Consider the following 72,089-nt stretch of genomic DNA (forward strand, 5'->3'; position numbering starts at 1 on the left):
ATTAAAAACTAAGGCCGAAAAATAGAGAAGTTTGGAAATTGATGTCATTGTGACAGTGACAATAAAGTTGAAAATGGAAGTCTTCGGAATTAGTGTCAAATACCAGTACATCCCTGTTACTGGGATGATGATTTTAAAGATTTTCAGTATAATAGAAGTGATATAGCAAGGGCACAAGAAAGAAGTATGTGATGATAATTTAGCAATCTTATCTCAAATTAAAACTTAAACATCAAAGACACTTCTCACAAGGTCTAGATTCTCAGTGTTTGTGATACGGATGAAAGTTAATGAACAGCCTGGGTGGTCAAGTCTCTGACCCCAATATCATCTGGAATATAAAAATTTCTCAGAGACACATGCCAATTAAATGACACAATAAAATCTGAAAACTGCTACATTCTGGAGGTGTGTGATGAGATAAAGTGTCTTCAAAATAGCCCAAGTGTAAGAATTTCCTGTTCAAATTTTAAGTGACACATTGATAAGAAATCAACTTTTTCCACTATTACCTCACTCTGAGCTCTCACAGGGTCAGCAGTCTGTGAAGACCACAGATATTACCTGTTTACAAGAGTAACAAGGTCTCCTACTGGAAGATGCATGACTTTCTGGCCAACAGAAGGTATGTAGCTCTACTGCCCTGTCTCTCTAATAGCCAACTTTTAGTGGGAGATTTCAAATGCTAGATGGGATGTACTCGAGGTATAATTAATATACAATCAAATCACAAAGAATGTTGGTATTTTTATTCCAACAATTCAGGGTGAAAAATAAGAATAAATATGAAATATCTTAGAAAATTTCTTAAAGTATTTAAAATATTACCTATGGTGAAGTAATCAAGTGTATACAAACACACATAGCTGGGTCTATAAATCAATATAAAGTCAAGTGAAATCGCATAAGCATCATGATAAGAAACAGTTAATTTTGGATTTGTCATCAGTCTAGATATAATTACATGTAAGATTTGATATTTAGCTCAGGCTTTAAAAATGAACTCTTAAAATGAATTCATCAAAGAGTGAGGTAAAACATTATTCCTCATACACTTACTTATGTAAATGAAAGCAGTTTGGTTTTCTATAAAAAGCAGGAAGAAGTTCCTTCTGTAAAATGCTACTTTAAATTTAACTATAAATAGTCAAAAACTTTTTTAAAAACTGAGGAAAACTTGGCCAACAAAAGTCCATACTGAAAGGTACTACTGTCTAATGAGTTATGTTGCCTCATCTAAAGAATATAAATCAGTAATTATAAAGTGGCTATTATGTTAAAATTAAAATAACTAATATATAATTGAGTTTATGAAAGCCAGATTGAATATTAAGTGATGTATATAGATTATAAATTACACCTTTTTACTCCAATTTTAGATTAGTAAACTAAATTGCTAGACATAAAGTAAGTTTTTAAAGATCACATTTTGTAAATTTGAGAGCCAGAAGTAATTCTAGATCTCACTGACTTCAAAACTCATTGGTGGAATTATTAACTTACATTTATTTGATTTGTTAAAATTGCTTACACAACCAAAGCTACCCTCATAACCTAGGACAGTCATAGGATCTTTCTGAAAGTTTGTAACATCAGTGTTCTTCCATAAAGGATCTACATTTTTATTTATCATTTTATAGTTTCATATTTTGCCATTAATACCAATTTCTGGTGTTAAGTGAGTAGTTTTCAAAACATGGTTTTTGTTATTTTGTTTCAATATTGTTAAGGTTTGGGATAAGTTTAGTGTATCGCATGACATTTGAACATATATAATTTTTCTTTTAAAATTTAATTTCACAGAACTACAATTATTCAAAAGAAAAGATCATTGATAAGAACACATCACCTTCCAATAAATAAGTGTCATCAAATTAAAAGAGTTTATTACAGGAAGTTCTTTTATGTACTAAAGCTGTGTCCCAATCAGACTTCTCAATGTTTAACCATGACTGGATTTAAAGCTCTAAGGGAATTAGTACCAGATTTTACATTATCAACTGCAAATGAGTACTATCACCCACCTCACGCTCCACCCAGTGTGACCGTCCTGGCAGTTTCATTACATACAGTCTTCGTCAAGTCCTTCAGTTCAGTTCCACTTGGCACTGTGCTTGCCACTACACAGCTACAGCGATGAATAACCAAGGATGTACCTATGCAGAACTTAATTGGGTGAATAACTCAAAGAGACAGCAAATGAAAGCTAAGGGCACTAAAAATTCCATTTCAGTAACTGAGCAAGAAATAACCTATACAGAATTAAATCTTCAAAATGCTTCTCAGGATCATCCAGGGAAACGAAAGAACTACCACTGCAAAGGTAAAACATTTAAATCACACACAGTGTAACTGTTCTAGAATGTGCTCTGGGGCACATTGGTGGAGAGAATGAGTAGGGAATGATGTCCTATATTTTTCATTTGTAAGGATCAGAGCTTGGAGTTGGTAAATAGTATTGTAGACTAATAGACTAATTTTACTCAAGCACTGTTGTAATTCATAGTCTTTGATAACTCATGGAATATTACCTTTACTGAAAATGCGATGATATATTCTGAGAAAAGATTTCAATGGTAGATACAGTTTGGGGTCCAAATTTCCATATGTGGACTTCGTGTGCATCGTTCGTTCTCTTGTACATAAATTTCCTAAATGATAATTTCCATCCATCCTTTGTCAGTGTTTTCATTTCTGTTCCTAATATTTACTACTATTTCCAGGGAAGATCCTTGCTAGGATGCTGGGAGTCATCTGCTTTGTCTTGATGTCCACTGTGATAACAATAGTTCTTATTCCCTGTAAGTAAGTGTTTGAATGACTATCTGGGAAATTTCATTTTAATGATCATCACTGCCTCAAAGTATCTCATACTGTTATGGAATAGATCTTTCATTTTAATGCATGAATGCTATAAAAGTGGAACAATTATTCTCAATTTGTCAAAAGTATAAATAACAGAATAGTTGTAGAGAGTACTACACATATATTCAGTTTCATTACTCAAAGAGGTGTTCTAGGAGACACATTGAGAAATAAATACAAACTAATTCTTAAGACTGGTTAAACCCAATACTGTAAGAAATGGAGAGGTTTGGTTTTTAATAGGCTTTTGAAATATTTTCTCCCAAATCTTCATTTCTTTGTTAATATTGCTTGGTGAAATAAATTTTATTACAGAATTTTGTAATTCTAAATAATATTCCAAGTTCTAAGTTAAGAAACTGAAATCATAATATATTTATTTCAGTTTAAGTTTTTATGATGATTTCTTTAGTTTTTTCAGTTACTGAAATACTGGAGCAGAACAATTCATCCCTGAAAACAAACATTCAAAAAGGTATAAAATGATTTTCAAATTCTGATATTATTGTTGTTTCTATTTGCCTCAAATTTCCTCCTGCTAAAACATGATAAAAAATCATTTTACTATTCTAAAGAAGTCGTTTTATTCAGTGTTCTTAGGACAATCTTAGATTGATATTTTTGTATGTTTACTTTATATAGGCACATAAATTAGGGAATGACAAGGTAACTATTCTCTGTGAGCATGTGTGAGCATATTTTATTTATATCATCCTGTGAGTGTTCCTAGATATGTATACCTATGTATATACCTATGCAAGCATGTAAATTAATTTGAATTTGTTAATATTCAAATATGTTTTGTATAATATCTCATAATCTCTCTTTAGCTTATCACTGTGGTCATTGTCCAAAAGAGTGGTTTACATATTCCAACCATTGCTATTACATTAGCACTGAAAGAAAACCATGGAATGAGAGTTTGGCATCCTGTGCTTCTAACAACTCTAACCTGCTCTACATAGATGATGAAGAAGAACTGGTAAGATTTCAATGTTCCCAGATTTTATTAAAGCTTATCAATTAATGTCTTTCTCGAGCTCATCTATATTTTTATATGTATTTGTAGTTTATTTTAAAGTCTGTTAATATTCCATAACTTGACTCTATATTTTATTTATATTTTTATTCCTTTAATGTACATTTGATAATTTTCAGTATTGCTTTTCATAGAATACCATCCTTCTATAAATTCTCTTATGCCTGAAATAAAGTTTACTAATTAATTTTACCACACAAGGAAACTAAACATATGATTGTGCAAATTGATCACAAAATAGTTAGAATCATGTAACTACAAATTGAATCATGAAATAAAAGTTTAGAGCCTCTATCAGTCCTGTCAACTTCAATATTATGAAATATCTTCACTTTCAGACTTTATATGAATGGAATCATTCAGTACATATTTTTATGTGTGTCTCCTTGCACTTTCATATGATATTTGTAATCCATCTATATTATGACATTTGTCTATAGTTTGTGAATTTTTACTCCTATCTGATATGATTATGATATTTTAAATCTATTCTTAGAAACTTAGTTCCTTTTTAGTATGTGGGTATTACGAATAATTATTTTATGAAAAGCCTTTTCTATGTCTTTTTTCACATATTATATTTATAATGATATATTTATATAAATATTTATTTATATATGATGCATAACTACATAGTATATGTATATTTAGGCATATAAATATTATATTTATAATAGAATAATGATCTAGAAATATAACATCATAATTGTAATTATATATAATTATAATGGAATTTCTTCCAAGCATGAGAATGAAATTACATGGTCATAGATATGTGCATATTTCAATTTATTACATTATTCCAACATTTTTCTAGATTATTGTATAATTTTATTTCATAGTCAAAGGATTTCAATGAAATAATGCACAGTGTCTAAAATATCTTTGTCTTTCTAGCATGGCTTTTTATTTGCCATTATTTTGATTGGAGAGAAAAAATATTTTTGAGACTTTTGTCTGTACCTGTTAGTGTCTGTCATTTGCTCAGTCTGGAATATGTGAGGTAAAGAGAAATTCCATGGCATTTGCTGCCATGTCATTCCCCAGATCTGGAGTGCCTGGTTCTGTAAAGTTTCTCATCATCTGTCTAAATCCTCTTATGGTTGATATATATATATCTCTAGTTGTTTTGGATCTATTTGGTGGGAGGATTAGGGATAAGTATATCCTCTCTATCTTTCCAGAGGGGGAAGTCTGAATTGTAATGATTTTAATTTAATTTTTCCAAGAGTAATAGTGTTGAGCATCTTTTCCTGCACTCATTTGGAATTTTATAGTTTACACTTAGGTTTATGATCAATTCAGAGCATTTTTGCATGTAATATAGGATATGTAATTATTAATATTATATGATAGCCAGTTATTACACAACATTTGTTGAGAGTCTATACTTTTTCCATTGAAAGACTTTGCATCATTGTTGAAATTTATTCACTAAATGTGTGGAGTAAAAGTTTTGCACCTTCTAATTTGTTTCATTAATTTAGTTATTTATTTTATTTCCTTTTCCTTTTTAAAAAATATCCTTTTGTTACAATACATATATATGTATTTATTCTATTTCAGAGTCATCTTGTGTTTTCTAGATCTTTTCATGAACATTTCCTCTATTTTCTTTCTCAAAAATTTTTTTTTTCAAAATAAGAATATAGTTTTATCAAATGCATTCTGCATCAGGGAAATCATTTAATTTATTTTTTCAAGTTTTTATTTAAAACCAGTTAGTTAACTTACCATGTAATATTAGTTTCACGTGTAGAATTTAGTAACTCATCACTTACATACAGGCCCCAGTTCAAGTGCCCTCCTTAATACTCATCACCAATTTAACACATCCCCCTGCCCTCCTCCCCTCCAGGCAGTCTAGTTTGTTCTCTATAGTTAAGAGTATGTTTTCTGGTTTGCCTCTCTTATTTTTTTCCCCTATTGTCATCTGTTTTATTTCTTAATTTCCACATAGGAGTGAAATCATATGATCTTTGTCTTTATCTGACTGACTTTTTTCACTTTGCATAATTCTCTCTAGCTCTATGTCATTACAAATGGCAAAATTTCAATTTTTGGGTCATATTTCATTATATATATAATTATATATTCAATATATATATATATATATATCCTATTCTTATCCATTCATTAGGTACATTTGGGCACTTTCCATAATTTGGCTATTAGCAATAAGGCTGCTATAAACATTGGGAAGCATGTATCCCTTTGAATCAATATTTTTGTGTCTTTGGGTAAATATCTAGTAGTGTAATTGCTAGATCATAAGGTAGCTCTATTTTTAACTTTCCAATGAGCCTCCAAACTGGTTTATACCGTGGCTGCACCAGTTGTCATTCCCACCAACAGTGAAGAGGATTCCTAGTTCTGTTTCTCCACATCTACATGAGAACCTGTTGCTTCCTGTTTTGTTCATTTTAGCCATTTTGTCTGGTGTGAGGTGATATCTCATTATAGTTTTGATTTATATTTCCCTATGAGTAATGTTGAGCATCTTTTCATGTGTCTGTTAGCCATTTGCAGGTCTTTGAAAATATGTCTATTCACGTCTTACACCCATTTTTAACTGGATTGATTATTTTTTGGGTGTTCAGTTTTATAAGTTCTCTATAGATTTTGGATACTAAGCCTTTTTCAATTATGTCATTTGTGAATATTTCTCTCATTCAAAGGTTACATTTTAGTTTTGGATGTTTCTTTTGTTTTTTTGTTTTTTTTTATCTTGATGAAGTTCCAATAGTTTATCTTTTCTTTAATTTTCCTTGCCTCAGGAGACATATCTAGTAAGAAGTTGCAATGTTCAATGTCAAAGAGGTTACTGCCTGTGTTCTCTTTTCTTGCTTCATCAAATATTGGTTGACATACAGTTAAATGTGGGTCCATTTCTGGGTTTTCTATTCTGTTCCACTGATCTGTGTCTATTTTGTGCTGGTACCATTGTGTCTTAATCACAGGTTCTTTATAATATATCTTAAAGTTTGAAATTGTGATGCCTCCAGCTTTGCTTTTCTTTTTCAAGTTTACTTTGACTATTCAGGGTTGTTTCCAGTTCCATACAAATTTTAAGAATATTTGTTCTAGCTCAGTGAAAACTGCTATTGGCACCTTGATAGGGATTGCATTGAATGTATAGATTGCCTTGGGTAGTATGGACATTTTTAAAAATATTTGTTCTTCCAACTCATGACCACGGAATATTTTTTGTTGTTTCCTTTTTTTTAAAAGATATTTATTTATTTATTTATCTATCTATTTATTTATTTATTCATTATTTATAGAATGTGAGTGGTGGATGGGGGGGCGGGGACAGAGGGAGAGAGAGAATCCCAAGCAGACTCCGTTCTGAGTGTGAAGCCTGATGTGGGGCTTGATCTTACAACCTGGGATTATGACCTGAGCCAGAATCAAGTCAAATGCTTAAACGATTGAGGAACCCTGGTGATCTGGTTTTTTCATTTCTTTCTTTCATCTTCAAATTCTTTTATCAGTATTACATAGTTTTCACAGTACAGATCCTTTACCTCTTTGGTTAGGTTTATTCCTAGGTGTCTGGTTTTTGGTGCAATTGTAATTGGGATTGATTCCTTGATTTCTCTTTCTGCTGCTTTATTATTAGTGTGTAGAAATGTGACAGATTTCTGTACATTGGTTTTGTATCCTGTGACTTTACTGAATTTGTTTTTCAGTTGAAGCAGTTTTTTGGTGGAGTCTTTTGGGTTTTATCTATAGAGTATCATGTCATCTACAAATAATGAAAGTTTCACTTCTTCCTTGTCAATTTAGATGCCTTTTATCTCTTTTGGTTTTCTGATTACTGTAACTAGGCCTTTCAGGACTATGTTCAGGTGCAGTGGACATCTCTGTCTTGTTCCTGACCATAGAGGAAAAGCTCTCAGTTTTCCCCCCATTGAGGATGATATTAGCTGTAGGGTTTTTACGTATGGCCTTTAAGAGTAGAGTATGTTCCTTATATCAGGACTTTTGATGATTTTTACCATGACTGGATGTTTTCCTTTGTCAAAGTCTTTCCTGCATCTGTTGAGATCATATGGTTCTCCTTTCTTTTACTAATGTCATTTAACAAGTTGACTGATTTCAAACCACCCTTGTACCCAGGAATAAATTTCATTTGATCAAGGCAAATGATTCATTTAATGTACTGTTGGATTAGATAGGTTTGAATTTTGTTGAGAATTTTTGTATTCGTGATCATTAGAGATATTGGTTTGTAGTTCTCTTTTGCAGTGGAGTCTTTGTCTGGTTTTGGAATCATGATAATGCTGGCTTCATAGAATAAGCTCGAAAGTTTTCCTTCCATTTCTATTTTTGGGTGTATTTTAAAAAGAACAGATATCAATTCTTCCTTGTATGTGTGGCAGAATTCCCCTGGGAAGCCAACTCACCCAGGACTTTTGTTTGTTGGGAGATTTTTGATAATTGATTCAATTTATTTGCTGGTTACCCGTTCTGTTTGGATTTTCAATTTCTTCCTGCTTCAGTTTTAGTAGTGAGTATGCTTCTATGGATTTAACCCTTTCTTCCAGATTGTCCAATTTGTCGGCATATACTTTTTTGTAATATTCTCTTATAACTGATTGTGTGTCTGTGATATTGCTTGTGGTTTCCCCTCTCTCATTGTGATTTTATTTATTTGGGTTTTTTCTCTTTTTGATAAGTATGACTAGTGATTTGTCAATTTTATTATTTTTTTTTTTTTAGAGAACTAACTCCTGGTTATTTTGCCCTGTTTTATTGTTATCTTTTCTCTATCATTTATGTCTGCTCTAATTTTTTTTAATAAATTTATTTTTTATTGGTGTTCAATTTGCCAACATACAGAATAACACCCAGTATTCATCCCATCAAGTGCCCTCCTCAGTGCCTGTCACCCATTCACCCCCACCCTCTGCCCTCTTCCCCTTCCACCATCCCTAGTTCGTTTCCCAGAGTTAGGAGTCTTTATGTTCTGTCTCCCTTTCTGATATTTCCCACACATTTCTTCTCCCTTCCCTTATATTCCCTTTCACTATTATTTATATTCCCCAAATGAATGAGAACATATAATGTTTGTCCTTCTCCGATTGACTTACTTCATTCAGCATAATACCCTCCAGTTCCATTTGTTGAAGCAAATGGTGGGTATTTGTCGTTTCTAATGGCTGAGTAATATTCCATTGTATACATAGACCACAACTTCTTTATCCATTCATCATTCGATGGACACCAAGGCTCCTTCCACAGTTTGGCTATTGTGGCCATTGCTGCTATAAACATTGGGGTGTGGGTGTCCCGGCGTTTCATTGCATCTGTATCTTTGGGGTAAATCCCCAACAGGGCAATTGCTGGGTCGTAGGGCAGGTCTATTTTTAACTCTTTGAGGAACCTCCACACAGTTTTCCAGAGTGGCTGCACCAGTTCACATTCCCACCAACAGTGCAAGAGGGTTCCCTTTTCTCCACATCCTCTCCAACATTTGTGGCTTCCTGCCTTGTTAATGTTCCCCATTCTCACTGTTGTGAGGTGGTATCTCATTGTGGTTTTGATTTGTATTTCCCTGATGGCAGGTGATGCAGAGCATTTTCTCAAGTGCATGTTGGCTATGTCTATGTCTTCCTCTGTGAGATTTCTCTTCATGTCTTTTACCCATTTCATGATTGGATTGTTTGTTTCTTTGGTGTTGAGCTTAATAAGCTCTTTATAGATCTTGGAAACTAGCCCTTTATCTGATACATCATTTGCAAATATCTTCTCCCATTCTGTAGGTTGTCTTTTAGTTTTGTTGACTGTATCCTTTGCTGTGCAAAAGCTTCTTATCTTGATGAAGTCCCAGTAGTTCATTTTTGCTTTTGTTTCTTTTGCCTTCCTGAATGTATCTTGCAAGAAGTTACTATGGCCGAGTTCAAAAAGGGTGTTGCCTGTGTTCTTCTCTAGGATTTTGATGGAATCTTGTCTCACATTTAGATCTTTCATCCATTTTGAGTTTATCTTTGTGTATGGTGAAAGAGAGTGGTCTAGTTTCATTCTTCTGCATGTGGATGTCCAATTTTCCCAGCACCATTTATTGAAGAGACTGTCTTTCTTCCAATGGATAGTCTTTCCTCCTTTATCGAATATTAGTTGACCATAAAGTTCAGGGTCCACTTCTGGGTTCTCTATTCTGTTCCACTGATCTATGTGTCTGTTTTTGTGCCAGTACCACACTGTCTTGATTACCACAGTTTTGTAGTACAACCTGAAATCTGGCATTGTGATGCCTCCAGATATGGTTTTCTTTTTTAAAATTCCCCTGGCTATCCGGGGTCTTCTCTGATTCCACACAAATCTTAAAATAATTTGTTCTAACTCTCTGAAGAAAGTCCATGGTATTTTGATAGGGATTGCATTAAACGTGTACATTGCCCTGGGTAACATTGACATTTTCACAATATTAATTCTGCCAATCCATGAGCATGGAATATTTTTCCATCTCTTTGTGTCTTCCTCAATTTCTTTCAGAAGTGTTCTATAGTTTTGAGGGTATAGATCCTTTACCTCTTTGGTTAGGTTTATTCCTAGGTATCTTATGCTTTTGGGTGCAATTGTAAATGGGATTAACTCCTTAATTTCTCTTTCTTCAGTCTCATTGTTAGTGTATAGAAATGCCACTGACTTCTGGGCATTGATTTTGTATCCTGCCACGCTACCGAATTGCTGTATGAGTTCTAGCAATCTTGGGGTAGAGACTTTTGGGTTTTCTATGTAGAGTATCATGTCATCGGCGAAGAGGGAGAGTTTGACTTCTTCTTTGCCAATTTGAATGCCTTTAATGTCTTTTTGTTGTCTGATTGCTGAGGCTAGGACTTCCAGTACTATGTTGAATAGCAGTGGTGAGAGTGGACATCCCTGTCTTGTTCCTGATTTTAGGGGAAAGGCTCCCAGTGCTTCCCCATTGAGAATGATATTTGCTGTGGGCTTTTCATAGATGGCTTTTAAGATGTCAAGGAATGTTCCCTCTATCCCTACACTCTGAAGAGTTTTGATCAGGAATGGATGCTGTATTTTGTCAAATGCTTTCTCTGCATCTAATGAGAGGATCATATGGTTCTTGGTTTTTCTCTTGCTGATATGATGAATCACATTGATTGTTTTACGGGTGTTGAACCAGCCTTGTGTCCCAGGGATAAATCCTACTTGGTCATGGTGAATAATTTTCTTAATGTACTATTGGATCCTATTGGCTAGTATCTTGTTGAAAATTTTTGCATCCATGTTCATCAGGGATATTGGTCTGTAATTCTCCTTTTTGGTGTGGTCTTTGGTTTTGGAATTAAGGTGATGCTGGCCTCATAGAACGAATTTGGAGGTACTCCATCTCTTTCTATCTTTCCAAACAGCTTTAGGAGAATAGGTATGGTTTCTTCTTTAAACGTTTGATAAAATTCCCCTGGGAAGCCATCTGGCCCTGGACTCTTGTGTCTTGGGAGGTTTTTGATGACTGCTTCAATTTCCTCCCTGGTTATTGGCCTGTTCAGGTTTTCTATTTCTTCCTGTTCCAGTTTTGGTAGTTTGTGGCTTTCCAGGAATGCGTCCATTTCTTCTAGATTGCCTAATTTATTGGCGCATAGCTGTTCATAATATGTTTTTATTTTTTATTTTTTTTTAATATTTTTTTTCAATTTTTATTTATTTATGATAGTCACAGAGAGAGAGAGAGAGGCAGAGACACAGGCCGAGGGAGAAGCAGGCTCCATGCACTGGGAGCCCGATGTGGGATTCGATCCCGGGTCTCCAGGATCGCGCCCTGGGCCAAAGGCAGGCGCCAAACCGCTGCGCCACCCAGGGATCCCCATAATATGTTTTTAAAATCGTTTGTATTTCCTTGGTGTTGGTAGTGATCTCTCCTTTCTCATTCATGATTTTATTAATTTGAGTCTTCTCTCTCTTCTTTTTAATAAGGCTGGCTAATGGTTTATCTATCTTATTAATTCTGTCAAAGAACCAACTCCTGGTTCTGTTGATCTGTTCCACAGTTCCTCTGGTCTCGATTTCATTGAGTTCTGCTCGAATCTTTATTAACTCCCTTCTTCTGCTTGGTGTAGGATCTATTTGCTGTTTTTTCTCTAGCTCCTTTATGTGTAAGGTTAGCTTTTGTATTTGAGTTCTTTCCAGTTTTTGAATGGATGCTTGTATTATGATGTATTTCCCCCTTAGGACTGCTTTTGCTGTATCCCAAAGATTTTGAACGGTTGTATCTTCATTCTCATTAGTTTCCATGAATCTTTTTAATTCTTCCTTAATTTCCTGGTTGACCCTTTCATCTTTTAGCAGGATGGTCCTTAACCTCCACGTGTTTGAGGTCCTTCCAAACTTCTTGTTGTGATTTAGTTCTAATTTCAAGGCATTATGGTCTGAGAATATGCAGGGGACGATCCCAATCTTTTGGTATCAGTTCAGACCCGATTTGTGACCCAATATGTGGTCTATTCTGGAGAAAGTTCCATGTGCACTTGAGAAGAATGTGTATTCAGTTGAGTTTGGATGTAAAGTTCTGTAGATATCTGTGAAATCCATCTGGTCCAGTGTATCATTTAAAGCTCTCGTTTCTTTGGAGATGTTGTGCTTAGAAGACCTATCGAGTATAGAAAGAGCTAGATTGAAGTCACCAAGTATAAGTGTATTATTATCTAAGTATTTCTTCACTTTGGTTAATAATTGATTTATATATTTGGCAGCTCCCACATTCGGGGCATATATATTGAGGATTGTTAAGTCCTCTTGTTGAATAGATCCTTTAAGTATGATATAGTGTCCCTCTTCATCTCTCACTACAGTCTTTGGGGTAAATTTTAGTTTATCTGATATAAGGATGGCTACCTCTGCTTTCCTTTGAGGACCATTCGAATGGTAAATGGTTCTCCAACCTTTTATTTTCAGGCTGTAGGTGTCCTTCTGTCTAAAATGAGTCTCTTGTAGACAGCAAATAGATGGGTCCTGCTTTTTTATCCAGTCTGAAACCCTGCACCTTTTGATGGGGTCATTAAGCCCGTTCACATTCAGAGTTACTATTGAGAGATATGAATTTAGTGTCATCATGATATCTATTCAGTCCTTGTTTTTGTGGACTGTTCCACTGAACTTCTTCTTAAAGGGGAATTTTAAGAGTCCCCCTTAAAATTTCTTGCAGAGCTGGTTTGGAGGTCACATATTCTTTTAGTTGCTGCCTGTCTTGGAAGCTCTTTATCTCTCCTTCCATTTTGAATGAGAGCCTTGCTGGATAAAGTATTCTTGGTTGCATGTTCTTCTCATTTAGGACCCTGAATATATCCTGCCACCCTTTCTGGCCTGCCAGGTCTCTGTGGAGAGGTCTGCTGTTACCCTAATACTCCTCCCCATAAAAGTCAGGGATTTCTTGTCTCTTGCTGCTTTAAGGATCTTCTCCTTATCTTTGGAATTTGCAAGCTTCACTATTAAATGTCGAGGTGTTGAACGGTTTTTATTGATTTTAGGGGGGGGATCTCTCTATTTCCTGGATCTGAATGCCTGTTTCCCTTCCCAGATTAGGAAAGTTTTCAGCTAGAATTTGTTCAAATACATATTCTGGCCCTCTGTCCCTTTCGGCACCCTCGGGAACACCAATTAAACGTAGGTTTTTCTTCCTCAGGCTGTCGTTTATTTCCCTTATTCTATCTTCATGGTCTTTTAATTGTTTGTCTCTTTTTTCCTCAGTTTCCCTCTTTGCTATCAACTTGTCTTCTATGTCACTCACTCGTTCTTCCACCTCGTTAACCCTCGTCGTTAGGACTTCTAGTTTGGATTGCATCTCATTCAATTGATTTTTAATTTCTGCCTGATTAGCTCTAAATTCTGCAGTCATGAAGTCTCTTGAGTCCTTTATGCGTTTTTCTAGAGCCACCAGTAGCTGTATAATAGTGCTTCTGAATTGGCTTTCTGACATTGAATTGTAATCCAGATTTTGTAACTCTGTGGGAGAGAGGACTGTTTCTGATTCTTTCTTTTGAGGTGAGGTTTTCCTTCTAGTCATTTTGCTCAGTGCAGAGTGGCCAAAAGCAAGTTGTATTGGGAAAAGGAGAAAAAGAGAGGAGAGAAAGAAGGAAAGAAAAGAGAAAGAGAAAAAAAAGGAAGAAAAAAAAACGAAAAAAAAAATGGAAGAAGAAGAGAAAGAAAAAGAAAGGAGAAAAAGAAAGGGGGGTGGGGGAAGGAAACAAATCAAAAAGCAAAACAAAACAAAACAGAACAAAAAAAAAAAAAAAAAGAACCACGGGGGAGTATCTTCTGATTCTGTGTACTTTAAGTCCCTAGGCTTCCTCTGGAAGTTGTTGTCAGTCAGTAGCTGGTCTTCTGGGGGAGGGGCCTGCTGTGCTGATTTTCAGGTGTTAGCAGTTGGGGGAGCTGCTGTGCCCCTGCCTGGTGCAGGGCTCAGTGGGGGTTGTTTACCCCGTGAGGCCGCAGGAGGAACAGCCCCAGTGGCGGGGCAGCTCTGGAAACCTGGATTCAGCCCCCGCAATAACTCCGGAGCTCTCCGTCTGCAGGGCCTGGAGGCTCCTGGGCGGGGCCGCTGATCTGCTCAGCTGGGGCAGGAACGTCCTTGCTGTCCTGGGCCCTCCCGGCCTCTGCCTGTCCCGGGGGAGGCCGGATCCTGGGCTGTGTCCCGGCGCCCTGTGCTCCGGAGCCTGCGCTGGTGGATTCTCGCTCCCGCCCCGCAGCCCCCTCCGCGGAGCCGCCGCCCGAGCCCCTCCGAGCTGCTCCTGGAACAGCGCAGCCCCCTCCGCACGGAACCTCTTCCTCTGTCCGAGCCCCTCCGAGCTGCTCCCGGGGCCGTGCAGCCCCCTCCGCGGAGCCGCCGCCCGAGTCCCTCCCCCCCCGCCCCCCCCCCCAGCTGCTCCGGGCCCCGCCGTGCGCGCTGCAGCCCTTAGGGAGCTCGGCGCACTCTCCCGGGGCGCAGGTCCCTGTTAGTGTCCCCGGGAGCCCGAGCGCATCCCCGCCCTCCTGGGTCCTGTTCTAACTCCCCGGGAGCGCCTTTCCGCCAGGGAAGGTTGGTGCAGCTCCTGCTCCTCCGGGACGGGGCTCTCCTGTCCTGGGGACACTCGCCCCGGCCTCAGCCCGGCTCCTCGCGGGGCCCCTCCCCCTTGGAGGCCTTTGTTTCTTTACTTCTTTTTCCCCCGTCTTCCTACCTTGATAGAAGCGCGAACTCTTCTCACTGTTGCATTCCAGCTGGTCTCTCTTTAATTCTCAGGCCGAATTCATAGATTTTCAGGATGATTGGAAGGTTTTCTAGGTAATTTGGTGGAGACAGGTGATTTGGGGACCCTACTCTTCTGCCATCCTGCCCCTCCCTCTCTAATGCAATTATTTGTATACTTGAATTTAAGTCTGTCATTTTGCTGTATGTTCTATGTATATGTCTTATTTTCTTCTATCTTAACTGATATCTTTTGTATTAAACACATATTATTTTAGTGTTCCATTTTAAACCCTTTGTTGATATCAAAGCTCTAATTTTAAATTATATTCTCGTCATTCCTGTAAGTAGAACAAATGTATCTTCTGTTTGTTTTTATTGAGATATAGCTTACATATAGCATTGCATATATTGCAATATGATTACCGTCATAATATTAGCTAACACCTTTGTCATGTCATAGGTTTATCATTTCTTTTTTGTGTTGGAGACAGTTAAGATTTAGTCTCTTTGCAACTTTGAAGTTTCTAATATGCTAATGCTGACTACAATCACTATGTTGTACATCAGGTCTACAGAACTTATTTATCTTCCAGTTGTAACTTTGTACACTTAAACAACATCTCCCCAGTTTCCCCGCCTCTTAGGCCCAGGTAAACAACATCTGACTGTATTTTACAAGTTCAAGTTTTTTAGATTCTACATACAAGTAAGATCACACAGTATTTGTGTATCTCTGTCTAATGTATGTCACTTAGTACAATGCTTCCAAGGTCCATCCATTTGTCATGAATAGCAAGACTTCATTTTTGGGGATGGCTGAGTAACATTTATGTTTTTGTGATATATATATATCACAAAAGGTATATATATATATATATATCACAAAAGGTATATATATATATATATATATATATATATATATATATACACCTTCTTAACCCTTTATCTGTTGGCAGACATATGTTTGCTTTCATTTGTTGGCTGTTGTAAGTAATGTAATGAGCATGGCTGTGCAGATATTTCTTGCAGATACTGATTTCAGTTCCTTTTAATATATACCAAAGAATGAGATTACTGAATTATATGATAGTTCTGTTTTTAATTTTCTTTGGAAATTACCATATTATTTTCCATTGTGTCTACAACAATTTATTTTCCCACCAAAAGTCTTCCTTTTCTTCACATTCTACCAATATTTGTTATCTTTTCTCTTTTTGATAAAACCCATTCTACTAGATGTGAGGTGATCATATCATTGCTTTATACTCATTGATTTGCATTTCCCTGATTAATTGTGTGGTTGAACGCCTTTTCATATACCTATTGCCCATTTGTATGTCCCCAGAAAACTGACTACTCAGGTCCTTTGTCCATTTTAAAAATTGGATTATTCTGTTCTTTATTATAGTGTTGTATGAGTTCTTTATATATTTTGGAAATTAGCCCTTTATCAGATATATGGTTTGCAATTATATTCTCTCATTCTATGCTGTCTTTTCAATTTTTTGACTTTCCTTTGCTGTGCAGAATCTCCTTATCTAATGTGGTCTCACATTTTTATTTTATTTTTTTGATGTCTGTGCTTCTGTTGACTTATTCTAGACAGCATTGCCTAAATCATTGTCAGGGATCTTTTTCCTTTTGCTTGTACCAGTGATTTTACACTTTTCATATATTTTTATTTTATTAATTTGGGTTTTATTGTTTGTTTTGGCTTAAAGAATTCCCTTTAGCATTTCTGTGGGGTACATCTAGTGCTTATGCTGCACGGCTTTAACAGATACCAGCGGAGTCATGATGCTGCAATCCTGTGATTGCCATCCAAGGCCAGAGTTGAAACTTTGATTCACCATCCCCTGAGATGGTGTGAAAATCTTATCTCTCCTTTATTTCTGAATGGTAGCTTTGCTGAGTAAGGCATTCTTGGTTGACAGCTATTTTTTTCTCCTTTGATCTCTTTAAAATATTATCTCAACTTCTGGGGAAGTACCAAGTAAGAAGCTTACCTCATCTCATGGATACAACTAGGTAACACCCACATCACTGTTAATAACCTAGAAAATGACCCAAAGACTTATAGAAAAGACTATCTACTGCTGATTATAGGGAAGAGGCTACCTCCAAGAAGATAGGAAATCCAGAGTCAATCAGGAGCTAAGCAGACCTGCAGAACTGTTCATGGGAAGAAGGGCTGCCATGGGTGTATAGAAAGAAGAGAAAGAATCCTCACACAAAGCACCACAGGCCTGGAGAGCTCATTCAGGGAAAAAGAATCCTATAATATTGGCTTGAAAACCAGAGTTTATTTTGTGAATTCTTATAATCAATGGGATCTAAGACCTGGAATGTTAAAAAAGAAATGAATAGTCTCATCTCTAGGTGAGGCTGAGGGAGCTATAGAAAACTCAGTCCCCGCCCTTAAAGAGTCTGCACCACAAACAACAGGTTGAGACACACCATAGAAACAGCAGCTTGAAAAACACCTGGGACATACAGGAAAGAGATGTATTTACTAATTTCAGAGCATGTGTAGGGAAGCAGAGTTCTTCAAAGGAACAAAGGAGCTAGCCAGCAGCATTTCACTCCACTGCCCCCTGGTATAGAGACAAGGACATGTGCAGGAACCAGTGGTGATCTAATGTACTCCACCTAACTTGCTAACACTATGTATCACCCTTAGTTCCCTGCAGTCATGGCTTCTCCAGCCAGGCCTCTGTTCCAGGTCTCTTCCACCTGAACAAAACTTGTTAACATTGTGTGCCCTGCCCTATTTCTCCTGGGAACCTACTACCTCCAACATTCCCTTGTCCAGAGCCCATCCAAAACTGTGCCACAAGCCTAGCAGTATGCAAGCAGCCCCAGCAGGGGATAATACCAGTCTGAAGGATTTTTGCCCTGGGGAAGAAAGGTAGATAACCACACACACAGGTCTAATTGTGGCCTCATCAGAGGGCTGAGGGTAGACATATGGTCTCACTCTAGGCCCTGCCCACTAATGGAGCTTCTCATGGGAGAACACAGGGAGAATAGTCTTCAGTTCTATGCTATTGCATGTCTGGAAATGCGTGGTCTGATTCACCTCAAGCCCAAGTAGGCCTCAGACAGGACCAAACCCTGCCCCCGACAGACAATGAGAGCCATTGCAGATGACTGGACTCAAGGTGAAAGTAGCTCAGCCACAAGAGCAGGGCTCACACAACAAAAACAGGAGACATCCCTGAAATGCCTGAATCCACTGAAGAACAAGGGACATTAAGTATCAGGGCACTACAGGAACTCTTCTTCATATAGCTCCTATTTTTAAGAGTAGGAGATGTAGCTGACTTTCTTAACACAGAAAAACAGATATAGAGTTAGATGGACTATCATGAAGAAAATAGTGGCTTTGATGACACACTGGAACAGATGGATTTAAAAGGTATATTCAGAACATTCCACTCTATTAGAGCAGAATACACATTCTTTTCAAGTGCACATGTAACATTATCCAGAATAGGCCAAAAAACTGGTCTCAACAAATTGAACAAGATTGAAGACATACCAAGCATCTTTTTATTTTCTTATAAATTTATTTTTTATTGGTGTTCAATTTGCCCAGGCATCTTTTATCACAATGCTCTGAAAGTAGAAATAAACTACAAGAAAAAAATGTGGGAAGAACACAAACACATGAAAGTTTAATTTCACATTACTAAACAACGAATGAGTCAGCTAAGAAATCAAAGAGGAAATTAAAAAAATACATGGGGTCAAATGATATTGAAAGCACAACACTGTAAAATCTTTAGGATGCAGCAAAAAAGATTTAAGAGGGAAGTTTATAGCAATATAGGTCTACTTCAGGAAGCAAGAAAAATCTCATATAAACAACCTTTACATCTAAAGGAGCTAGACAAAGGATAACAGACTAAGCCCAAAACCAGCAAAAGGAAGTAAATAATAAAGATTATATTGTATCAGATTATATTATATCAGGAATAGATGATATAGGGCACCCAAGTGTCTAAGTCAGTTGGGTGTCCAACTCTTGATTTGGTTGGGGTCATAATCTCAGGGTTGTGGGATCAAGCCCCTCATTGGGCTCCAGGTGCTCAGCAGACTTGGCTTGGGATTCTCTCTTCCTCTCTTTCTGTCCCTCACCCTGCTCAGTGTTTCTCTTTCTCTATATAAATAAAATCTTTTTAAAAAATGTAAATAAATGATACAGAAACCTGTAAGAAATGGATAAATGAAATGGATAAATTCCTAAAAACATATAACCTCACAAAATTGAATCAGGAAGGAGTAGAAAATTTGAACAGATTGATTACCAGCAATGAAATTGAACAGGCAACCAAAAAAACTGTCAATGAACAAAAGTCCAGGACCAGATGGATTCACAAATAATTCTACAAAGGATCCAAAGAGGAGTCAATACTTTGTCTTCTCAAAGTATTCAAAAAAATAAAATAAAATAACAAAGGTAGTGGATGGATGCTTCCTAATTCATCCTGTGAAGTTAGGATTACCCTGATATCAAAATCCAATAAAGACACTAGGAGAAAAGGGAACTACAGGCCATTATCTCTGATGAACATAGATGCAAAGTCCTCATTAAAATGTTAACATACTAGATCCAACAATATACTAAAAGAAGTTATTTGCACCAATCAAGTGGGATTTATTCCGGGGATGCAAAGGTGGTTCAATATTTGCAAATCAACCACTGTGATACATCACATCAATGAGAGAAAGGATAAAACTCATATGATAATTTAGATGGAGAAAAACCATTTGACAAAATACAAAATGCATTTTTGTTAAAAATCCGCAACATAAATAGATTTAGAGGGAATTTATCTCAACAGAATACAGTCCACACGTGAAAACTCCACATCTGGCATCATCCTCAATGGTGAAAAACAGAGCTTTCCCCCTAAGGTCAGGAAAAAGACAAGGATGTCCACTCTCACCATTTTTATTCAACATAGTACTGGAAATCCCAATCATAGCAATTAGACAACAAAAAGAAATAAAAGGCATCCAAGCTGTTAAGGAGAAGTAAAACTTCTGTTTTACTGTTTGCAGATGACATGATACTTTATATAGAAAACCCTAAAGATGTAACAATGAAACTACTAGAACTTCAAATGAATTCAGCAAGATGGCAGGACACATACCAATGTACAGAAATCTGGTGCTTTCCCAATATACCAATAATTAAATAGCAGAAAGATATTTAAGAAAACAATCTCATTTAAAAATACACCATAAAGAATGTGTCAAAATAATAAAATACCTAAGAATAAACTTAACCAAGGAGGTAATAGATGTATATTCTAATAACTATAAATTATTAATGAAAGAAATTAAAGATGACACAAATGGAAAGACATTCCATGCTCAAGGACTGGAAGAACAAACACTGTTAAAATGTCCATACTGTCCAAAGAAATCTACAGATTTAATGTAATTCATACCAAAAGAGCAACAGCATTTTTTACAGAACTTGAGCAAATAATCCTAAAATTTGTATGGAATCACAAAAGACTTCCAACAGCCAAAGCTATTTTGAAAAAGAACAAAACTGGAGATATCAGTTTTCATGATACACTACAAAGCTGTAGTAATCAAAACAGTATGGTAGAGGCACAAATAAAGACACAGATAGATCAATAGAACACAATAAAGAACCCAGAAATAAATCCGTAAGTTCATATTCAATTAGTCTTCGACAAAGGAAGAAAGAATATGCAAGGGGAAAAAGTCTCTTAAACAAAGAATGTTGGTTAAATTGGACTTCTACAAGCAAATGAATAAAACTGGACCACTTTTTTGCACCATACAGAAAAAGAAACTCAAAATGGATTAAGGACCTAATATGAGACCTGAAAACCATAAACATCCTAGAAGAGAGAACAGACAGAAATTCTCTGACATAGCCCATAGCATCATTGTTCTAGAAGTGTCTCCTGAGGCAAGGTAAATAGAGGGAAGGTAAACTATTGGGATTATATCACAATAAAAAGCTTCTGCACAGCAAAGGAAAAGATCAACCAAACTAAAACACACCCGACTGTGTGGGAGAAGATATTTGCAAATGACATATCTAGAAGTGGTTAGTATCCAAAATACATAAAGAACATATACAACTCAATACCAAAAATCCCCCCAGGTAGTTCAATTAAAATATGGGCAGAAGACATGAACAGACATTTCTCCAAAGAAGAAATGCAGATAGCCAACAGACGCATGAAGAACATCACTGATCATCAGGGAAATGTCAATCAAAACTGTAATGAGATATCACCTCATGCCTCAGAATGGTTAAAATAAAAAACAGAAGAAATAAAAAGAGTTTTCAAGGATATGGAGAAAAAGGAAGGAACCCTTGTGCACTGTAGGAGTGCAAACTGATGCGGCCACTGTATTAAGTATTAAGATTCCTTAAAAGATTTAAAACTAGAACTACCTTATAATCCAGTATTTCCACTACTGAATATTTATCCAGAGAATACAAAAACACTAATTTGAAAAGGTGTAGGTAGCCCTATGTTCATTGTTTTATGTTTTATGCCCGAGTAATATTTCATTACTCGGGCATAAAAAGGCATGAAATCTTGTCATTTGCAAATAACATGGATGGAGCTAGAGAGTATTATGATGCTAAGTGAAATAAGTCAGTTGGAGAAAGAGAAAAACCATATGATTTCACACTACATGGAATTTAAGAACCAAACAAATGAACCAGGAAAGAAAGAGACAAACCAAAAATCCAGACACTTAATAATGGAGAACAAACTGATGGAAACCAGAAGGGAAATGGAAACAGGGGATGGATGAAATAAGTAAAGTGGATTAAGAATATCCTTATCATGGGTCATCTGGGTGGTTCAGTGATATGCCTTTGGCTCGGGTTATGATCCCGGACTTGATCCAGTCCTGAGATCAAGTCCCACATCAGGCTCCCCACAGGGAGCCTGCTCTGCCCTCTGACACATCTCTGCCTCTCTCCGTGTGTTTCTCATGAATAAATAAAATTTCAAAAAAAAAAAGAATATTCTTATCATGATGAGCAATGAGTAATGTATCTAGATGTTGAATTACTTTATCGTATACGTAAAACTAATATAACACTGGATGTTTACTATGGTGCAATAAAAAAAATCCCATTCCACTCTACTGGCCTGGGCATGAGAGGAATGTTCAGCGAGGATAGCCTTCTTGGTGACCCTTCTGGCTTGCTGACACTCAAAGCCCTCAAAGCAGCATTGGAGCTATAGTCCTAGGATCAAGTGCAAGTGAAACCACCACGATGCCATGTCCAGTGGCACAGCTTTACTTGTCACTATTGCATGATGTCTAGAGTAGAGGCATATGCCAATATCCCATGGACACTGTACTTGGGTCTCAAAGGATAATCCCTGTGACTCAGGCTAGTAAAGGAAATGCATCAGTGACACAGATTCTGGGATTATGTGGTTCAGTATTGCTTGGGACCAGAGGCAGGGTCTAATAGTCTGGGATGGTGGAGTCAAAGGTTCAGCTCTGGCCTAGGTAGCAGTCTAGGAATGCTCAAAAAATTTCCATGTAAATTAATGGTATTAACTTATTCAATTTGTACCATATTAACCTAAAAACTGTTTCATAGCAATATTTCAGATTCAGATAGTAAGGGAAACCTGCACTTCCAAAAATGTGCTAAAGCCAGTTAACACCAGTTTCTGAGCACCAATTATACAAATTTTTTTCAACACTGTGTTCATGATTTCATGTTAGTGACTTGAAATAAACCATTCAAGGTGATTTGCACCACAAAAATCAACAAATGCTAAAAAAAAAAAAATAAGGCATAAATCCCCTTCCAATGTGCCCAATTACCAGCACAAGGTTGTATTTATATATGGTATAGACCAACCATACAGTGGTATGATGGTTTTAAATGATCTTATCTTTTAAAGAAATAGAGAAAAAAACACACACAGATTCTTAAATTTACCCACATACTTACTATTTATATTGCCGCCTTCTTCTTCTTCTCCTTCTTCTTCTCCTTCTTCTTCTCCTTCTTCTTCTCCTTCTCCTTTCTCCTTCTTCTTCTTCTTCTTCTTCTTCTTCTTCTTCTTCTTCTTCTTCTTCTTCTTCTTCTTCTTTCTTTCTTCTTCTTCCTCCTCTTTTTTTTCTATTGCCTTTTTGTGGATATATGTTACCAACTAGTGTCATGTACTTTTAGCTTGAAAAACATTTCTGGAGAACATGTCTGCTCAGAAGAAATTCATAGGTTTTGTGTGTGTTGTTAGGTCCTTGTGTACCTTCTTTTTTTGCAAGATTGTTTTGCTGAATTTAGAATTCTTTTTTGACAAGTTTCTTTGTTTTGTTTTGCTTTCATTTGGAGGTTTCTGATTTGTGTTTTGCTTTTAATTTTTTTCCAGTACTTTCAGCTCTTTAATTTTGACCTTCTCTGTCTTTTATTCTTCATAGTTTCTGGTGAGAACTCCTCTACTAATCATATTATTAGTTGTAATGAGTAGTTTTTCTCTGGTACCTTCAAGATCACCTCTTTTTGTTTACTTTCTATTTTATTTTTTAATCGTGTTAAAAATAATAGAAAATTTATCATATTACCCATTTATTTAAAAAATAAACTTTATTTATGAGAGTAGGTTTAGGTTCACAGCAAAACTGAGACAAGGCACAGAGGTGTCCTATATACCACTACTGTCTACATCTGTATAGCCTTTCCCATTATCAATATCCCCCACTTGAGTGGTACATTTGCTACAACTGATGAATGTACATTCACCCATCTTTATTACTGAAAGACCTTAGTTTAAATTAAGATGTACTCTTGATTTTGTAATTTTTTTGAGTTTGGAGAAATGTGTAAAGACATTTTATATAGAATAGTTTCACTGGCCTAAAAATCTTCCGTACTTCACCTATTAATTCTTCCCTTCCTGCTAAATACTGGCAACCATTGATATTTTTACTTTTTCCATAGTTTTATTTTTCTCTGGGATTTTGTATAGTAGGAATCACACATCTCACATCTTATCCATTACATTTTAAAGTACATTTTAACATTTTATGTCATGTATCTTAACCAACTTTAATCAGATAGTTTGAGTGCTAACTATATTCACATCATTGTCCAACAGATTTCCAGAACTTTTGCCTTTTAAACGTTTTTTTTTTTTTTAGGTTTTTTTTTTTTTCAATTTTCATTTATTTATGATAGAGAGAGAGAGAGAGAGGCAGAGACATAGGCAGAGGGATAAGCAGGCTCCATGCACCGGGATGCCCGATGTGGGATTCGATCCGGGGTCTCCAGGATCGCGCCCTGGGCCAAAGGCAGGCGCCAAACCGCTGCGCCACCCAGGGATCCCAACTTTTGCCTTTTAAAACTGAAACTCTATACTCTTTGAAAATAATTCCCCTCCTCCACTTTCCTTTCAAACCTTTTCAATCGTCATTCTATTTTCTATCTTTGACTACTTCGATACATCATATAAGTAGGATAATATACTCTTTTGTGTGTGACTGGCTTATTTCACTTAGTGTAATGTTCTGGGGTTTCGTCCATGTTGTAGCATGTGACAGGATTTCCTTCCTTTGCAAGGTTGAATTGAACAACAATATTACTTTAAACTACTTTTTTCTAATAAATTTAACATCTTTTCTCAGTAAAAATTTCTATTAGCCTTGTTTTCCTGTAGTATATAGACATTACTCACTTTCTATGCATGTTTTAAATTTTGGTAGATATTTGAAAATATAGTTTTTTTTAAATGTTCTTACCTAAATAAGATCATTGGATTTTTTTTTATTTTTTTATTTATTTGTGATAGTCACACAGAGAGAGAGGCAGAGACACAGGCAGAGGGAGAAGCAGGCTCCATGCACCGGGAGCCCGACGTGGGATTCGATCCTGGATCTCCAGGATCGCGCCCTGGGCCAAAGGCAGGCGACAAACCACTGCACCACCCAGGGATCCCTGAAAATATAGTTTAATGAACATGCATTGTATTTCATTTTTCTTAGATTTTTTTTTATTTCTGGAACTTCGATAACTTTTAACACAGAGTCTTCTCCAAATTGCCAGCTGATATTTCTGCTCCGTTTTCTCACATTCTTATTATTTTTATTTTCTAGCCTACCTTTCTAGAGATTGGCTTTGTGATTTTGTACCTTAGATGTTAACCACTAATATTTTTTAAAGGATGTATTCAAATATTGCGTCAGTAGGGTTTCCACTCTTTGCCATGTGATGTGTGTGCATGTGTGTGTTTGCGTGAGTGTGTGTGGGTGTGTGTGGGTGTCAGAGAGACAGAGAGAGAGAGAGAGAGACTGGGAGTACCCATAAATTTACTATCAGTTTTCAACTCTCTTTCAGCTTTCACTTTTAATTGGGTTTATCTGGGTCTTCTCTACATGTAGGCACATTTTTTTTTTCCATCAGCCTGGAGTGTGTAGAGAGAGCTAATGTCATCACTTCTGTTGTACTTTCACTTTCAATATCTTCCCGTTTTATTTATGGGAGATAAATCCACTTTAGAAAGTTTGAGTCTTCCTCAATCATTATCAGGTAAATTCTCCACTTTGAGCTGCAAAAGCATTGGGCCATTTATCCCTTTCCCCATTGTTCATACATCTGCTCCTGTGGCAACAGCCCCAGTGATTTTTGTAGCCTTTCCAAAATTATAAATACTACAATTCTTCTTGGTCACTGACCTAAGACAGGCAGATGGGGAGGCATGGGAGCAGTCCTAGGCAAAAACATTACAAACGTACTTTTTACTTGAATCTCTAGGAGTTTTTTCAATAATAAATATTTCATAAATTACTAACCTTTGATCAATGATCAGAACTCTGAAATTGTTATCTTTGGCAGATCGTCCTCTGCACTTAGTCTTACTAAGATATTTTCGTAATGTGCCCAGTGTGTAACATTATATTATAATTTGGAAGATTCTATAGGGGCACCCGGGTCGCTCACTCAGATAAGCATCAGGCCCTTGATTTTGGTTCAGGTCATGATATCAGGGTCTGAGATGGAACCCCCTACCCTCCTGTGGGGCTTTGCCCTGAATGTGGAGCATGTTTGAGATTTTCCACTCCCCCTCCTAAAATAATAATAATAATAATAATAATAATAATAATAATAATAATGTAAGAAGGAAGTAACTTTATTTATTGCTACAAAATTTAAATGAGCTTAAGAGCTTTATTTTATATCTAATAAAATCTATTTCCTCATAGTATATGTTGAAGTTCTTCATTTCCTCTTCATGGATTAGAGTCTCCCGGAGAAGCAATAATTCATGGGTGTTGCCTAAAGGCTTAACTTTCTTTTCCAAACTGTAAGTTTCTCAAGATTTCCTATATTTTATACCATAAAGGAATTAGTCATGCAAAGAAAAAAGCATTATGTGATAACTATATAAACACAGTGATTGAGTGTTTCCATAAAAAATGAGAGAAAATGGTCAGATTTAGATATATAACTGCTAGTAAATGAATTGTTTCTTCATGAAAATATTAAATTACACATTGCTAAGATTAATTAGATATTATTTTCTATATTTCAGGTTGTCAGTAACTTCAGGGAGAGACAATTGTACATTTCTATATCTTCATATAAACAAAAACAAAATTTCTTTTGCATCCTGCGTAGAAAGAAAAACATATGTCTGTAAGCACCAGATACTTAAGCTTACCTAAATTTGGTATAATGCTATCTCATTATCTAGAAAGAACACATTTCTCTTTTCTTCAAGCTGTATGATTATTTACTCAGTTATTTTTTAAAGACATTTTTGAGAGCAATTTTAGATTCACAACAGAATTAAGAGGAAGGTACTGAGATTTCCTATATTGCCCCTGTCTGCACCCCTGATAGCTTCCCCTGTTATCAACATCACTCACTAGAAATGGTTCATTTGTTGCCAAGTATGAATCCATAGTGATGCATTAACTCACCGTACGTCCAAAGTATACCTGAGATTTCTCCCTTGATGAGTAGAACTATTTTTCAACCTTTATTTAATGTAAAAATATATATACTCAGGAACATGTTATTATACATTTTAAGCTTTTGTATTTACTAAAATAAATTATATATAAATTACAAATCATAATATAAAGCACTGTTATTATAAAGTCCTCAATAAGGTGAACACTTCCACTCATATTTCCAAATTAATCGACTTGTCCTAGCCCTTAAAGGAGCTACAAATGAAGGTTGAGCAACTCAGGGTGGCAAGGTTATCAGTCAGTTTTGAGGAAGGCGACAGAAACCAGGAGAAGTTCGATATAAAGCGTTATTAACCATTTGCAAGGGAAAGCCTTCAGAAAGGAGATGAAAGAAAGTTATAAGGATACTGTAAAGGAAGGATTTCTGAGAAAGCCAGATCTACTCTCTGAAGATGGGATTCAGATGTCACCGAAGACAATGTGGCTACACAGCTTCATGGCAGACATGCTCACGGGATTGGCCTGGGACGGAGCAGCTGCACAGACCACAGGCTGAAGGTGGTGAGGATGGATCTCAGGCTGTGACGGGCAAGCAGGGAGGACCCCTGCCAGAGTGTAAGTGTGTAGAGGCTGGAGGATGGGAAACTTTGACTGATATTGGCCACAAAATCTTACTGGAGGTTGAAAACACACGACTTCCTGCCTGCATGCAGCTGGCAACCAAGCCACAGTAGCCAAACACCATGAAAACACCTTGAAACCAGGAAGAAAAGACCTTTCTGCAGCAGTGTCTTGGTTTTTTTTTGTTTTTTGTTTTTTTTTAATAAAATTTATTTTTTATTAGTGTTCAATTTACCAACATACAGAATAACACCCAGTGCTCATCCGGTCAAGTGCCCCCCCCCAGTGCCCGTCACCCATTCACCCCCACCCCCGCCCTCCTCCCCTTCTACCACCCCTAGTTCGTTTCCCAGAGTTAGGAGTCTTCATGTTCTGTCTCCCTTTCTGATATTTCCCACACATTTCTTCTCCCTTCCCTTCTATTCCCTTTCAGTGTCTTGTTAATTGCCTTCACCAGTAGGACACAACCTCATGTGAGCTAACAAGGGAGAGAAGTTGATAGCACCTAGCTCCATTATCTGACAACAGTAAGGGCAGTAAGGGATCGATGAGGGGCTGGGAGTACTCAGTTGTTAACAGGCACTCAGGGTGATCATGGAGCCAGCACCGGGTGGCTGTATAAGAGCCTTTCACATCTGCCCCACTTCCTCAGATTTGGAACCAGAGTGTGTTTTTAGAATCTGTTTTAGTGCAGTACTGTGAAAGGTTAGGTTCATTATTGGTAGAGATTGCTTTCTCCTTGGATAATAGCCAGTAGTTTTTGGTCCTTTTTCTTGTCTGTTGCTTTCCTGGGTTTCAGATATTTTGGGAGAGATATTGTTTATTAAATTCTCTATGTCCTTGGATGCACTTGCATGGCTTAGTGGTTGAGGGTCTGCCTTTGGCTCAGACTGTGGTCCCAGAGTCCTGGGGTCAAGTTGCACATCAAGCTCCAGGTAAGGAGCCTGTTTCTCCCTCTGCCTATGTCTCTGCCTCTCACTCTGTGTCTCTCATGAATAGATAAATAAAATCTTAAAAAAAATCTCTATGTTCTCACTTCTGTCACTATTATTACCAAGTTTGAATGTGAAAAAATAAAAGGTTAAATAATGAAGATAATAAGAATTTAAAATGTATAGATATTTGTGTGAGTCAAACAACTAGTTATTACCAGAATTAAGAACAAACATTAGTAATTTGACAATGATTAAGAGATTTTTCTACCCTAATTCAATGACCTTCAGAGAGAGATATATATTAAACTCAATTATTATTTGCATAATAAATTTATATTTCATATGCATTTATCTCTTTGAATATAGACATATTCTTTTTAAAATATTTTATCTATTTATTCATGATATACAGAGACATAGAGAGAGAGGCAGAGACACAGACAGAGGGAGAAGCAGGCTCCATTCAGGGAATCTGATGTGGGACTCAATCCCGGGTCTCCAGGATTATGCCGTGGGCTGAAGGCAATGCTAAACCACTGAGCCACCCAGCCTGCACAGACATATTCTTTATATTTTTATATTTATTTCCCCTGTTAACACAGAGTAGGTGAATATTCAAAATTAATATAATACATAAATAGTAGTTGTAGCTAATTGCAAAAATTGTGTTACCAACAACCTAAGATTTCAATCGCATTTAAAAATAAGCGTTTATTCCTTATTCACCCTTTTGTGGTTTGGCTGTGTTTCAGTTGATGGAGGTTTGGGTTTGTATGAATTTGGCTGTAAACCACAGATGCAGCTCAGATCTCTTTTATATATTTTATTCTTAGAACAGTGGGTTATCTGGTATATGACCTATTTAAAAAGAGATTTGCAGCTCTTCAAGGGGCCAGCAGATATGTGGTTCTTAATTTTGCACTCTGAACTCAAAAGGTGTCACTTTCCCACTCACCATATATTGTGAAAATAAGTCACATGGCCAAACCTATCAATAATTGTTTGCAAAGTATACTGTTTTCAACTGGTCAGTTGGAGGAAATATGGGTTCACTGAAAAATAACCTAATCTACCACAATGACCATAGGAATATTTTTCTCATTATATTTCATGAGATATCTTTGTTTGTAAAAAATATACATTAAGAAATAAAAAATATCACACTTTCTTAACCTCCTATCTAGAGTTTTGTTTCCTCTATGACAAAACTTATTATAAACTAGCTTTGTATAGTGGTAAACATCATCATGCAGATGTTCACCTAGGTCTTTGATCAACTTACAACAGTGAGTATACAGTCTGGTATAAAGTTTAAGGACATCTATAATGAAACCAGCTCACTTCTGAATGCACAGTATTATGCTGGTGACTCAGCTACATAATTTCTCTGGCTCAATTTCCTCTCCTACAAAATATAATGCAAATAGTATCTTATTTATAGAGTTACTTGAAGACTATTTGAAACACACCTCTTGCTTCATAAGTATTCACGAAATCTCTACATTTTTACTTAAAAACATCATGCTTCAGTTCCATCACCTTTGATATGATAACCATATATGTAGCCGCTCATTGGGCTGATCTGAGGGGTAATACTATAATGCCTAAAGATCCTTAAAATAAAGCCTAACCACATTAAATTCTTGCTGTGGGATCTCTACATACTTTGAATTTCCAAATTTTCAGTGAAGGCTGATTTCCAAAAAAACACAAGCTCTAAAACTCTCTTCTTCCTTTCACCCCTCCAAATCTCTGTTGTTACAATATATTTAGCTGGGCATCAGAAATATAATCTGACTTAACCACCCTCATCATATACATCAAAAATGTTTGCATTTTAACACAGGTTTTTGAGAAATTCAATACATGTCATGTAAGGATACTAAACAGGAGTAATTTTTTCCGGTACATGCATTTTCATCTTTGCAATTAAGTCACAGTTATTGTTCTTCCTCTTATTGGTCAAAAACCCCAGTCTCCTCACCTAATGCATTAGTTTGGGCGTATATAAGGGCCGCCTCTTTTGGAATTGAAGAAATTTGAAAATAATTGTCTAGATTTGAAAATATAGCCTGTTCAGTTCTCAGATTTGGGGAACCTACAGGGACCTAGGGAAAGAAGACACTGAAATGCCCTTTCCTTCCATTGTGGGAATATCCCATCCACACATGTATCTCACACCATTGAGGATGGGGAAAAGTCAGAGAGAAATTGCTTAATACATTCTGATGTGGAACATCTCCCAATTTTCTCTTGAAGTATTTTTTACACATCTAAATATGTTCATAAAAAGGTGCCTACAATCTTACATGTACTCATAAGAAGCCATGGGAATCATTTAGTAGTGTGAGCTTGGGTTATGAGATCCACTAAAAGCACTGAAGATGTGCTTTATTGTGATATATATATATATATATATATATATATATATATATATATAACAATATTAGGAGGGTGTTAATCAAGGGTGAATTCAGAATAGAAAGAGCCATGCAGAAGTCATGGATACAAAGATCAAAATGGTAGTTTTCTCTGTATCTCACTTTCTGAGATTATGCATTAGGTATTGAACATAAAGAGCTTGTTGTTCTGGATCCCAAGTTTTTTTTTTAATTTATTTTTATTTATTCATGATAGACAAAGAGAGAGAGAGAGAGAGAGGCAGAGACACCGGCAGAGGGAGAGGGAGAAGCAGGCTCCATGCCAGGAGCCCGACGCAGGACTCGATCCCGGGACTCCAGAATTGCGCCCTGGGCCAAAGGTTGGCGCAAAACCGCTGAGCCACCCAGGGATTCCCCTGGATCCCAAGTTAACAATACTCATTTCAGCACTAAATTCAGAGGAAGATGGTGCCCTTTTAAAATTGACTGTTACTGGAGCAGAGTAGAAAGTGTATACTAGGCAGGCAGGCAGTTCCAGAGACAATGCAGGAAGGACTGATCTATGTATGCCTAATCCTGCATACCAAATTTCCTAATCTGAAAATTCACTGCTCTGGTAATTAATGAGATAAAATTGGGATAAAATGAGACATTAACCATAAAAACTGTTGCTTTGCCCTATATTTTATTAGATTCTTCCCTTGATTATAACTATTGTTTCTTTGTGGTTCCTCCTAAGGCAACAGGTAAAAATTTAGCTTTTGTATGCCCAAATTCTCTGTTTGGATAAAATTAATCCAATCTGAGAGGAAGCAAAAATTATTTTTGAAGGAAAAACGATGTGATAACTTCAAAGTTGTGACATGTAATCAAGATTTTAGAAGGAGAGGGAAACATTTGGCAGAAAAAAAATTGAAGAAATAATAGCTGAAAGTATTTCAAATTTGTTGAAAAGTGCCATATTAGATTCAAACCCAAATAAATAAAAGGTAAAGCATAAGTGGGTACATTTTAGTCATACTTCTGAAAGAGATAAAAAGAGAACATTAAGAGCAATGATAGAATAACAATTAAGATGTCCAAAAATCCATTAGAAATAATGAAATGTACAAGACAGTAGAATATTGATCACAAGAAAAGAATCTGCCAACCCAGAATTCTATATCATTTATCGATTTCCAGAATGAAGGTAGATTAAGACATTTTCAAACAACTACTCAGAACACCCATCAACAACAGGCCTGCATTACAAGAGGTGCTACAGGCCCAAGGGTTAGCAGTATCAGATGGAAAAATGGGTATTTGGGAAGATGAGAAGGGCATGAAAGGTATAAATATCTGCGTAAATAGGAAAAACAATCATCTGTTAACATAATTGCAGTATGCATGACTTCTTTTTTTCCCTTTATTTTTTATTTATTTAATTTTTTATTGGTGTTCAATTTGCCAACATATAGCATAATACCCAGTGCTCATCCCATCAAGTGCCCCCCTCAGTGCCCATCACCTAGTCACCCCCACCCCTGCCCACCTCCCTTTCTATCACCCTTGTTCATTTCCCAGAGTTAGGAGTCTCCCATGTTCTGTCTCCCTTTCTGATATTTCCCACTCATTTTTTCTCCTTTCCACTTTATTCCCTTTCACAACTTTTTATATTCCCCAAATGAATGAGACCATATAATGTTTGTCCTTCTCCGATTGACTTATTTCACTCAGCATAATACCCTCCAGTTCCATCCACGTCGAAGGAAATGGTGGGTATTTGTCATTTCTGATGGCTGAGGAATATTCCATTGTGTACATATACCACCGCTTCTTTATCCATTCATCTTTCGATGGACACCAAGGCTCCTTCCACAGTTTGGCTATTGTGGACATTGCTGCTAGAAACATCAGGGTGCAGGTGTCCTGGCGTTTCACTGCATCTGTATCTTTGGGGTAAATACCCAACAGGGCAATTGCTGGGTCGTAGGGCAGGTCTATTTTGAACTCTTTGAGGAACCTCCACACAGTTTTCCAGAGTGGCTGCACCAGTTCACATTCCCACCAACAGTGTAAGAGGGTTCCCTTTTCTCCACATCCTCTCCAACATTTGTTGTTTCCTGCCTTGTTAATGTTCCCCATTCTCACTGTTGTGAGGTAGTACTTCATTGTGGTTTTGATTTGTATTTCCCTGATGGCAAGTGATGCGGAGCACTTTCTCATGTGCGTGTTGGCCATGTCTATGTCTTCCTCTGTGAGATTTCTCTTTATGTCTTTTGCCCATTTCATGATTGGATTGTTTGATTCTTTGCTGTTGAGTTTAATAAGTTCTTTATAGATCTTGGATACTAGCCCTTTATCTGATACATCATTTGCAAATATCTTCTCCCATTCTGTAGGTTGTCTTTTAGTTTGGTTGACTGTATCCTTTGCTGTGCAAAAGCTTCTTATCTTGATGAAGTCCCAATAGTTCATTTTTGCTTTTGTTTCCATTGCCTTCATGGATGTATCTTGCAAGAAGTTGCTCTGGTCAAGTTCAAAAAGGGTGTTGCCTGTGTTCTCCTCTAGGATTTTGATGGACCTTGTCTCACATTTAGATCTTTCATTGATTTTGAGTTTACCTTTGTGTATGGTGAAAGAGAATGGTCTAGTTTCACTCTTCTGCATCTGGATGTCCAATTTTCCCAGCACCATTTGTTGAAGAGGCTTTTTTCCCAGTGGATAGTCTTTCCTGCTTTGTCGAATATTAGTTGACCATAAAGTTGAGGGTCTGCTTCTGGATTCTCTATTCTGTTCCATTTATCTATGTGTCTGTTTTTGTGCCAGTACCATACTGTCTTGCTGACCACAGCTTTGTAGTACAACCTGAAATCTGGCATTGTGATGCCCCCAGATATGATTTTCTTTTTTAATATTCCCCTGGCTATTTGGGGTCTTTAGTGATACACACAACCTTAAGATGATCTGTTCCAACTCTCTGAAGAAAGTCCATGGTATTTTGATAGGGATTGCATTTAGTGTGTAAATTGCCCTGGGTAGCATTGACATTTTCACAATATTAATTCCTCCAATCCATGAGCATGGAATATTTTTCCATCTCTTTGGTTCTTCCTCAATTCTTTTCAGAAGTGTTCTGTAGTTTTTAAGGTATAGAATCTTTACCTCTTCGGTTAGGCATATTCCTACGTATCTTATGCTTTTGGGTGCAACTGTAAATGGGATTGACTCCTTCATTTTTCTTTCTTCAGTCTCATTGTTAGTGTATAGAAACACCACTGATCTGGGCATTGATTTTGTATCCTGCCACGCTACCAAATTGCTGTATGAGTTCTAGCAATCTTGGGGTGGAGACTTTTGGGTTTTCTAGGTGCAGTATCATGTCATCTGCGAAGAGGGAGAGTTTGACTACTTCTTTGCAGATTTGAATACTTTTGAATTCTTTTTGTTGCCTGATTGCTGAGGCTAGGACTTCTAGTACTATGTTGAATAGCAGTGGTGAGAGTGGACATCCCTGTCATGTTCCAGACCTTAGGGGAAGGGCTCCCAGTGTTTCCCCATTGAGAATGATATTTGCTGTGGGCTTTTCATAGATGGCTTTAAGATGCTGAGCAATGTTCCCTCTATCCCTACACTCTGAAGAGTTTTGATCAGGAACGGATCCTGTATTTTGTCAAATGCTTTCTCTGCATCTGTTGAGAGGATCATATGGTTCTTGTTTTTTCTCTTGCTGATATGATCAATCACATCGATTGCTTTATGAGTGTTGAACCAGCCTTGCATCCCAGGGATAAAGCCCATGTGGTCATGGTGAATAATCTTCTAAATGTATTGTTGGATCCTATTGGCTAGTATCTTGTTGAGAATTTTTGTACACATGTTCATCAGGGTTATTGTATAATTCTTGTTTTGGGTGAGATCTTTGTCCGGTTTTGGAATTAAGGTTATGTGGGCCTCATAGAACGAGTTTGGAAGTACTCCATCTCTTTCTATCTTTCCAAACAGCTTTAGTAGAATTGGTATGGTTTCTTCATTAAACGTTTGATAGAATCCCCTGGGAAGCTGTCTGGCCCTGGACTTTTATGTCTTGGGAGGTGTTTGATGACTGCTTCAATTTCCCCCCTGGTTATCAGCCCGTTTAGGTTTCTATATCTTCCTGTTCCAATTTTAGTTGTTTGTGGTTTTCCAGAAATGCATCCATTTCTTCTAGATTGCCTAATTTATTGGTGTATAGCTGCTCATAATAAGTTTTTAAAATCTTTTGTATTTCTTGGTATTGGTGGTGATCTCTCCTTTCTCATTCAGGATTTTATTAATTTGAGTCTTTTCTCTCTTCTTTTTAATAAGGCTGGCTAATGATCTGTCTACCTTATTAACTCTTTCAAAGAACCAACTCCTGGTTTTGTTGATCTATTCCACATTTTTCTGGTCTCCATTTCACTGAGTTCTGCTCGAGTCTTTATTAACTCTCTTCTTCTATAGGGTGTAGCATCTATTTGCTGTTTTCTCTCCAGCTCCTTTAAGTGCAAGCTTAGCTTTTGTATTTGAGTTCTTTCCAATTATGGATGGATGTTTGTATTGCGATGTATTTCCCCCTCGGGGCTGCTTTTTCTGTATCCCAAAGATTTTGAAAGGTTATTACTTCATTCTCATTAGTTTCCATGAATCTTTTTAATTCTTCTCTAATTTCCTGGTTGACCCTTTCATCTTTTAGCAGGATCATTCAGGTTAATTTAGCATTAACCTCCACGTGTTTGAAATCCTTCCAAACTTCTTCTTGTGATTTAGTTCTAATTTCAAAGCATTATGGTCTGAAAATATGCAGGGGACGATCCCAATCTTTTGGTATTGGTTAAGACCCAATTTGGGACCCGGTATGTGGTCTATTCTGGAGAAAGCTCAATGTGCACTTGAGAAGAATGTATATTCAGCTGCGTTTGGATGTAAAGTTCTGTAAATATCGGTGAAATCCATCTGGTCCAGTTTATCATTTAAAGCTCTTGTTTCTTTGGAGATGTTGTGTTTTGAAGACCTGTCGATTGTAGGAAGTGCTAAATTTTATCACCAAGTATAAATGTATTATTATCTAAGTATGTCTACCTTTGGTTATTAATCGATTGATATACTTGGCAGCTCCCACATTCAGGGCATAAATATTCATGATTGTTAGGTCCTATTGTAGGATAGATCCTTTAAGTATGATATAGTGTCCCTCTTCATCTCTTACTACAGTCTTCAGGATAAAATAGTGTCCCTCTTCATCTCTTACTACAGTCCTTGGGACAAACTTTAATTTATCTGATATAAGTATGGCTACCCGTTTTCTTTTGAGGACCATTTGAATGGAAAATTGTTCAACCTTTTATTTTCAGGCTGTAGGTGTCCTTCTGTCTAAAATCAGTCTCTTGTAGACAGCAAGTACATGGGTCTTGCTTTTTTATCCATCTGAAACCCTGTGCCTTTTGATGGGCACGTGAAATGGGGCGATACTGGTGCTGAGTATGTTGTGGAGTCCACTGGGGTCTTCACCACCATGCAGAAGGCTGGGGCTCACTTGAAGGGCAGGGCCAAGAGGGTCATCATCTCTGCTTCTTCTGCTGATGCCCCCATGTCTGTGATGGGTGTGAACCACGAGAAGTATGACAACTCCCTCAAGATGTCAGCAATGCTTCCTGCACCACCAACTGCTTGGCTCCTCTAGCCAAAGTCATCCATGACCGCTTCAGCATCGTGTAGGGCCTCATGACCACCATCCATGCCATCACTGCCACCCAGAAGACTGTGGACGGCCCATCTGGGAAGCTGTTGCGTGGCGACCGAGAGGCTGCCCAGAACATCATCCTTGCTTCCACTGGCGCCGCCAAAGCTGTGGGCAAGGTCATCTCTGAGCTGAATGGGAAGCTCACTGGCATGGCCTTCCGTGTCCCCACCCCTAATGTGTCAGTTGTGGATCTGACCTGTCGCCTGGAGAAAGCTGCCAAATATGACAACATCAAGAAGGTAGTGAAGCAGGCATCGGAGGGCCCCCTCAAGGGCATGCTGGGCTACACTGAGGACCAGGTTGTCTCCTGTGACTTCAACAGTGACACCCACTCTTCCACCTTGGACACTGGGGCTGGCATTGCCTTCAATGACCACTTCGTCAAGCTCATTTCCTGGTATGACAATGAATTTGGCTACAGCAACGGGGTGGTGGACCTCATGGTCCACATGGCCTCCAAGGAGTAAGAGCCTCCTGGACCACCAGCCCCAGCAAGAACAAGAGGAAGAAAGAGGCCCTCAGCTGCTGGGGAGTCCCTGACCCAACTTAATCCCCCAACACACTGAGAATCTCCTGACCTCCAATTTACATCCTAGAAACCAAAGAAGGGGAGGGGCTTGGGGAGCCCTACCTTGTCCTGTACCATCAATAAAGTATACTGTACCCCGCCAAAAAAAAAAAAAGATATGAATTTAGTGTCATCATGATACCTATTCAGTCCCTGTTTTTGTGGATTGTTTCCTTGGACTCTCTCTTTCTTTTACAGGGTTCCCCTTAATATTTCTGGCAGAGCTAGTTTGGAGGTTACATATTCTTTCAGTTTCTGCCTATCTTGGAAGCTCTTTATCTCTGCTTCTATTCGGAATGAGAGCCTTGCTGGATAAAGTATTCTTGGCTGCAGGTTGTTCTCATTTAGGACCCTGACTATATCCTGCCAGCCCTTTCTGGCCTGCCAGGTCTCTGTGGAGAGGTCTGCTGTTGTCCTAATGCTTCTCCCCATAAAAGTTAGTGATTTTTTATCTCTTGCTGCTTTAAGGATCTCCTCTTTATCTTTGGAATTTGCAAGTTTCACTATTAAATGTCCAGGTGTTGATCGATTTTTATTGATTTTAGGAGGGGAAATCTCTTTATCTCCTGGATCTGAATGCCTGTTCCCCTTCCCAAGTTAGGGAAGTTCTCAGCTATGATTTGTTCAAATACAGTTTCTGGACCTCTGTCCCTTTTGGCGTCCTAGGGAGCCCCAATTAAATGTAGATTTTTTCTTCTGAGGCTGTCATTTATTTCCCTTAACCTATCCTCATAGTCTTTTGTTTTTCTCTCTTTTCCTCAGTTTCTGTCCTTGCCATCAACTTGTCTTCTATGTCACTCACTCGTTCTTCTACCTCGTTAACAATCGTCGTTAGGAACTCCAGTTTGGATTGCATCTCATTCAATTGATTTTTAATTTCTGCCTGATAAGATCTAAATTCTGCAGTCATGAAGTCTCTTGAATCCTTTATGCTTTTTTCTAGAGCCAAAGTAGCTTTATAATTGTGCTTCTGAATTGGCTTTCTGACATTGAATTGTAATCCAAAATTTGAACTCTGTGGGAGAGAGGACTCTTTCTGATTCTTTCTTCTGAGGTGAGTTTTTCGCTCTAGTCATTTTTCTCAGTGTGGAGTGACCAAAAACAATTTGTACTGGAAAAAAGAGAAAAAGAGAAAAAAAAAAAGAAGAAGAAAAAAAGAATAAAAAAGGGGTGTGGGGAAACAACAGAAAGAAACAGAAAAGAAAAAACAAGGGGGAGTATCCTCTTATTCTACATACTGTAATCCTTTGACTTCCCCTGCAACATTTCAGTGGTGCTTGGTCAATAACTTGCTTTTCCCCTGACATTCTAGCTGGTCTTCTGGGGGGGGGGCCTGATTCTCAGATGTGTGCACCTGGGGGAGCTCTCCAGCCCCCTGCCAAGTGCATGGGTTCAGTGGGAGTTGTTTATCCTATGAGGCCCCTGCTCAGTCCCAGGTACAGACTGACACCAGCAGGGACAACAGTGGTGGCGGCCAGCTGCCCAGCCCTGGAGTCAGCTCCCGCAGTAACTACTGTAGCTCCCAGTCCACAGGGGCCTGGATGCTCCAGGGACGGGGGCCGCTGATGTGCACAGCTCGGGGCCACCTGGCGGCAGGAGTGTCCTTGCTGTCCTGTGTCCTCCTGGCCTCTGCCTGTCCCAGGGAGCACCGGATCTTGGGCTGTGTCCCCCGGTGCCCTGGGCTCCGGGGCCTGCGACACTGTGAAGGGACCTAAAGTACCACGATGTATAATTTAAAAGCATCAGAGTAAATTTTGTGTGAAGTTAACTTATCCTTTATTACAAATAAAATTCATAAGCCATTATAGAGGTTTATGAAAAACACAAAATATAGAAACAGTGCAATAACAGGGGAGGGCAAGCCTTCTGCTGGGCTGGATCCATCACGAGCCCCGTGGTAGGAGCTGGGGAGGAGTCTTGAGGTGGTTCAGGGTGTTGCTCAGGGGTTGAAGCCAGTTGCTCCAAGGGCAGGTGGCGGCTCTGGCACTTTGGGGACCCCGATTACAGGCGCCAGGGCCTACTCCTCCTCTAGGGTGGCCAAGGGTGCAGGAGGCTCCTCTTCATCAGGGCAGGGAATCAGAGGTGCGACCACCACGTGCACTGATTTGGACTCAGGAGCCAGCATCATGGCTCGGGCCAAGCCCTCAGCTCCAGCAGCCGGGACTCGCTCGATCACCTCAGGCCCTGAAGCTTCAGCAGGCCCCACAGTTGGAGCTGGGGCGGGCTCTTGGGGTGGTTCAGGGTGTTGCTTGGGGTCCAAAGCCGGTTGCTCCATTGAGTTAGGTGACTGCTCCAGCACATCGGCAACCTCGATAGCAGGTGGTGGTGCCTGTTCATCCTCTAGGGGTCCCAAGGGTGCAGGTGGCTCCTCCAGGGCAGAACAGTGAACTAGAGCAGTGACCACTATCTGCAGGGGCTTCGACTCAGCAGGTGGCATCTTGGCTCGGGCCAAGCCCTCAGCTCCAGCAGCCAGGACCGGGTCAATCACCTCAGGTCCTGAAGGTGGAGCAGGCCCCACAGTCGGAGTTGGGGCAGGCTCTTGAGGTGGTTCAGGGTGTTGTTCTTGGGCCGAAGCTGTAGTTCCAAGAAGACAAAGTATCATCACCAGGATGGACTTTCCACGTCCTTCACAAATCAAGGACACTCTTCTGACCATTCAACGTGTGTGAGTGCAAGAGCCCTGGGAGGTCTCCCCAGACTGCAGCCCGTGGGGATGGGGGTGTGAGCCTACCCACTGCTCCCGGCCCAGCTGCACAGAGGCTTGATCTGTGGGGCCCACACTGTCCCCAACTCGGCCAGCCCCAGTCCTCCTCACCCCCAGCCTCTGGCTCCACTGGATGGAGGCGTCTGAATTATTTGAGGTAACACCAGGCATGGTTTTCCAGGTCTGGGCCTGGCATGTGCTGCCCCATGAATGCCAGCAGCTTGGTCAGGGAGGGAAATTCTGGGAGCTGATGAAAATCCTCTGATTAGTAGTCCAGCCAAATGTCCAGTATGCAGGAGATGGCCCGGGGGAAGGACAGGTGGGCACAGGCATCAGAAGACAGGGCTCCCTCACACACAGGTGTCCCAGGGAAGCCCTGCAGAAACCAGGGCCCCCAGCCTCCCACTCGGGGCTGTCGAAGGCCAGTCCTGCTCCTTGTCCACCTGCCACCTGATGGTCCTGCCTGCCACAGGCCTGCTCACTGAGGAGGGGCTGGCACGAAGCCTCTGTGTGTGGGAGCCCACGACAGGCAGTGTGATCATCACTGTCTTTCCTGGGGAAGTGGGACTCCCTCCTCAGCCTGGCTCCTGGCCCACTTGCCCCTTGAATCCACTGGCAGGCGTCTGGGGAGGCGAGGCATCTGGCTTGTCATTGCCCTCACTGCACACACTGTCGCTCTGGGAATGTCCAAGCAAGGAGGGCTTGGGCTCTCTGTCTTGCCAGGCCTTGGCAGGAGCTGCCCGGTACCGCCACCTTCCCTCCTGTGGCTCTGCGCTACCTCACTCACCAGGGGCCCCCAGGGGGTGTCCTTCCACTGACTCTAATCTCCCATCTCTCATGGGGCAAGGGCCGTCTTATCTGTGAGCCCTCACTGGCCCTACTGAGCACTTGCTGTGCACCCAGGTCCAGGTGCCACCAGATTGGTGAGTGCAATGCTCCCCACAACCTCTGCTCTGGGGCCCAGGTGTGGGGTAGGCAGAGGGTTGGGAGGGGGTGGGCATGGAGAAGGTCTCCTGGGGGGTCCCAGTGCTCTCCCACAAAGCCCACACCCCATCCACGGCTGTCCTTTGCTCTTTTCCTGAAGGGCCCTTAGACCTTTACCCTGTCACAGGAATTGCAGATGTGTGGGGTGAGGGTCCAGCAGCCCTTCCGACCCACAGCCCCCTCACTGCCCTCCTGGAGAGGGAAGGCCCTCCTGCATGAGCCAGAGCTCACTCACATTTTCCACTGCTCTAGGACTCCGTCGTTCTCTCATAGGCAGCTACGATGCATCCATATCTAGAGGAGGGCGGGGGCCATCACATGAATCATCCTGTGGACGCGACCTCTCATCATGGGGGCTGTCACCCTCTGACACCTGACTAGTCCAGAGCCCTGGGGGGCCGTCAGCTCTGTGCACGGGGCCACGGGCAGCTCCAGGAGAAGCACCTGCACCTGCTGGGGCTTCCTGAATGCTTGAGGAATGAAAGAGCTCTGGCCAGGCCCATGGCCAAAATCCGAGTGGCCTGGGGCTCCCCGGTGTCCCCGGGGTCCCCCAGTCTGGTTGCCCCAAGACACAGACCCCCGATGGACTCTCAAACCTCCCTTTCAATGGGAAAACAGCCCAGCTCAAGACCCTGGTGACGGTGGGGGAGGCAGCACAGGCTTCATCATGGGGAGAGAATGACGACTGGGGAGCACTAGCACAGCCCCTCAAGCCGACCTGCCACAGGCCAGGCCCGAGGGCTTCCCTACAGGACCCGACTAGGCCCTGTGTGACTCTACTCCAGTCGGAGGAGCAGCCCGGGGGTCCAGGAAGTTCAGAAACATTCCCAAGACTCCCAACCAGTAGGTGGTCCATCCCACTGGGCTGTGGAGGGTCAGGGTGCTCACTTTGTAAACAGCAGGTCCAGCACCTCTGCAGTGCTGCCAAATACATGATAGTCCTCTAAAAAATTGAAAATATAGATGTTGTCCTTGCACAGCAAGGCTGGCAGCAGTTCTTGTACTTCGTGCTCCAGCAGCTCTGTCCGGCTGGGCTTCATTGGGCAGATCTATTCCACTTCACAGTTGAGGCCCTCTCACCCTGAGGTGGGACAGAGGGGACATGCAGCCTGCACTGTAGCCACCAGGAGGCCTGGGAGTTGGAGCGCAGACTAAAGCCCGAGCTCTTAGTGGCTGGGGGGGGGGGCAGGAATCCCCACAGCAGGAACACGGGGCTTGATGCCTGCAGCTCAGTCACTTAGCATCTGACTCTTGGTTGTGGCTCAGGTCACGGTCTCAGCATCCTGAGATCCCGCCCCGGGCAGGCTCTGTGCTTGGGGCAGAGTCTGCTTGAGGAGCCTGTGTCTCCCTCTCCTACTCCCTGCTCTCTGCCTGTCTCTTAAACAAACAGACTATCCAATAAAGAAATAATCTTAGAGGATACATTTTCAAAAAAAAAAAAAAATTGGATCAATACAAGGACCTCAAGTGGGAGAGGTTAGTATCCCAGGTCCGATACTCAGCTGAGTTTTAACAGCACCTCCCTGCGTTAACGGCTTCACCCCTTGAGTTTGACCACACGTGCCTCTCTTGAGGTGCCAACACGGAGAACTTTCCTTGGGTGGGAGGGCCCAGGGTGTGAGGGGTGCAGGATGTTCAGCACCACCCTGTGATTTGGCAACAGAAGGGAATCCCATCGAAGTCCTGCATCAGTGAAGGGCTCAGTGGCTGTGGGAACTGACTGGCCTTCTGACATGTTGTGCAGCACACGAGGTCCCTGTGCCTGACTCCGGGATGGGGGGCAGGGATGTGCTCCTTCAAAACCTAACTGCAGAGCAATAGACATAGTACAGTGAGCCCCGTGTCCCTTTGGGAAAAAGTCTCCCAACTCACCAAGACCATGCTCAAGCCTTGGAGAAAGTGGGGAAGGACCTCAGGCCAACAGGATCTCCTGGGAGCACCAGTTAGGAGAAAGCATAGCACAGTGCAAACTACTGGAGACTGCGTGCGATGAGACATGGTGTGTCTCTTTTTTAAAAGTTTTTATTATTTATTCATGAGAGACACAGAGAGACAGAGACAGAGAGAGGCAGACACATATACAGAGGTAGAAGGAGTCCCCATGCAGAGAGCCCTAGGCAGGACTTGATCCCAAGATTCCAGGGGCCTGGGTGGAAGGCAATCGCTAAACCACTGGGTGACCAGGGATCCCCTGAAGGCTCTATTCTGATATTCCTACAAATCTGTGCACAGGGACTCTGCATCTGGCCCAGGCAGGGGCAAGGCCATGGAGGCAAGTTTGGGGAGGAGGGGAATCCAGACTCCTGTGGGAGCAGGAGTCTAGGGGGGAGCCCAAGGGTACAGTAGCAGGTTGGCTTCTGCCCCTGGGCCCTTCCTGCCACATCAGGGCCCTGGGTGTCAGGTGGCCTCAGCCCCTGCACTCACGTTGAGCCCATGCTGGCCTCTATTAGCTGTGCAAGGGCAATTCCCAGTTCCTCGAGGTGGTGGGACAGATGACCCATTCCTCCCACTCCAGCCCCCGGTCCTGTGTGGAGCTCTGTGAAGACAGTGCCTGGCAGCCAGGCAGGAGGCCTCAGTGGCCGGTCTGGCTGCCTTGGCTGGGCCGCACACCCAGCTGACTCCATTCCAGACACACCACAGCACAGTCGGTGCACACCTCCCCCAAGGAGAGCAAAGGGATGGTGGCTGCAGGGCCTTGGGTTAACTCTGGGTTAGGTAAGAGGCACCTCAGGAATCCTGTTTCCACCCTGTCCACCATGACATCAGGTGACCCTGAAGGGATCACCCACCGGGGAACCTGCTGCCCTGCAATATCCTCCAGCCTGGATGCAACCTGCCCACACATCCCTGTTTCCCTGAAACTGAAGAGGAGGGGATGGGGCTGCCCAGGATGGCTGGCACAGGTGGCCTGGCCTTCCCTGCGCTGCTCTGTATTACCTTACGGAGCCTCCTGATAAACACCCTGAGGTGTTGGTTTTTATGGTGGAGCCAAAGTCTACAGCATTTGAACAAGTGGCATCCCTGGGGTTCCTGGAATCCAGAGTCCCCAGAAGTGGGAAAGCAGCAAGAGAACATCTTTCAGTAGCGGATGTCTCCAGCCAAGTGAGCCTGAGGTGGGGCTGCACTAGAATGTGGGTGCCTGGTTACAGGGGTTCCAAGTTCTATTGGGCTCTGTGTCAAGGAAGTGACCTCACTGCCTGGGACCCTCTACCTGAGTCCACTCCTGGGGGAAGCTTCAGGAGCAGTGCTCGGGGTGGCTCCCCACTCCGTGCAGGCAATGGCCTGTGTGCACACAGTGACACAACCGCACGCCTCTCCACAGGCCCCAGGGAAGGGCTGTGTGCAGCCAGGGCCCCAGCCTGGAAACACACCTGGGTTCAGACACAACTTTCCATTCTTCCCCGCTTTTGACCCCGGAGAAGCCGTTGTGCCCGTCGGGGATGGTCTGCGTCTTGCCTGTGGGCTAGGGATTATCCTAGCGGGTGCTTCCTCCAGACGTCCCTAGGCCACTGTGGCATCATATCTATGACATTGGAGGCGGGTGTCATATGCAGGAAATACCCCCAACCACATGTTCCTCCTTGGTGTGTACATGCGTCCAAGCCCACAAGGTCCTTTTGCACACACGTGGGCACCAGTACTCTCGTTCAGGAGGCCCAGAGGATGACAGTCCCACCGGGGGAGGATGGGCAATAGCTTCCCATGATCCTAAGCTCCTGAATCCAAGGCAAACCCTACAGAAGGTGTTGGTGGAGTCTTGGCCTAGAAGGTGTGAGGGCATCCTTATAAGAAGCCCTGCCTGTCGTGTGTCATGGGCCATTCCCTCATTTCCACTGGGTGAGCTGCGGACAGCGGTGCACCCAGTGGGTCGCCCAGACCTGGGCTCTTCCTCAGATTGGAACGTGCTGGAATGCCTCCCGTCTGGGCTGTCAATGCCTACCTCCACCCCTGTCACATCTCCATGTCTGTAGCCAGTTCCATTCACACAACCTTTTCCCAGTCCCCTCAGGAAGGGGAGGGGCAGCCTTGGCCCCCAACGGAGAACACAGAACTGGCTTCATGCCTCCTTCTGCCTCCTTCCCAGGCTCTGATCCTGGCGAGGCAGTGGCCCTGCTGGAGCTTCACCTCCTCCTCTCAGTGGCTCCCTGGAGCCCCAGCTGCTGCGTTTGTCAAAGCCCCACACTTTGTCACAGCATCACCTGCGGAGCTCAGGACCCAGAGGTAGCACCAGGCTCTTTTCCTAGGGAGCAATTGCTCTTTTCATTCCTGATGATGTTCCGTATTTTGTTCTTCTTCCCCCCTGGAGCATGAGCTCTGAGAGGGAGGATCTGGTCTGCTTGTCAGCTCTGGCACTATCTTGCTCAGGGCTCAGTGCCTGAAGGAGCAGGTGGGAAGACCCATCCCGCCATGGGCCAGCTCAGCGGTGGGAGCTTTATTGATTTGGGGCATTTTTAAATACTTGTGCTTTTCTTTTTTTTAAAGGAAACTCTGTGCCCAATGTGGGACTCAAACTCATGACCCCAAGATCAATAACCACACGCTCTTCAGACTGAGCCAGGCAGGTGTCCATTGGTGATTTTAAAACTAGTAGACTGATAACTATTTCAGTTAATTTGGTGATGCCCATTTTGTAGTTCTATCCCATTATGCTGAATTACCAAGTGACTCCTCCAATGTCAGTACCGCGTCAGCACAGATTTCCCCACCTGACAGTGCTGAGTGGCTGTTCAGATAGGAGCCTGAACTCGTCCACGGGGTCGTTCAGGAGCCAGGGTGGCTCCTCCATGGGCCTCCTCCATCCCCGGGAGGTCATGCATCTCTGCAGCCAGCAACACAAGGGGAAGACAACAAACATAGGCATGAGGGAGGGGGTCTCCAGCCAGGTCTAGCAGGCCTGCATGTCCACCTTTATGCTCACTCTTTCTGTTATTTTTTAGAAGTAGTATTAATTTTTAGGATTTTGTTTGTTTATTTATTTATTTATTTATTTATTTATTTATTTATGAGAGAGAGTGAGAGAGAGAGCATGATCAGTGGAGACAGGCAGAGGGAGAGGGAGAAGCAGGCATCCCACTGAGCAGGGAAGCAGAATCCCAGGAATTCTGAATCATATCCCACAAAACAGAGAAAACACATGGCCAGATTTGCTCCATGAAACAAACAAAAGGCATCTCCTCAAACTGAAGGAAAATTTTCTACTTGAAGTATAGACCGTCTGAGCAAAATGAGAGCAAGACTGGTGTGTGTGTTTGTGTGTGTGTGTATACATATATATGGAAATAATGCTGCCTACTTGAATATGGATATAAAAATGAACATGACCATTTATGAATATACATGGATGTAAAAAAGGGGAATGAACATTGACTGTTAAAAGTAAGAATTAGTGTGTTTGCAGGCATGAAGAATTGAAACATATGAGGGTGATCATAAAAAGGCAGCATGATGTATCAATCTGGTGAGTCTTCAGACTGTTAACAAGTAGGAAACCTGCTGTCAGCCACAGAACTAAGTAGACAGTAGGCACTGAATCTCCAGCTTGACCACCAACTGAACTGAAATACTGTTGTGTATCTACGCACACTGACAGAGAAACAGAGAAACAGATATAAATGTAGACACAGGGATCCCTGGGTGGCGCAGTGGTTTAGTGCCTGCCTTTGGCCCAGGGCGCGATCCTGGAGACCCGGGATCGAATCCCACGTCAGGCTCCCGGTGCATGGAGCCTGCTTCTCCCTCTGCCTGTGTCTCTGCCCCTCTCTCTCTCTCTCTCTGTGACTATCATAAATAAATTAAAAAAAATTAAAAAAAATAAATAAATGTAGACACATATGCAGAACTAGAAAGTTAGCAGAGGAGAAGTAACATCATTGAAGATCATTAAATAAAAAAAAGAAAGAAAGCTGAATCTTGAATGAAGAAAATGGAGTAATTAAAATAGAATAATGAAAATTAATTCATCAAACCAAAAAGCATAAAGAGGGAGAGGGATAAAGAAGCAGGAGCACATTGATGACACAAAGAAAGCAGCAAGCCTCGAATGTAAGTATGATCGTGCCTCATGGATTCCATGGAACATAAGTCGAGCAACAAGCAGCACTTTCCAGCAAACACCTAAGCTAATTATTTTGTTTTGTTTGTTTTATTTAAAGATTTTTATTTATTTATTTATGAGAGTGACAGAGAATGAGAGAGGCAGAGAGATAGGCAGAGAAAGAAGCAGCCTCCATGCAGGAAGCATGATGGGGGACTTGATCCTGGATCCTAGGATCAGACCCTGGGTGGAAGGCGGACGCTCAACCCCCGAGTCACCTGGGGATCCTAGACTAAGCTAATTAAAATGTACAAGTGATTGTGTCATACTCCGTTTGTAATGTGGTAAAATTTCTTTTTACTAAGAAAGAGAGGGCAGCCCAGGTGGCTCAGCAGTTTAGCGCCGCCTTCAGCCCAGGACCTGATCCTGGGGACCTGGGATGGAGTCCCATGGCGGGCTCCCTGCATGAAGCCTGCTTCTCCCTCTGCCTGTGTCTCTGCCTCTCTCTCTGTGTCTCTCATAAATGAATAAAATCAGTATATACCATATTTTCTTTATCCACTTATCTTTGATGGACATTCGAGTTGCTCCCACCCCTTGGCTATGATACAGAATGCTTCTATGAAGATGGATGTCTCTTGGAGACCCTGCTTTCAATTCTTCTTTTTTTTTTTTTTTTTTTTCAATTCTTCTGACTACACTCCCAGAAGTGGGATTGCTGGATTATATGGTAGTTCTATTTTTAATTTTTTTGAGGAACTCTCATACTGTTTACATAGTTGTTGCACCATTTTATATTCCTATCAGCAATGCACAAATATTCTAATTTCTCCATATCCTTACCAACATTTTTTTTTTAAATTTTTTTAAACTTTTATTTATTTATGATAGGCACACAGTGAGAGAGAGAGAGAGGCAGAGACACAGGCAGAGGGAGAAGCAGGCTCCATGCACCGGGAGCCCGACGTGGGATTCGATCCCAGGTCTCCAGGACCGCGCCCTGGGCCAAAGGCAGGCGCCAAACCGCTGCGCCACCCAGGGATCCCCAACATTTTTTTTATAGTGGTCATCCTAATGGGTGTGATGTGAGCCTCATCATGGTTGTGATTTGCATTTTTTAATGGTTAGTGATGTTGAGCATCATTTCATAGGCTTGTTGGCCATTTATACATCTTCTTTCAAGGAATGTCTATACAAGTTCTTCGTCCTTTTTTTCATTGGGTTACTTGTTGCCTTGCTAGGAAGTTCATAGGAGTTATTTGTATATTAACTTTTTGTCAAATATATGATTTGCAAATATTTTTCCCATTCTATTCGTTGTCTCTTCACTCTCTGGATTGTATCCTTTGATGCACTTTGAAGTTTTATATACACCATTTGTCTATGTTTACTTGTTTGCTGGTGCTTTGGTATCATAGTCAGGAAATCATTGCCAGGTCCATGGATGTCTGGGTGGCTCAGTCAGTAAGTATATGACTCAGTGTCAGCTCAGGTCTTGATCTCAGGGTTGTGAGTTCAGGCCCCATATTAGGCTCCACACCGGGTATGGAGCCTATTTTAAAAAAGAAAGAAATCATTGGCAGATCTATTATTGTGAATCTTTTCCCTGTGTTTTCTTTCAAGAGTTTGATAATTTTAACTTTTACGTTTGGTTCTTTGATACATTTTGAGTTAAGTCTTTGTAGATGATGTCAGGCAAGAGCCTACTTTATTGTTTTGCATGTAGATACTCTGTTTTTCCAACAGCATTTGTTAAAGAGACTATCCTTTCCCTATTGGGTAGTTTTTACGTCCTTTTTGAAGATTATCTGACCATATACATGAGGGTTTATTTCTGGTTCTGTTACACTTCACTGGTCTGTGTATATCTATCTTTATACCAGGGCCATGCTATTTTGACTTGTTTAGCTGGGCAATGTATTGAAACGAGGACATGTGAATTCTCCAACTTTGTTCTTTTTTTCCAAAGTTATCTGGACTATTTGGCTTCCCTTGATTCCAAATAATTTTAGGATGGATTTTTTGATTTCTGGGAAAAAAAATGGTATCAGTATTTTGATAGATTGCCTTGAACCTGTGAAGTACTTTGGGCAGCATTGACATTTTAGCAATATTAAATCTATCATCAGGACGCCCAGGTGGCTCAGTGGTTAAGCGTCTGCCTTTGGTTCAGGGCATGATCCTGGAGTCCTCTGATCGAATCCCACATCAGGCTTCCTGCACAGGGCCTGCTTCTCTCTCTGCCTTTGTCTCTGCCTCTCTATGTGTGTGTCTCTCATCAATAAATAAATAAATCTTTAAAAAATATATTAAGCCTATCAATTTATGAAAGTAAGATATCTATTTTTTATGTTTTTTTAAACATTACTCTGACATATGTTTTCTCATTTTCAGTGTCTGATTCTTTCACTTCTTTCGTTAGTCTTATTCCTGAATATCTTACTTTTTTCAGTGTTGTGGTAAATGGAGTTGTGTTCTTAATTTCCACTTTAAATTGTTCATTGTTAACATACAGAAATGCAACTGATTTTTTGTGTGTTGGTTTTCTGCAACCTTGTTGAATTTGTTTACTGCTTCTAATTTTTTTTAATCCTTACGATTTCTACATATAAGATTATGTTACCTGCAAATATAGTTATTCTTCTTCCTTTCCAGTTTGGATGTCTTTTGTTTCTTTTACTTGCCTAATTGCTCTAGCTAAGATTTCTCAAAATATAGATTACTATATTTGACAGAAAGACCAGAGTAAAGAACTTTATCTTGATCCTGTTTTTAGAGGAAAAGTTTGAGTCTTTTTCTATTTTGTACATTAGTTAGGATTTTTTTTCATATTTGGTCTTTATTATGTTTAGATGGTTTACTTTTACTCCTAGTTTAGTAAGAGTTCTTTTCATGAAACAGTATTAAGCCTTGTGAAGTGAAAAAAATAAACAACACACAAAGGCAGTTGCTTCACCAACGGAACCACCTAGGTGCCCCCCTTTGCACATTTTTTTGTTCTTAAATTACTCTTAGGAATGAAATCATATGGTATTTGTGTTTCTCTGACTCATTTATTTCACTTAGCATTACTCTTTAGCTCCATGTACATTATTCCAAATGACAAGATTTCATTCTTTTGTATGGCTGAATAATACTCCATTGCATATGTACCACTTCTTCTTTATCCATTTATCTATTCTTTCTAGAGTTCCTTGAGATATTTATGTATATTTTTTCTGTATGTGTTTATAACATTAAGCTCTCCTAGAAATCTTTTTCTGCAGCCTAAATGTTTTGGTATATTGAGTTTCCTTGTTTCATTTGTTTCAAGATACTATGTACTTATGTTAGAAAGTGAACCCAGGAGTGGGTTGAGGCAGGGGGAAAGGAGAGGGAGAATCTTAAGCAGGCTCCACACTCACTGCAGATCCCGGCACAGGGCTTGATCTCAAGATCCTGAGATCATGATCTGAGCAAAATCAGGAGTTGAATGCTTAACCAACTGAGCCACCCTGATGGCCTCAAGATACTTTTTAATTTCCCCCTTAAGTTATTCTATGAAAGAATTTTTTCTTCTTTGACCTGTTGATTGTTAAGAGAATGTTGTTTCATAATTAGTTCTTTATACATATGGGTCTTCACTAATACGGTGGTCACTGGCCAGGCACATGTGACAATTTACATTAAAATTAATTAAAATTATATAAAATTAAAAATTCACTTTCTCAATCACACTAGCCATATATATCAGATATGTAATAACCACATACCATATTGGGCAGCACTACTAGACAGTATTTCCTTTCTACAGTAGGATCTATTGGTAGTCTTGATATATAATAATAGTTATCAACCATGTGCAATTTTGTCCCCCATGGGACGTATGGCAATGTCTGGAAACATGCTTGATTTCACAGGTAGGGGATCCGTGTTTTACTGGCATCTAGTAGGTAGAGTTCTAGAAAACTGTTAAAATCCCGTAATTCACAGGACAGTCCCCCAACAAAGGCTCATCCGGCCCACATGCCAGTAGTGTTGACGGTGAAAACCTTTCCCCTATAATACATTTCGGTAGGAGGTGGAGGGCTTGTTGTTTTTCCCTCTGATTGGCCAGTTGACTAGACCCCCTCTGCCATGTGTACTCAATCCATCTTCTGCTTACCACTGGTGAATTTTAAGCTAAACATGTTTTTTCACTTAAATGGTGGAGAAGGTCCTATTGCCTTGCTAATTAGCATATAATTTTTAAAAATCGACCTCTGCTGTCTTACAGATTCTTTGACACTGCACATATAGACAAGTCTCTGTTCCTGGCTCATCATGGCTTCAACTTCAAGATAAATGCCTTTGATGAAAGCCTTTATGAAAGACCACGCCCAGGACATTTTTAGCTCTTGGTCCTGCTGGCCTCACTAAGCATATGGTGTCCAGGAAAGAAGAAGGAGGAAGAGAGAGCAGAAAAGGGAGATTGAGGAAAGATGAGGCAAGCAGGGTAGTGTATGTGGTATGGGTGAGGCTTTGTAGCTCCAGGGTCTACACTGTGTCTGAAAATGTGATTTATTTTTCTCATCTTTTTTTTTAAGATTTATTATTATTATTATTTTTATTTTTATTGAGAGTGAGATAGAAAGAGAAAGAACACAAGTGGAAGGGTTAGAGAGAGAGGGAGAACACACTCCAGATTGAACACGGAGCCCAATGTGGGACTCGACCTCATGACCCTGAGATCAGGATCCAAGCTGAAACCAACAGTTGGTCACATAATTGACTGTGCCATCCAGGCACCCCTTCCTCATCTTTCAATGCACAAGGTGCTTGCTACTGGACTACCATGGTCCCTGAAAGCTTTACCATTCCATGAGTCTTCTTTCTTTATTTTTTTCAAGTTTTTACTTACATTCCAGTTAGTTAACAAATACTGTAATATTGGTTCAAGACTAGAATTTAGTGATTCATCACTTACCTATAACACCCAGTGCTCATCACAAGTGCCCTCCTCAATGCCAGTCACCATGCCAATCCCCTGCCCACCTTAACCTCCAGCAAGACTGTTTGTTCTCTATAGTAAAGGATCTCTTATGGTTACCTCCCACTCTTTTCCTTCCTTCCCCTATATTCGTCTGTTTGTTTTTTTGTTTTTTTTTAATTCCACATATGAGTGAAATCATCTGGTAGTTTCTCTGACTGGCTGACTCTGCTTAACATACATAATACACTCTAGTTCCTTCCATATCATGCAAAAGAGAATATCATCTTTTGATGACTGAGTAATATTCCATTGTCTATCTCTCTATCTCTCTGTCTATGTATGACATCTTCTTTGCCTGTTCATCAGTCCATGGACATTTGGGCTCTTTTCATAGTTTGTCTAATGTTAATAATGCTGCTGTAAATATTAGGGTGCATATGCCCCTTCGGAGAATATTCTTGTATCCTCTGGGTAAATAATTAATAGTACCATTGCTAGATCACACATAGGGTAGTTTTATTTTTAACTTCTTGAGAAACCTCTATGCTGTTTTCAAGAGTGGCTGCACCGATTTGCATTCACCCAAGAGTATAAGAGGGATCCACTTTCTCTGTAACCTGGCCAACATCTGTTTTCTGTGTTGTTAATTTTAGACATTCTGACAGGTGTGAGAAGGGATTTCATCATGATTTTGGTTGTATTTCCCTGATGATGAGTGATGTTGAGCATCTTCCCATGTGCCTGTTGGCTATTTGTAGATCTTCTTGGGGAGAATGTCTATTCTGTAATTGGCCCATTTCTTAAATGGATTATTTGGGTTTGGGTGTTGAGATTGAGAAATTCTTGTAGATTTTGAATAAGAGCGCTTTATCTGATAGGTCGTTTGCAAACATCTTCTCCCATTCTGTAGGTTGCCTTTTAGTTTTGTTGATTGTTTCCTTTGCTGTGCAGAAGCTTTTCATCTTGATGAAGTCCCAGTAGTTCATTTGTACTTTTGTTTCCCTTGCCTCGTACATGTATCTTGCAAGAAGTTGCTGTGTCCAAGTTCAAAAAGTTTGTTGCCTGTGTTCTCCTCTAGGATTTTGATAGAATCTTGTCTCACATTTAGATCTTTCATCCATTTTCAGTTTCCCTCTGTGTATGGTATAAGAGAATGGTCCAGTTTCATTCTTCTGCATGTGGATGTCCAATTTTCCCAGCACCATTCATTGAAGAGGCTGTCTTTTTTTCCAGTGGATAGTCTTTCCTGCTTTGTTGAATATTAGTTGACCATAAAGTTGAGGGTCCACTTCTGGATTTTCTATTCTGTTCCATTGATCTGTATGTCTGTTTTTGTGCCAATACCAAACTGTTTTGATGACCACAGCTTTGTAGTACAACCTGAAATCTGGCATTGTGATGCCCCAGCTATGTATTTCTTTTTTAAAATTCCCTTGGCTATTTGGGGTCTTTTCTGATTCCACACGAATCTTAAGATGATCTGTTCCAACTCTCTGAAGAAAGTCCATGGTATTTTGATAGGGATTGCATTGAACATGTAAATTGCCCTGGGTAACATTGACATTTTCACAATATTAATTCTGCCAATCCATGAGCATGGAATATTTTTCCATCTCTTTGTGTCTTCCTCAATTTCTTTCAGAAGTGTTCTATAGTTTTCAGGGTATAGATATTTTACCTCTTTGGTTAGGTTTATTCCTAGGTATCTTATGCTTTTGGGTGCAACTGTAAATGGGATTGACTCCTTCATGTGTCTTTCTTCAGTCTCATTTTTGGTGTATAGAAACACCACTGATTTCTGGGCATTGATTTTGTATCCTGCCACACTGCTGAATTGCTGTATGAGTTCTAGAAATCTTGGGGTGGAGTCTTTTGGGTTTTCTAGGTACCAAATCATGTCATCTGTGAAGAGGGAGAGATTGACTTCTTCTTCACTGATTTGAATGCTTTTGAATTATTTTTGTTGCCTGATTGCTGAGGCTAGGACTTCTAGTACTATGTTGAATAGCAGTGGTGAGAGTGGACATCCCTGTCGTATTCCGGATCTTAGGGGAAGGACTCCCAGTGTTTCCCCATTGAGAACGATATTTGCTGTGGGCTTTTTGTAGATGGCTTTAAGATACTGAGCAATGTTCCCTGTATCCCTAAACTCTGAAGAGTTTTGATCAGGAATGGATGCTGTATTTTGTCAAATGCTTTCTCTGCATCTATTGAGAGGATCATATGGTTCTTGTTTTTCCTTTTGTAGAATTACCCCAGGAAGTTTACTGGCCCTGGACTTTTGTGTCTTTGGAGGTTTTTGATGATTGCTTCAATAACCTCCCTGGTTATCAGCCTGTTCAGGTTTTCTATTTCTTCCTGTTCCAGTTTTGGTAGTTTGTGGTTTTCCAGAGATGCATCCATTTCTTCTAGATTGCCTAATTTTTTTTTAAAATTTTTATTTATTTATGATAGTCACACACAGAGAGAGCGAGAGAGGCAGAGACATAGGCAGAGGGAGAAGCAGGCTCCATACACCGGGAGCCTGACGTGGGATTCGATCCCGGGTCTCCAGGATCGCGCCCTGGGCCAAAGGCAGGCGCTAAACCGCTGCGCCACCCAGGGATCCCTAGATTGCCTAGTTTATTGGTGTATAGCTGCTCATACTGTATTTTTAAAATCATCTGCATTTCCTTGGTGGTGATCTCTCCTTTCTCATTCATTTTATTAATTTCTGTCTTTTCTCTCTTCTTTTTAATAAGGCTGGCTAATGGTTTGTCTATCTTATTAATTCTTTCAAGAACCAACTCCTGGTTTTGTTAATCTGTTTCACAGTTCTTTTGGTCTCTATTTCATTGAGTTCTGCTGGAATCTCTATTAACTCTCTTCTTCTGCTAGGTGTAGGATCCATTTGCTGTTTTTTCTCCAGCTCCTTTAGGTGTAAGGTTAGCTTTTGTATTTGAGTTTTTTCCAGTTTTTGGATGGATGCTTGTATTGCGATGTATTTCCCCCTCAGGACTGCTTTTGCTGTGTCCTAAAGACTTTGAATGAATGGTTGTATCTTCATTTTCATTAGTTTCCATGAATCTTTTTAATTCTTCTCTAATTTCCTGGTTGACCCTTTCATCTTTTAGCAGGATCATCCTTAACCTCCACATGTTTGAAATCCTTCCAAGCTTCTTCTTGTGATTTAGTTCTAATTTCAAAGCATTATGGTCTGAAAATATGCAGGGGATGATCCCAATCTTTTGGTATCGGTTAAGACCTGATTTGTGACCCAGTATGTGGTCTATTCTGGAGAAAGTCCATGTGCACTTGAGAAGAATTTGTATTCAGTTGCGTTTGGATGTAAAGTTCTGTAAATATCTGTGAAATCCATCTGGTCCAGTGTATCATTTAAAGCTCTTGTTTCTTTGGAGATGTTGTGCTTAGAAGACCTATCGAGTATAGAAAGAGCTAGATTGAAGTCACCAAGTATAAGTGTATTATTATCTAAGTATTTCTTCACTTTGGTTAATAATTGATTTATATATTTGGCAGCTCCCACATTCGGGGCATATATATTGAGGATTGTTAAGTCCTCTTGTTGGATAGATCCTTCAAGTATGATATAGTGTCCCTCTTCATCTCTCACTACAGTCTTCGGGGTAAATTTTAGTTTATCTGATAGAAGGATGGCTACCCCTGCTTTCTTTTGAGGACCATTCGAATGGTAAATGGTTCTCCAACCTTTTATTTTCAGGCTGTAGGTGTCCTTCTGTCTAAAATGAGTCTCTTGTAGACAGCAAATAGATGGGTCCTGCTTTTTTATCCAGTCTGAAACCCTGCGCCTTTTGATGGGGTCATTAAGCCCGTTCACATTCAGAGTTACTATTGAGAGATATGAGTTTAGTGTCATCATGATATCTACTCAGTCTTTGTTTTTGTGGACTGTTCCACTGAACTTCTTCTTAAAGGGGAATTTTAAGAGTCCCCCTTAAAATTTCTTGCAGAGCTGGTTTGGAGGTCACATATTCTTTTAGTTGCTGCCTGTCTTGGAAGCTCTTTATCTCTCCTTCCATTTTGAATGAGAGCCTTGCTGGATAAAGGATTCTTGGTTGCATGTTCTTCTCATTTAGGACCCTGAATATATCCTGCCAGCACTTTCTGGCCTGCCAGGTCTCTGGGGAGAGGTCTGCTGTTACCCTAATACTCCTCCCCATAAAAGTCAGGGATTTCTTGTCTCTTTCTGCTTTAAGGATCTTCTCCTTATCTTTGGAATTTGCAAGCTTCACAATTAAATGTCGAGGTGTTGAACGGCTTTTATTGATTTTAGGGGGGGATCTCTCTATTTCCTGGATCTGAATGCCTGTTTCCCTTCCCAGATTAGGAAAGTTTTCAGCTAGAATTTGTTCAAATACATATTCTGGCCCTCTGTCCCTTTCAGCGCCCTCGGGAACCCCAATTAAACGTAGGTTTTTCTTCCCCAGGCTGTCGTTTATTTCCCTTAATCTATCTTCATGGTCTTTTAATTGTTTGTCTCTTTTTTCCTCAGTTTCCCTCTTTGCTATCAACTTGTCTTCTATGCACTCACTCGTTCTTCCACCTCGTTAACCCTCGTCGTTAGGACTTCTAGTTTGGATTGCATCTCATTCAATTGATTTTTAATTTCTGCCTGATTGTATCTAAATTCTGCAGTCATGAAGTCTCTTGAGTCCTTTATACTTTTTTCTAGAGCCACCAGTAGCTGTATAATAGTGCTTCTGAATTAGCTTTCTGACATTGAATTGTAATCCAGATTTTGTAACTCTGTGGGAGAGAGGACTGTTTCTGATTCTTTCTTTTGAGGTGAGGTTTTCCTTCTAGTCATTTTGCTCAGTGCGGAGTGGTCAAAAGCAAATTGTATTGGGAAAAAGAGAAAAAGAGAGTAGAGAAAGAAGGAAAGAAAAGAGAAAGAGAAAAAAAAAGGGAAGAAAAAGGAAAAAAAACGAAAAAAAAATTAGAAGAAAAAGAGAAAGAAAAAGAAAGGAGAAAAAAAGGGGGTGGGGGAAGGAAACTAATCAAAAAGCAAAACAAAACAAAACAAAAAAAAAAGAACCACCGGGGAGTATCTTCTGATTCTGTGTTCTTTAAGTCCCTTGGCTTCTCCTTGAAGTTGTCCGTCTAGCTGATCTTCTGGGGGAGGGGCCTGTTGTGCTGATTTTCAGGTGTTAGCAGTTGGGGGAGCTGCTGTGCCCCTGCCTGGTGCAGGGCTCAGTGGGGGTTGTTTACCCGGTGCGGCCCCAGGAGCAACAGCCCCAGTGGCGGGGCCAGCTCTGGAACCATGGAGTCAGCTCCTGCAGTAGCTCCGGAGCTCTCCGTCTGCAGGGCCTGGAGGCTCCGGGCGGGGCCGCTGCTCTGCTCAGCTGGGGCAGGAGCGTCCTTGCTGTCCTGGGCCCTCCCGGCCTCTGCCTATCCCGGGGGAGGCGGGATCCTGGGCTGTGTCCCGGCGCCCTGTGCTCCGGAGCCTGCGCTGTTGGATTCGCCCTCCCGGGCCGCTCAACCCCCCCCGCGGAGCCGCCGCCCGAGCCCCTCTGAGCTGCTCCTGGAACCGTGCAGCCCCCTCTGCACGGAGCCTCTTCCTCTGCCTGAGCCCCTCCAAGTTGCTCCCGGTGCGCGCAACCCCCTCCGCGGAGCCGCCGCCCGAGCCCCCCCGAGCTGCTCCTGGTCCCGCCGGGTCCCGCCGTGCGCGCTGCAGCCCTTAGGGAGCTCGGCGCACTCTCCCGGCGCGCAGTTGCTCTGTTACTGTCCCGGGGAACCCGAGGGCATCCCCGCCCTCCTGGGTCCTGCTCCAACTCCCCGCGGGCCCCTTTCCGCTCGGGAAGGTTGGTGCAGCTCCTGCTCCTCCGGGATGGGGCTCTCCTGTCCTGGGGACACTCGCCCCGGCCTCAGCCCGGCTCCTCACGGGGCCCCTCCCCCTTGGAGGCCTTTGTTTCTTTACTTCTTTTTCCCCGTCTTCCTACCTTGATAGAAGTGCAAACTCTTCTCACTGTAGCATTCCAGCTGGTCTCTCTTTAAATCTCAGGCCGAATTCATAGATTTTCAGGATAATTTGAAGGTTTTCTAGGTAGTTTGGTGGAGACAGGTGATTTGGAGACCCTACTCTTCCGCCATCTTGCTCCTCCCTCCCTATTTGCTCAACTTTTATTGAGAATTTTTGTGTCCATATTCCATCAGAGATATGGCCTGTAGTTCTCTCTTCCATGGAGTCTTTATCTGGTTTTGGTATCAGGGTAATGCTGTTCTCATAGAATGAATTTGGAGGTTTTCTTTTTGACCTTTTTGGAATGATTTGAGAAGAATAGGTATTATCTCTTGTTCAAATGTTTGGTAGAATTCACCTATGAAGCCATTTGTCACTGGAGTTTGTATTTTGGCTGTTTTTTTCTTTATTACTGATTCAATTTATTTGCCGGTTATTAGTTTGGTCAAATTTTCTGTTTCTTGCTGCTTCAGTTTTGGTAGTTTATGTGTGTCTCAGAATTTGTCCATATCTCCCAAGTTGTCCGATTTGTTGGCATATAGTTAGTTGTTCATAATATTCTCTTATAATTTTATTTCTGTAAGGATGTTTTTTGTTTCTCTTCTCTCATTTGTGATTTTATTTGTGTCCTTTTACTTTTCTTTTTGATAAGTCTGGCTAAAAGATTACCAATTTTATCAGTTGTTTCAAAGAACCAGCTCTCGTTTCATTGATCTGCTCTATCAATTTTAGTTTCTATATCATTTATTTCTGCTCTATTGCTTATTATTTTCTACTTTCTGTTGGCTTTGGGCTTCCTTCATTGATCTTTAGAGATAATATTAGGTTGTTTACTTGAGATTTTTCTAGCTTCTTCAAGTAGGCCTGTATTGGTATATTCTTCCCTCTTAGAATCACTTTTGCTGCATTTCAAAGGTTTTCTACAGTAGTGTTCTCATTTTCATTTGTTTCTACATATTTTTCATTTCTTCTTTGATTTCTTGGTTGACCCATTCAGTATGTAATAGCATTTTATTTGGCCTCCACATATTTGCTTTTTCCATTTTTTGCTCCTGGCTGACTGCAAATTTAATAGCACTGTTGTAAAAAAAGGTGCATGGTATGAGTTCAATCTTTTTGCATTTCTGGTTGCCTGTTTTGTGACTTGGTACATGATCTATTCTGGAGAATGTTCATGTGCACTTGGAAAGAATGTATATTCTGCTGTTTTAGGACAAAATTTTCTGATATATCTGTTCAGTCCATCTGATCCAGATTGTCATTTAAAGCCATTGTTTCCTTGTTTATTTTCCATTTAGATGATCTGTCTATTGATGTCAGTTGAGTGCTAATGTTCCCTACTATAATTGCGTTACTAAATGAGGTTCTTCATATTTGTTACAAATTGATTTTAATATTTAAATGCTCCCATGTTGGGTGCTATAAATTTACAATTGTTAGATATTCTTGTTGGATTGTCTTTATAATTATATAATGCCCTGCTTTGTGTCTTTTTATAGTCCAGATACACCGAGGCACAGAGAATTCCTATCAAAATCAATAAAACCAGCCAACACAAAGACATATTATAAATAGTTTTGCAAAATATGATGATAAAAAGAACTTAAAATAAAAAAATAGAAGAATTCCTTAACTTAAACAAGAAGACCTATAAGGCTAGCTGGAGATTTCGCAACACAAACTTGGCAAGGCATAAGGGAGTGGTATGATATATTCAAATTGGTGAATTTGAAAAATCTGCAATGAAAAATACCCTATCCACAGAGGCTACCACTCAAAATGGAAGATGACATAAATAATTTTTCACTCCAAAAATTAAAGGTGTTTGTGACACCTAAAACAGCTTACAGGAAATATTAAAGGGCACAAGTGTAAAGCAGAGAACAAAAGTCACCAAGATAAGAAGGGATGAGAGAAAATTTCCAGAAACAATGACAAAACAAGTAATAAAATGGTAATAAATACTTATCTATCAATAATAACTTTGAATATTGGTGGACTAAATGCTCCAGTCAAAAGACATAGAGTGTCAGAATGGGTAAAAAGGACAAGACCCATGTATGTGCTGTAAATAAGAGACTGCAGATTAAAGTTGAGAGAGTGGAGAAAAAAATTACCATGCAGATGGACATCAAAAGAAAGCCAGAGTAAGAATACTTAGAAAAACTAGACTTTAAAACCAAAGCAGCCTTTAGAAAGAAGAATAAAACAGGAAATAACATGCTCTTAGATTTCAAACTATACTACATAGTTGTAGCATTCAAAGCAGTATGGCACCACAATAGACACAGAGATCAAATGAATGGAATAGAAACCGCAGAAATTAGAAATGACAAATACCCACCATTTGCTTCAACGTGGATGGAAGTGGAGGGTATTATGCTGAGTGAAGTAAGTCAATCGGAGAAGGACAAACATTATATGTTCTCATTCATTTGGGGAATATAAATAATAGTGAAAGGGAATATAAGGGAAGGGAGAAGAAATGTGTGGGAAATATCAGAAAAGGAGACAGAAAGTAAAGACTGCTAACTCTGGGAAACGAACTAGGGGTGGTAGAAGGGGAGGAGGGCGGGGGGTGGGAGTGAATGGGTGACGGGCACTGGGGGTTATTCTGTATGTTAGTAAATTGAACACCAATAAAAATAAATTAAAAAAAAAAAGAAAATCCAGAAACAAATTTCGGTTTATATGGTCAATTCATAGACGATGAAGAAGGCAAGAACAGACGATGGGGAAATGAGAGTCTTCACTAAGTGTTGTTTAAAAAACCTGAAAAATATGTGCTAAAAAATTAAACTACTTTTGCACACCATACACAAAAATAAACCTAAATTGAGTTAAAGAACCAGATGGAAGGCCAGAAATCATAAAATTCCCAAAGAATCCATTGGCATTAAGTTCTTGGAGAGAGGGCTTAACTTTATTCTTTGGATGTGTCTCCTTAAAGAAGGGCAATGAAATGAAAAAAAAAATGATACTTCAAACTCAAAAAGCTTTGTTCAGCCAAAGAAACACCAACAAAATAAAAAGGCAGCCTACTGAATGTAAGATGATATTTGAAAATTATATATCTGACAAGAGGTTAGTATTCAAAATATACAAAGAACTCCAACAGCTCAACACCAAAATTAATATGAAAAAAGGATTTAAAATGGGTCATGGACCGGAATAGATATTCTTTGAAAGGAGACATACAGATGGCAAACACATGAAAAGTTATTCATCATCACTAATCATCAGGAAAATGTTAATCAAAGCCCTAATGAAATCTCACCTCACACCTGTCAGAATGGAAGACAAAAATAACAAATATTGGCATAGATATGGATTAAAGGGCATCTTGTGCACTCTTAGTGGGAATTTAAGTTGATATTGTCAGGATGGGTAACTGTATGGAGGTTTTCAAAACATTATAAATGGAAATAGTGGAACATCCAGAAAATTCACCTCAGGGTATCTATTTGAAGAAAATGAAAACATTAACTTGAGGAGATGTATGCACCATCTATTTATTGCAGTATTACTTACAATAGTCAGGATATGGAAGCAACCCATTTGTCGTCACATCTATACATGAATGAATAAGTAGGATATATATATGTGTGTGTGTGTATATGTATATATATGATGGGATATATATATATGTCTATATATATACTATATATATATTGGGATATTAATCAGATATAAATAATGAAATTTTTGTCATATTTGACACCATTGATGAACCTACAAGTTTTATGTAAATAAATTTAGTCAGAGAAAAGCAAAATCCCTATGATTAAACTGATGATGTAGAATCTAAAAACACACAAAACAGAAGCAGACTTTATATATGAAGAGTGTTTGATTTCTATAGGGTTGAGGGGATAAGGAAGGGCTGAAATATGTGAAGTCAGTGGTACAACCTCTCAGTTATAAAATAAATAAGTCACAATGATGTACATTATAGCATAGGGAATATAGTCAATAACACTATTGATTCTGTATGGAGACATATGGTAATGAGTTTTATCATGATAATATCATAATGTGTATTAATATTTAATCACTATGTCTACAACTAAAACTACTATAGTATTGTATGTCAACAGTACATCATTAAAAATAAATACATAAAAATAAAAATAAAATTGTTACCTAATTGCAATAAATCCCAGAACTTTATAGACCAATAGAAATATACATGCAACTATCCTCCAAAATTATTCACAAGTTAAATCCAACAATGTAAAAAATGGATAAGAATTATATTGATGCAGGCTATGTAATTTAGATTTAATGCTTGATTTCTGTGGATGTTCATGTATCACCTAATTGTGTTTTAAAAGTACCTTTGCTGCCCTCGCTCAATTTTTTCAGTTAAGTAAAATTTTCAAAAATTACATTAATTTTCCCAGTACTTCATTAGACCTAGGCTTATCTCATTGAAAACAAGTATTACTATTATAATAGAGCCAACTTGTTGTCATTGGAGGATGACTCATAAGTAGTAGGAGTAATTATTCAGAATTCAAACCTCCTTCATGGTGCTATTGGTCTGTATTATTCAATATTGTGTCCTTCCCACAGGCTTTTTGTTCTATTCAGCAGAAATATAAATAACTTTTTTACAAGTAATGAGATTGATTACAGGTCTATTAAAAAACAAGGCAGGGGGCAGCCCCGGTGGCACAACAGTTTAGCGCCGCCTGCAGCCTGGGGTGTGATCCTGGGGTCTTGAGATCGAGTCCCACGTTGGGCTCCCTGTATGGAGCCTGCTTCTCCCTCTGCAAATGACATAGCAAGCACATAAGAACAAGAAGCATGTAATGAAAAATTCGGCAACTTTGTCTAAAAGTAAAACTTAAACATGTAAGATATTTTTCAGAAGGCCTAATTCTCAGTGTTTCTGATCAGATGGAAGTCATTTAACAGCCTGAGTTTCCAAGGCTTTGATCCCAATACCTTCTGGAACACAAAAGCTTCTCAGAGATACTTGCCAATGGACAAAATAAATGACACACTACAAACTGAAAGTGTTTACATTCTGGAAGTGTGTGATGAGATAAAGTATCTTCAAAATAGCCCAAGTGTAAGAATTTCCTGTTCAAATTTTAAGTGACACTATGATGAGAAATCTACTTTTTCCACTATTGGGTCACTCTGAGCTCTCACAGGGTCTGCAGTCTGTAAAGACCACAGTTAGTGTCTGTTTATCAGAGTAACCTGGTCTCCTACTGGAAGATGCCTTACCCTCTGGTCAACAGAAGGTATGTGTCTGCACTGCCCTGTCTCTCTTCCTAACCACCTCATTTAGTAGGAGATACAAATGCTGGATGGGATGCAACTGAGGTACAACTAATACATAATCAAATGGCAGAGAACATTGGCATTTTTATTCCAAACCTTCAGGGTAACAGACAGGAATGAATAGGAAATACATTGGAGAATTTCTTAAAACATTCAAATTTTTGCCTGTGGAGAAGTAATTAGGTGCATTTACACATGCATAATTATGTTTGCAAATCAATAGAATTTCAGGTGAAATCCCATAAGCATCATGACAAGGAACAGTTAATTTTGGATTTGTCATCAATATAGATAGAATTACATATATTATTTGATATTTAGCTCATATTTAAAATAGATTCTTAAAACAGATGAACATAGGTGAAGAGAAAAAAAAAGAGAAGCAAACCATGAGATGTTCTTCACTATAGAGAACAAACTGGAGGTTGATGGAGGGGAGGTGAACAGGAGTGGGCTAAATGCACGATGAGTATTAAGAAAGACACTTGTATTGCTGAGCACTGAGCGTTATGTAAAGGATGAATGACTAAATTCTACTCCTGAAACCAATATTATACTATATGTTAACCAACTAAAATTTTAATAAATACTTAAGAAAAATAGATTCTTAAGATGAATCCATCAGGGACACAGGGGTGGCTCAATGGTTGAGTGTCTGTCTTCAGCTCAGCATGTGATTCTGGAGTCCTGGGAATAAGTCCTACTCCCCACAGGGAGCCTGCTTCTCCCTCTGCCTATGTCTCTGCCTCTCTGTCTCTCTGTCTCTCATGAATGAATAAAATCTTAAAGAAAGTGAATCACCAAATCCTAAAAGTAAAAGTTAATTTCTCATACATTTGCTTTGATATATAAAAGAAGTTTGATTTTTTCATGAAAAGCAAGATGAGGGATCTTCTGAAAATGCTAACTTAAACTTAAGTATGCAACAATCAAAAGACTTTTTTAAAAAATTGATCAAAATTGGCAAAGAAAGATATTTAATACTGAAAGACATTCTTATCTAATGACTAATGTTACATGTCCAAAGATTATGAATCAGTAATGGTGATGTGAATATTGTGTTAAAAGTACTTAAAATAACTAATACAGTATTAAGAGCTTAGAAAATCCAGATGGAGGGATCCCTGGGTGGCGCAGCGGTTTGGCGCCTGCCTTCGGCCCAGGGCGCGATCCCGGAGACCCGGGATCGAATCCCACGTCGGGCTCCCGGTGCATGGAGCCTGCTTCTCCCTCTGCCTGTGTCTCTGCCTCTCTCTCAATCTCTCTGTGACTATCATAAATAAATAAAAAAAAAATTAAAAAAAAAAAAGATTAAAAAAAAAAAAAAAGAAAATCCAGATGGAATAGTGTTTTATATGCATTATATTTTACATATTTTAATTCCCATTTTAGATTAGTATAAACTAGACAGGAAGGAATATTTTAAAAGTCATACTTTGTAAATCGGAGAGTCAGGAGTAATTCCAAATTTCACTGACTGCAGAACGCATGGACTGAATTATGAAATGACATTAACTTCATTTATTAGAATTTCTTATATAACTAAAGCTACCCTTATGTTTTTGACATTCAAAGATCTTTCTGGAAGTTTGTACCAACAGTGTTCTACTCTAAATGATGTACAATTTTATCATTTTATGGTTTCAGATGTTTGCCATTAAATCAGCTATCAATTTCTGGTGTTAAATACTTTCAAAAAATGTTGTTTGGTTTTTGTTTTCAGTATTGTTCAGATCTGAGATAAATTTATTATGTCATAACATTTTTCAACATATAAAATTATTTCTTTTAAAATATAACGATTTCTCAGAATTCCACAATTATTCAAAATAAATGGTCACATGATGGCTGAACGTTACCTTTTAGGAAAGAAATCTAAGTCCTCAACTAAGTCATTTACTACAGGAAATTCCTTATATGCCAAAACTAGTATTCCTTAATTTAGGGCACTCAATTTTTTAACCAATAATGCATTTAAAAATTGTCAGAAATACTGGTGCAGCATTTTCTTTCTAATACAGCATTTTAATATTAACCCAGTTATTCTAATAATGTTGACGTGTTTCTGCGGATTCTGATCTTGTCTTAAGAAGGACAATATTATTCCTGAATTCCTTTCTTCACTAATTTTCACTTTACATTACTCCAACCAATACTATTGTGTCAAACATAGAATAACATTGTAGAAACCACTTATACTATCATGAAACACTTCTTTAAAGTTCTAAGGAAATTAGCACCAGATTTTGCATTGCTCAACTGCAAATGAAATCACTCACCCCACACTCCACCCAGTGTCGCTGTCCTTGCTAATGACACTATCTTGTCATTACATACACTCTTCATCAAGTCCTTCAGTACACTTCCACTCAGCACTGTGCCTGCCACTTTGCAGCTGCAGACATGCATAACCAAGGAGGTACCTATGCAGAGCTCAATCAGTCTAAGGACTCAAAAAGACAGCAAATGAAAGCTAAGGGCACTAAGTGTTCCACTTCAGTAACTGAGCAGGAAATAACCTATGCAGAATTAAATCTTCAAAATGCTTCTCAGGATCTTCAAGGGGATGGCAAGAACTACCCCTGCAAAGGTAAAACATTCACTACACACAGTATAATTTTCTAGGATGTGTTCTTTGGGTGCTGGAGTGGAGGGTATGAGTAGGAAATGATCTCCCATATTTTTCTTTTGTGAGGATCAGAGTTTGGAGCAGGAATATAATATTGTAGTTGAAATCTAAGGATGAGCCTTGTTCAAGTGTTGTAATTCATGGTCTTTATCACATCTCATGGGGTAATATATTTACTGCAAATGCAACGGTATATTCTGAGAGAAGATTACAAGAGTAGATACAGGTTTGGGGGCCATGCATTTATACGTGACTCCTTGTGCATCATTGGTTCTCTTGTATGTAAATTTCCTAAATGATTATTCCCATCCATCCTTTGTCAGTGTTTTCATTTCTCTTCCCACTATTTATCATCATGTCCAGGGAAGCTCATTGCTGGAATCCTGGGAATCATCTGCCTTGTCTTGATGTACACTGTGATTAAAATAGCTGGTATTCTCTCTGAGTATTTGAATGACCACAAGGGAATTTTTCCCTTTGATGATCATCAGTGTCTTAAAATATTACAGAACTTTATGGAATTGTATTAGCTCATTTTAATGCATATATGCCCTAAGTGTGGAATGGTTATTCTGAATTCGAATTTGTCAAAAGTAGAAGTAAGGATATCACTGTAGAGAGTATGAGACATATATTCAGAGTTCATAACTCAAATGCAAATTATAGGAGAGACCTTATTTTTTTTTTTTTTTTTTTGGAATTTAATAGGAGAGACCTTATTGAGAAATATAAATTAATTGAGATTGGCTAAATCAAATACTCTAAGAAATGGTGATGTTTGGTTCTTAGAGCTTTGGATTATTTTCCCCCATATGTTTATCATTTTCCCCCATGTGTTCATCATTTTATTAAACTTTTACTGGTAAATCAATTTTATTCCAGAGTTTTCTAATTTTAAACAATACACCAAATTTAAACTAAGAAACTCAAATCATTATGACTTATTTAGTTTAATATTAAGTTTGTATGAGCATTGTTTTAATATTTCTAGCTACTGAAGGACCAGTGCGGAATAACACTTCCCTGGAAATAACGACCCGGAAAGGTACACTATCACTTTCAAACCTCATATACTAGTAGAATTTGTATTTTATCTCCGTCTTAAGCTTGGCAAAGATTCTTTTGGGGTAAATTAAGTAGAAAATCACATAATAAATGTTCAGAAATCATGAATATAGAACAATATTATTTCTTATGCTATAATAGGAGGAAATACTCATTTATAATGATCATACCTGGGGTTCCTGGATGGCTCTTTTAAGTGTCCAACTCTTGGTTTTGATTCAAGTCATAATCCCAGGGTCTTGAGTTTGAGCCCCATTGGGCTCCAGGCTGAGAGCAGAGTCTGCTTGAGATTCTCTATACCTCTCCCTCTGTCCCTCCTGTTTATGCTCTCTCTCTCTCTCTCAAATAACTAACTAACTAACTAAATAAATAAATAAATAAATATTAAAATAAAATAATAATCTCCATACCCACTGTTTCCAATGGCCTCAAATTTACTCCTGTTATAATACGATAAAAGATGAGTCATTAAACAATTCCAAAAAAGTGGTTTTATTCAGTGACTCAAGGGACATGTAGAGATGGACATTTTTGTGGGTTTACTTTATATGGGCATATAAATTTGGGGATAAAAGCCCAACTCTTTTTAGAGTATATATGTGCGTGTTTCATTTTATTTTTACAAGCTTATAAGGGTGCATGTATATGTTATATACATCTGTGTATACAAATGCAGGTTGTACATTTGCATGTTTTAATATTCAAGACTTTTTGGATAATATGTCATAATATTTCTCCACGACATTACTGTGGCCATTAGCATTGAAAGAAAACCATCAAACGAGAGTTTGACATGTTGTACTTCAAGAACTCTACCCCGATCAACATTAGTGATAAAGAGGAAATGATAATATTTCAAATGTTTTTAGATTTAATAAAAGCTTATCAGTTGATATATTTGTAGAGTTCATCCATATTTTTGTACATATTTTTAGTTTATTTTAAAATCTGTTACTATTCCACAGTTTGAGTCTGCGATATTTTATTTACATTTTCATACCTTTAATGTACACTTAATAATTTCCAATTCGTGCTCTTCATATAAAACATGCTTTCATAAAAGCTCTTTTGTCTGAAATGACTTTACTATTTAATTTTACAACACATCAAGAAACTTAAAATATGATTGTGCAACTTGTTCACAAAGTAGTGGGAATCACATAATTAAAATCTGAGCAAAAAAGAGAAGTTTAGAGCCTCCATTACCCCTGCCAATTTTAATAATGTGGAACACCTTTGTTTATTTTTGGAGTATATATCAATGGAATCATGCAGCATGCATTTTTATGTGTCTCCTTTCACTCTCATATGATATTTGTAATCCATCTATGTATTGCATCTGTCTATATTTTGTGAATTTTCAACTGTGTTTTTTGAAGATGACCTTTCAAAATCTATTCTCAGAAATTTAGTTCCTTTTTAGTATGTGGGAATTACAAATAATTATTTTATGGAAGGCCTTTTCTATGTCCTTTTTCACAAATCATATTGATAATAATTTATTATATATAGCTACATAGTATATGGTATATTTATGGAATGTACATATGCATTTGTCATAATAAAACAATAATGTATTAATATAACATTGTAACTGTGTTTATAAATGATTATAAGACATTTTCCTCTAACATTAGCATGAAATTGCACAACCTTGGATATGTATATTTTTCAATATAATAAATTATCCCTATAATTATCTAGTTTTTGTGTAAACACACATTATACCAATAGTCCCTTGAGGATAAACTCAGCAGTCTGAGAAAAATTACTACAATAAGTTCTGATGGTTCTACAGCTGTACCATTTTTCTAGGTTGTGAGCCATTGGGATATTCTCTTGTGAGAATAAGTGCTCGAGTGTTTCTCTTGCTCATTTCTCCAAGATAGTGTTTTCTTTTCACATCTTAGAAGTCCTTGTCTTATATTTTTCAAAGATTTTATTTATTTATTTGCCAGAAAAACACAGAGAGAGCTTGAACACGAACAGTGGGAGCAACAGCAGCAGGAGTGAGTAGTGCAGGCTCTTGGCTGAGCAGGGAGCCTGAGAGCTCCAGGCAGAGCTCCATCCCAGGACCCTGCCATCATGACCTGAGCCTAAGGCAGACCATTTAACCAAGTGAGCCACCCACACATCCCAAGCCCTTGTCGTATTTTAGATATGAGTGCTTTTCCGTTTACTAGTTGGAAATGGCTGTGGCTTGCATTTTATTCCCCAACTGGAGTCTTTTAATGATCAGAATTTGAATGTTGCCATGGTCCAATTAATCCCATTTGTGTGTTGGTGATTATTTTGGGCCCGTTTCAGAGGTTCACCAAAATTCATGAATATAATTTCCTGTATTACCTTCCTGGAGTCATCTTTTCATTTCTCTCTTTATTTTTTACCTTTTAATTAGGTTTTATGATCAAACTGGAATTTATTTTTTGATACTGTTTATGATGCTGTGGGATAAAAATGAAGGTCATAATATTCTACATCATGACCTAATTGATGGATTATAATTTATAGCAAAACAGATCTTTTCTTCATAAAACCTTTATACATATAAAGTTATGTATATGTTCATATATGTTCTAATTTTCTTCATATTAATAATATAGATATCAGATATCTTTATATAGATAAATATATATGCATATATCACAGTCTACACAGTCTAACACAATCCGTAGCACTTTCATTAAGATGTAGAGCCTTACCTTCATGTTCCTTTATTGTGTCCCATTTATATGCCTTAAATATTTCTCTACATACATTGAGAATCATTGAATGTTATAATTTTTCTTTAACTGAGAGTGGGTCTGGTGGTGACACATTTCTTAGTTTTCTTTTATCAGAGAATGTCTTGATTTCACCTGACATTCTAGAGTTTGATATTTTTGTTGGATAGTTGGGGCATCTCTGTTCCAAAACCTGCATAGGTGAAGCTTGCTGGGTTCTCCTGCTCCCCTTTTCTCCATGTCTTGACTCACTCTGAGGAGATTTCTCTAACTGCCAAGTGGCTCTCAACTGGAGCGTTCGGTAATGCAGACAAAATACTTACATTCCTTTTATCCTGGACTTCTGAGCTCCACAAGGTTTTTACTGATTTTTTGTTGTCTAGAGATTTCCCTGACCCATTCTTACTTTGAATGTTTAGTGACTCTTCTTATTGGTTTTTTTGTGGGGCCAGTGAGCATGGGACCTCCTAGCCCTCCATCTTTACACGTATATCGTTAATTGATTGCCCTCTACTTCAAATTATTTTGATTAAATTCTTATAAACTATATGAAAATAGCACTAAGGTACATCCTTTCTCCCCTTAACTATTACAGTTATTCCTCAACTTTTCAAACATTTGCATTCTGTCATGTCACTTTTAGAAAGACCCACATTAGTACCTGTTTTTGCTGAATGACAGAAATCTGAAGGGGATTTTTGCTTTTAGGACAAAAAGCAGAAGCAAAAGATCGTGTTCAGTGGTAGTTTTGCTGTTACAGAGGCAGCACACACCCTAAGCCCTGAGAGTGCCCCATCAAATTCCTTCCTCAGAACCTGTGCTGGGCATCTCAGTATCAAGCATAGCTTTGAATTCTCTTTTTGAGCATCTGTGCTTCATCTCAATTTATTTCTGTGCATCCATTAGCAAGATGAGTTACAGTCTCAGAAAAGCCCAAGAAGATAATTTTTGGACCAACAACTTTTTCATATAAATTAATGGTTATTGTTTCTTCAATTCAACCATTTCAGCTTAGGAAGGCCTTCATAGAACACTCTACTTTCTTATAGAACAGGGAACCTGTACTTTTAAGAATGTCAAACTGAAGTCGGCTAACACTGCTTCCTGAATACCAATTATGCATGTCTTTTCCTAGACTGTATTCATGAGTTCACATTGGTGACTTGAAATGCAGCATTCATGGAGATAGCATATCACAAAAATTAACAAATGCTAACAAAAATAAGGTATGTGGTATAAATTCAATCATCCAGTGTTATAATGATGGCTTTTTAAAAATGATTTTTATTCATTTGATGAGAGGGAGAACATAAACAGAGGGGAAGACAGAGGGAGAGAGAGAAGCAGACTCACCACTGAGCAGGGAGTTTGTCAGGGGGAGTAGGATAGGTTAATCCCAGGATCCAGAGATCATGACCTGAGCCCACGGCAGATGTTTAACCATTTGAGTCACTGAGGTGCCCCATAAGGATGGTTTTAAATAATCTTATCAGTGTTTTGCTGAATTTATAATTCTTGTTTGACAATCTTTTTGTATTATTTTATTTTGTTCTGTTTTGTTTTTTTGTTGTTGTTGTTGTTGTAGAAGAGTTGGTTTCTTTCTTATTTTTTTAGTACATTCAGTTCTGAATTTGACCTTCCGTTTTTTTTTTCTTTATTGCTTCTGGCTAGAAGCATATAATTATTTTCCTAAATGTAATGAGTAGTTTTCTCTTGCTGTTTTCAATATCAAATCTTCTTTTTGTTTGTTTGCCTTTTATTTTTAAGTTTTGGCAAAAAAAAAAATAACAAAATATACTGCATTGAGGTCTGTTCTTATTCTAATAGAGGCTTCCAGCCCTTGGCTTGGGCTCTGTTCTTATTCTAATATGGGGCTTTCTAGGACTTTAAGCTGTAAGCTGAAGTAAGGTAACTGAAGTAAGGTAACTGAAGTAAGGTAAAGTTCAGCTCTTATTCACAGGGGCCTGGGATGGCTGTACTTGTGCTAACGCTGAACTTAAAGTGGAATGGCCTTAATTTTCTCGGCCTCCACACTCAAGATTGTATTGACATTGAAAAAATAAACATTTCTTTCTCATTCACCATTTTGTGGTTTGATTGGGCTTTAGTTGATCAAGCTTCGCATGCATGGGCTTGGCTCCAGACTACAGAATCAGCTGTGACTTTATTTATTTATTTTATTCTTAGAAGAGTGGCAACATGGTATATGACAATTTATAGTAGAAATTAGGCCCTAGAGAAATATGATTCTTATTGCTTGGACTAACTCATAAGCTATCACATTCCCACTCACATTATATTGTAAAAACAAGTCACATGGCTGAATTTAGCATTGATTTTCTGCAATGTGTACTCCTTTCAAAGTGGTCAGATGGTGAAAATGTAGTTTTATCGAACAATAATCTATCACAATAGCCTTAGGGATATGTTTCTCA

General features: G+C 39.3%; 1 long non-coding RNA gene and 1 pseudogene across 1 annotated transcript; both read left to right on the forward strand.

The window, feature by feature from the left end:
* The first annotated feature begins 252 nt into the window (after positions 1 to 252).
* Positions 253 to 27,965, forward strand: LOC144297237 (uncharacterized). Its single transcript, XR_013364315.1, has 7 exons — positions 253 to 625; positions 2,234 to 2,323; positions 2,724 to 2,811; positions 3,287 to 3,340; positions 3,696 to 3,847; positions 26,331 to 26,431; positions 26,660 to 27,965. It is a non-coding gene; the product is annotated as an uncharacterized LOC144297237 (long non-coding RNA).
* An 8,456-nt stretch (positions 27,966 to 36,421) lies between these two features.
* Positions 36,422 to 37,295, forward strand: LOC144297673 (glyceraldehyde-3-phosphate dehydrogenase pseudogene; annotated as a pseudogene).
* The last annotated feature ends 34,794 nt before the right edge of the window (positions 37,296 to 72,089 follow it).

Source organism: Canis aureus, chromosome 25, assembly GCF_053574225.1.
Source record: "Canis aureus isolate CA01 chromosome 25, VMU_Caureus_v.1.0, whole genome shotgun sequence".
Classification (NCBI taxonomy): domain Eukaryota; kingdom Metazoa; phylum Chordata; class Mammalia; order Carnivora; family Canidae; genus Canis; species Canis aureus.